This window comes from Mauremys mutica, chromosome 6 (assembly GCF_020497125.1).
Source record: "Mauremys mutica isolate MM-2020 ecotype Southern chromosome 6, ASM2049712v1, whole genome shotgun sequence".
Taxonomy (NCBI): Eukaryota; Metazoa; Chordata; order Testudines; family Geoemydidae; genus Mauremys; species Mauremys mutica.
Genome location: NC_059077.1, coordinates 34,541,281 through 34,613,369, shown reverse-complemented (window position 1 = coordinate 34,613,369; position 72,089 = coordinate 34,541,281). Strand labels below are relative to the sequence as shown.

Sequence of the window (72,089 nt, the reverse complement as noted above, 5' to 3'; positions counted from 1 at the left end):
ACTCACTTGTGTGTCCCGTGAACAAGTCAAGTCACTTAACTATTCTGTGCCTCAATTTTCCATCTGTAAAAATGAAGATAATACTTACCCATCTTCCAAAGACACTTTGACATCTATATATCAAAAGTGATAAGCAGTACTAACATTTATTATTTGCAGCCCAAGCATTTCAGCATCATTCAGATAAACAAGAAGCAGAAAATGGAACTGCTTAGAAACTGACTGTAGACTAAAGCAAACATGACTAGTCTACATACATTACTTTTGGTGCTTCATTTAGATTGTCAAATAAACAGCATAAGTAGGGGAGGAGGAAGGTTTGAAGGTAGCAGTTCAGAAATGTGAATTGCGGGTGTTAGATCCAATGAGAGTAGACATTATCAGAACTGAAGGAAGATAAGAGGAAGTCCATAAGATCATGAGACATTTGTCAAGAAATATTAGTGTATTATTCTTGACATTTATTTCTTATTGAAGGTCTTCATCAATAACACAAGTAACAAAATCTGGGTCAGATTAACCTGATACAGGAGAATCTCTGGATTGTTGGCCAGCTAAAATATCAACTAACCCATGTGACAGTGTGCTGGGCAAAGGGTTGCTGATTCAGCCCTCTGTCACACCAGCTCCCATTTAGGGGAACAAATCAGAGCTGGCTGGAGATAATATGGCCCTAACTGGGGAAACAGAAACAGCTGCCACCTAATTAGCCTGGGGCTGTATAAAAGCTTCAGGGGAAGGATACCAAGCGGAGAAGCAGAATGAAAGGGAAAAGATAGGGAGTGGAAGCAGGGAGGTAGCTCTTCCCTCTCTCCTGCAGATGGTGAAGCGCCAACTGTACATGGTGAAACAGTGGTGGGAAAAAGCCTATGAATAAGCTGTACTAGTGGTTACTAACCCGAGGGTCTCAGAGTGACTTTGTGGATTGAGCAGAGGCAGGAGTCAAGGGAGCCCTACCATGCTCTGCTACACCCCACAACCAGGCATAGAAGTGTTTCTGAGCAAACATGGGTCAGAGTGGGCATGACTAGTGCACGCTCCAATTACTGGCTAGCAACACAGTCCCTAGGAGACTATTCTAGCTATCATAATTTACAGCCACTTTCCTCACCTACTATGCAGGACCTGTGCTGAGAGCATAGTTCAGACAGATCCAGTTATCTAGTCCTCTGTATTTTTTTTTAAATGTGAATTTTGACCTGAGACTGTACCTTTAAGTTAAATGTCAAACTGAAGTCTGCCAATATGAAAGATTCAATACATGTCTGTAAAGAAAAGATGAATGGAAATGGAATCAGTGGCTCCACGATGTTCCATACCACTAATGTTCACCATAGTGCATTTTACATCAATAGTGTAGATAGTTTGGAAACCCTTCTGAGGTTCTCAACACTAATCTCACACTGGGTTCCATGGAACATGAGGCGTCTCAACACTTTGCAGGATCGGGTCCTTTATTAATTAATTTAAATCTTTGCCATGTTTAATATAATTACCGTAACATTTTGATTACCTAGTTATAATTCCAATAATCTAGAGTCCCTATAGAGATCTTCATTCATAAAGATGGCCCGTCTGTCACCAACCTCAGTGTACCCAGGTATCTATGCTTATAACAATCTGACAGAGTGTAACAGTATTCCTGAGGCATCGGCTCTAGAAGGTCGTCCGGATGCTGGAATGTCGTTGCCAGTTCTAGAGCACCAGAAGTCATGGAATTAGGCAAAAACAACAGGCTTGCCCAACCTTTGATAGCAATGAGCATAAAAAGCAAACCGCTGGGCCCACACCTATGTGGTGTGCTTGAAAATCTGGCTAGCTCATGAAGGATTATGGCCTGTACAGTATACTCTCTGCTGGTTTTTCTAAGCCATTCTAAAGGGATGGAGTTTTATATATATTTGAAATGGTGTAAACCCACTTCTGTGTACTGGGGCCTGAGAACATCATTACCTGTGTTTTATGTGCAGGGTGCTTAAACATTCTTTGCAGGTCACCTCTCCCACCAAAACAAAAGCGGTTTCATTGGGCTTTTTGCCAAACTGCTTGAGTGGGTAGGACTTCCTGTCCTAGTGTGTGAACTGCTGGCAGTGTGTGCAGCTCTTGGGCCAAGATGAAGGGTTTTGATTTTCTACTGTAAACATCCCTTTTCCTATTATTATCATTGACTGTATCACTGAGTGCAATCTCAGCTGCAGATTTCAAAATAACTCAAAGAAAACGTTTGGACAACTAAAGCTCATTTCCATTAACGCACAAGAAAACGTATGTGGAAGCCACATTAAGGGTGCAGCTTAAACTGACCAAAGCAAAGAAACAGCCTGCTATTCACCTTAACCCAGGGGTTCTCAAACTGGGGGTCCAGACCCCTCAGCGGGTCGCAAGGCTATTACATAGGGGGTCCCAAGCTGTCAACCTCCACTCCAAACCCCACTTTGCCTCCAGCATTTATAGTGGTGTTAAATATAAAAAAGTGTTTTTAATTTATAAGGGGGGGGTCACACTCAGAGACTTGCTATGTGAAAGGGGTCACCAGTAAAAAAAAGTTTGAGAGCCATTGCTTAACCCATGTTGTATAGCACATTTGTTATGTAAGTCCCACACAGTTCTGGAACTTCTGGGACTCCCAGGCACAACGGTATGAATCAAGGATGAAGAGACAGGTTGAATTCTGAAGGTTCCTGCATTTACCTGCTTCTGCTACAAGAGATTTGTGCCTGTGCCAATTTCCTTTATCTAGCTTTCATAGGTGTTTGCTTTTTTGTTATATTGTAAGCCTTTATCTAAGCACACAGCCACGCACTCTTCGTAAACACGTTATAATTTGGAGGTGAATCCAGCAACATTTTAGCACTCCTGGGAAGAACTGAGAGTACAAGCTAGAGCAGTGGTTCCCAAACTTTAACAACCTGTGAACCCCTTTCACTAAAATGTCAAGTCTCGCGAACCCCCTCATAAAATGAATATTTCCAGGGATTTTCTCCTTTACCTGAGTATAAATTATAAAAGCAGTGATCTTGGAAATATAAAATTTGTTTTTATGATGCACTATTTATTACACACTATTTATTATTAATTATTATTTATCATTACAATATTTGTATTACATTATGAAAACAGCAACACTCTTCCAAGATCTCACTTTCGTAGCTTGCATCACTTTGAATAAGTCTGTTATAAGACAAGGCTCCTATGTTTCATCAAGGAGTATCAGATGTGAAACAGCATGAAGGTATTTAAGAAGCCAACTCAAAGAGTTCCTCCTACACAAGCATTCAGGTCTTGAGCAGTCCAGGCAAACAACGCATGTTACAACAAAGTTTAAACTTGTTCTTCGTAATAATTTTTAAAACAATACTAGCTGCCTATTTAATTTTAAAAACAGCAAAAAATATCCACCTCCCTTTCCATTTCTTATGAGTCTTGAAGTTTAAATCTCCTCAGTGTGATAGATATGCTTGCTTTGATCTGCTTAGTTCTTGGAAGTCCAGGGGCTCTGGGCTGCTGGCCCCGTGCTGCCCAGGGTCCCTAGGGACAGCTCTGTCCACCATTAGGGATTTTTCCCCCCCAAGAACCTCCTGTAACATTTCACGAACCCCCAGGGGTTCACGAACCCCTGTTTAGGAACCACTGAGCTAGAGCCATCCCTACTACAAGCAAGTTTTCTGCAAAACTTCCTACACAATACTACCAGTGCATCTCAATCAGGGCCGGCTCCAGACACCAGCAGAGGAAGCATGTGCCTGGGGCGGCATATGCTAAGGGGCGGCATTCCGTCCATTCTTGGGGCGGCAGAGTCCGGACTTTTTTGTTTGTTTGTTTGCTTGCTTGTTTGTTTTTGCTGCAGCAGTCTGGGTTTGTTTTGTTTTTGGGTTTTTTTTTGTCTTGGGGTGGCAAAAATGGTAGAGCTGGTCCTGATCTCAATCCTGTCTTGGCATAACTCCTATTTTAGTACTATAGGTATCTGCTTTACCAAAAAAAAAGACTACTTTGATTCATGTTTTTTAGTGTGTGTATCTCCTGTGGATTCAGATTAAGGCCACTGAATTAATTCCACTTGCAATTTAAATTAACCCACATGGCTACTAATTTTCTTTGTGATTATTTGGCTGATATCTAAATCCTGTAATGGTTTAATGGATCCCGAGGCAATAAAATTGTGTACAGGATGCTGTGAAAAACCCTACTGTAATCTCCTACTAGCATCTCCTGACAGTATTTAGACTCTTTGCTTAGACCCATGAACAAAGGTTCTTGTTAGTGCCAAGTATGGTAGTAGTGGATCCAACAGGAACACTGAAAAAGTCTGAGACCGCCAACTTATTTCATATACCTCAGGCAACCAAACAGCTGTTAGATAGGAATGACTTTCCAGTACTTCTGACCTGGGCCAGATTTAACCAGTGATCCTCAGGTGAATGTTCCCACATACCATTGCTAATCCCCTGAACACTCAATATCCCTCAGATATAACAGACAGTTTAGAAGCCAAGAGTCTGACTTCACTTTTGGCCAAAAGATAATGAAATATTTGAGCTGAAACCAAATAAAGCCAGATTTTTAAGAAGTCTTGAGGAACTACAATTCCAGGTGCTCAGCCCCTCTGAAAATCAGGCCCATCATATTTTGTAATTTCATGGAACAGTGACACATTATTTTCTGCTCATTTCTTTTTTACCCAGCTCTGATGATAGCACAGCTGACTAGAGGATGCAGACTCTGCCCAGATGTTTTGAGGGATCAGAGATCCTTCATATGGCCACAAAGATGTTCTTCAAAATCTGTTTATGCTATATGACATAAATCCTTACCATAATTTGCTGAGAAGGCTCCTGTGGGGCTCTTACAATTCAGTGGAAGTTGGGGGTTCTCAGCATCTCAGATGAGTGCTTGTAGTATCAAGCCCTAAATGAGTAAATTGACCCCACAAAAATTTTGAATGGGGTTCAGAAGAGAGAGGCAGCTGTCTACATACTATATTGGAAATACTGTACATCTTTAAAGACAATGAAATAAGTCACCTACCATTGTTATCTTCTTTGAATTTCCCTGTGCATCCTGTATTTTCTATGGCCTAATCTTGCAAACACTTATGCACATGCTTAATTTTACACATGGATCAGTCCCATTCTGCTCAATGGAACAGCATCCATACATAAAGGTAAGCAGATACATAAGTGTGTGCAGGATCAGGGCATATGTCTCTTTTATATCATATGCAGCATTGTCATAGCCATGTTGGTCCCAGGATATTAGAGAGACAAAGTGGGGGAGGTAATATCTTTTTTTGGACCAACTTCTGTTGGTGAGTGAGACAAGTTTCTGAGTTTACATCGAGCTCTCGTCCATCTCGTCTCCCTCTCTCTCTCTTTTTTTAATAGCATAAGCATTTGGGGTCAGGGACTGTCTTTATCGTTATGCCTTGTTCAGCATTGAACATACAGCTGACACTGAATAAATAACGAAGGGATTGTAATAAAAAAATGCATATCCTTTTTATCTGCACTAATGCTGAACATTAAAGAGGTGACACTTCCTGTAGTATAGATATGAAACTGTACCAATGCTCTTTTTCAAGATAAATATTAGCTATTGTCAGTTGAATTTATAGCTTCCAGAAATATATTGAAGCTGTTTTGTTTATGCTTTCTTGATTTAACTATGAAATTTTATACTGACAAACAACTAGTTTTATACCGGTAGGAATATATATAAATAATGGTTTCACTTCCTGCACCTTTTAAATAAGGAACAACTGCAACTTCAAGAATACAGTTGTGAGAATGAAACTACATGAGCATGATAGTCCCCTCTGACCTTAAAGTCTATGAACTGCCACAGCAATAACATATTGCTAACTTTAGAAGACTTATGCTGTATTTCAGGTTACTATGCAGCCAATTGGCTTTTATATAAAACTATAGTAAGGATTGTTAAAGGTAACTGATGCTGTGTCTCAATACTGCATTGTAGATTTTAAAGGCAATACTAATGGATAATGAATTGTTGAGAATGGCTTGAATATCATTTCAATCCTAGAAAATGCTGCTGTTGATGATGTATCAGATGAGCTTCACACCAGAAAAAAATATTTGAAGTTATCAAAATGTTTGGCATATGTACTTATGCTTAGGAAATGATTAACTTGCAGAAGATGGAAAAGAATCTCCTACTACAGAGTGATAACTATTGCAATTAGTAGCTGTCCTGTCTTTGGAATTGTAATAAGTAGTGTTTTAGCTTTTTGGCTACACTACAGTTCAAGAAGTCAAATTTGCAATACAGAAATTGCATTTTAATTTCTCCCAGTTTATTAAAAGTAAACAAGGTTGGATCACATAATATTTTTTATTATGCCTCTTAAATAAAACATGGCTGCACACACAAACTTTGACCTATTCAGTAAGGGAAGCCGTCTTTCAAGTTCTCCACGTGCATGTTATAAATACTCTAGACATACAGTATTTTATATCACTCCTGCCATCTGTGCGCCATCGCTTCAAGGCATAAAAATTCCTTCCTCCAAAGTTTCTCACAACACACCTGCTTGATAAGCCTCAATTTGTTTGAGAAAAATGTTCACAGAATCATTTTCCTTTGACTTTTAACTCCACCTTTCCCCTGGGGCCATTGACAAAGTCATATCCTCTTTAGCTGCTAGAGTAACGCCCTGTAATCATAACTACAAAGCAACTAGTTATGTGATCTGGTGGAGGACTCTAGTTATGTGATCTGGTGGAGGACTCTAGTGGAAAACAAGCAGAAACACAAGTTCATCTCTGATCCACAAAAGATAAGGTCTTTTTGAGAGAGAGAAAGCAAACCCTCCCACCCCAAATCCAGTGAACGAGGACAGAACAGAAGTATTTTGTTCAACAATTCACTCTGTAAGTAAACCCGTGTTGAAGACCTTTCTTCCTGGGCAAAGTCATACAATGCAAGCCCTATCCAGGGTGTGGCTGGGAAGAAATATCCATTGTTGTTTTACTTTTAGCTGTTAGTGTTCAAAGAAAGATTTCTTCAAAACAAAGCCGAAGCTTATTCAAAGATGAACAGAGGGATAACTTGTGATATGCAGCCTTAAGTTGCAACACACTCTATCCTGTAGTTATCTTGCTTGATGTAAAAAAGCCTTTCTATCCGGAAATTATAAGTTACATTATTCACATGAAAAATATGCCAAGAAGAACAAGTGGCATAAATCTGTAAATTGCCACAATCTTTTCAACTCCAATAATTTTCTTAATGGGAAATTGTGAAGAAGCAGCCCAATGGCAAGAATCATTTTCTGCATGCACCAGGTATAGATATTCATAGATAATTGCTAATAGTCCCAATTCTGTTGCTACCCTGCATGCTGAATTGCAGAATACAGGCTGCAAGATGAAGTATATTTAGTGATGTTTTCACTGGTGGGCAACTTAGAACATGAGCCCAGTCCTTAACTTCCATCTACCTGTTTATAGTCTGGGACACAGATCCTGGATTAGGTTAACATAGGGTGACCAGACGTCCCGATTTTATCGGGACTGTCCCGATATTTGCTTGTTTGTCCCGTGTCCCGACCAATGTTAGGTTGGGACACTGGACAAACAAGCAAAGGCTCCGGAGCCTGGAAGGGCTCGCGCCCTTCCCCGCCCCGACTCTGCCTCCTCCTTCCCCAATTGGCTCCCTCCCCAAATCCCCGCCCCCATCGGCTCCCTCCCCAAATCCCCGCCTCTTGCCAAGCATGCCATGCCCAGGAGACGCAGGGGAACGTGGGGCCGGGGTGAGTGTGAGTCCGGCCTGGCCCCGAGCAGGCAGGACTCGGGTGCGGTGCCTGGATGGAGATTAGGGGGTGGCCTGCGGGGCCAGTTGGTGGCTGTTCTCCCCACTTGGGCAGCGGGACACGGGGCAACCGCTGCTGCAGCTCCCACTGCCGCGGGGGGAGGAAGCGGCCAAGCACGTGGCGCCCGGGCCTGAACCCGGGCCTGCTGCGGGGACCCAGCAGCGCGCACACTGCGCCCCGCCACTGGCCAGTCGCGTCTGGGCTGGCTGCCCAGCTGGTGCAATCCCGTGGCGGAGGCATCGGCAGCCCAGCCCCGTTCATTCCCCTGTGCGACCCAAGCAGGATGGGGGGGCTGGGGCCTGCTGCCCCCACTCCAGGGCCGCCCATGGGATTGCACCAGCTGGGCAGCCAGCCCAGACGCGACTGGCCAGGGGCTGGGCGCGCAGTGTGTGCGCGCTGGGTCCCCGCAGCAGGCCCGGGGTCGGGGGGTTCATGGGCACCAGAGCCGCAGCCGCCAAGTTTGGCCAGCGGCCGCTTCCTACCCCCCGCGGATGTGGGAGCTGCAGCAGCGGCTGCTCTCAAGTCCCGCTGCCCAGGTGGGGAGAACAGCCGCCGCCGCCTGGCCCCGCAGGCCACTCCCTACTCTCCCTACAGGTACCGCGCCCGAGTCCTGCCTGCTCGGGGCCAGGCCGGACTCACACTCACCCCGGCCCTGAGCTCCCCTGAGTCTCCCGGGCTTCCCTCCAGCGCTTGCGGAGGGAGAAGGAATCGGGGGTGGGGAATTTTTTTTTTTTTGCTCTGCCACCATTTTTTCCCCCATTGCCCCCCCCCCGCGTCCCGATATTTGACCTGGGTGATCTGGTCACCCTAGGTTAACAGCCTGCTGCCTGGAACGGCCAAAGTGGCTGCCACAATGCAGAAATTTAGCTTAGTCCAATCTTCACAGTGTGACTGCAGGGCAGCGATTCAGATGTTCAAACACATGGTGGAGGAGTGCACAATCAGAAGACTGGAGGGTGGACTGTAACGCTTTGCTACCCTCAGTGATATAGCAGAAAGATGGTTGACAAACTAGATATCAACTTGTGACGCACATGACAGAAGAGGGAGACTGATAAACAAGGAATATTAAATAACTTCCATTTTCTGAGAGCAGAACAATTTGCAATCCCATATTTTACCTCAGAAGTCCACTTCAAAAGAGAAACATTTATTAAAAATTCCTCCAGAGCCTTGACAAGCCTCAGAAATTCTGAACTGATAGAGGAATGCTGTAGGCTTTGCATATCCTATATGCAGAGGCAAGGCAACATTTTATCTGCCCTCGCATCATGCCCCTGCATGCTCTTGCTCAGGAAAAGAAAAAAAACCTATTATGGAAATGAAATCAGTCCTCTGTTATAGGACGTAGCCTTAAGTGTGATTTCTCACTTTGATTATGAATAAACAAAGGTAAATGTGTTATTTACTCACCACCATTTGACAGTATGCTGTTCTGATAACTATCACATTATTTAACAATATCAAAAGGGAAAGGAATATCACAGCACAATTACCAAATACATGGCTTGAGTCAACAGTGGAGCTACTTTCTTCTGTCAAAAAGGAGATCTGGTTGGGGACTTGCCATTAGCATCCTGTGAGTGGGAATCTATGTACTGAGAAAAAGGGTTAATTACTATCCTCAGATTTAAAAAGTTATTCAGATGGAATTTAGGTCATAAATAACTATCAATTGCTTAAAAAACAAAATACAAACCCTCAAAAAAACCACCTCTAAAAGAAATGTTTGCTCTCTCAAAAAACAAACAAAAGAAAATCAAAGTGAACATTACACTTTACAAAAAACAACAACAAAACAGAAACAAAAAAAAACCCCAACAACATTAGAACGCATAGCAGTGCACATTTAAGGTAACCTAACAGCCTTAACTCTGCCCTGTGCTTTTGCTGACCTTCCATTTCACCTACTCATATGCAGGATGCAACATTTTGTTAGAAGACTACTGTTGAAAAGAAGTTTTGGTAAGGACTTTCAGAAGTTCACAACCTGCAGCTTGGGATATTTTCAGTCCATTAAATCCACTTAATTTTTCCATAGTTACCCTGAGGAATTAAGGAACTTGGAAGTACTTGCCTTTATTTTTATACATTCATGTTAATTATATATGTGAGATTACCCCACTGCCCTGTGCCATGTCAATTACCTGATGTTTGGTCCAGGCCTTCTGAGGCCCATAGTACCAGTGTGCTAAATCTCAGACTGTGAAGACACTTCTATATATTCTACTGAACGTGTCTGACAAACAAGCAATAGGCAGATTCAGGTGCACTGTGTAGTATCTCCAAAACAAAGTGAGGAGCAACTCTTGTTACACCTTTAAGAAAGATGTCCTGTATGCTTCCCCAAGGGCTGCTTTGCTCATGCACCAGGGTAGGGGAGGGAGCATGTCCTGTCCCTCAATCCACTTAAACACACCCATCGAAAGTGACTTGCTCTGCTAGTAAAAACAACTAGCCCCTTGTGCTCCCAAGTGCCAAAATTAAATCTGCATTTTGGACAATGGAGCTCCCTATACCCTCTTCCCTTATAGTGCACACATGCAGAGATGAATATAGTTAAGCCGTAAGTAACTCCAGAGCATGTTTAAGCAATATCCTATTTCCTGTATCTTTTGTCTGATGAAACCAAAACTTCGATCTTATATTTCACATATAGGTCATGTAAAGTGGTTAGTCGCTACTGCAGAAAAGACAGGCAGAGCAATGGAAACTGATTTGGAACTCTTTGTGAAATGTTAGATGGATGGTCACAGGTATTATTTAGGTGGCTTAAAGAAACTGCATCAGAAACCTTAAATAGAAAAAGAGTGAGCCTTGTTTGTTTGAGCTCCCTAGAAAAATGTCAGTGACCTGAGCACTAGAGCTATGCCAGTGTACACCAGCTGATAGGGTGACCAGATGTCCCAATTTTATAGGGACAGTCCTGATTTTGGAGTCTTTTTCTTATATAGGCTCCTATTACCCCACCCCCGTCCCTATTTTTCACATTTGCTGTCTGGTCACCCTACCAGCAGAATGTCTGTTCCTATGCAGATTTCAGTGGAGCTATGCTGATTTACACCCACTGAGGATGGGGCCCCAGGAGTTTGGAAACAACAAAGGAATGTGTTTTGCAGTTTATGTTGCAACTCTGAGCTTCTACAGAAAAGGGAGTGAGAAATATCTGCTAGTAATAATTGTCCTAAAGGTAAATGCACCCGATATTAACACCGTGTGAACTAATCAGAATTGTATTCAGTAGATCTTAAAAATTGGCCAACTGAATAGTTCCTTCTTGTAATCTGAGGTAATATGATGCTCTATTGAAACAGAGAAATGAATGGGCATGCACAGAATAAAAAGAGCAAAACATCAGACATGTATTTTACCACCGCTGTGGGTGAAAGAGGTACAGGGCAAAGAAAGAGATTAAGGGAGATCCTAATGCTTGCTCATCCTGTGTCCTGCAGAGAAACCAAGTTTCAGCCCAGATTCAAATGGGGTGTGATTGGCTGCAACTCTACTGAAGTCAAATGACTGATGCCAGCTTCAGTGGGTGCTAAAATTTCCTGCTGCTATTCAGGCATCAGACTAGATGATAATGGTCCCTTCTGATCTTAAAAATGTATGAACTGTATATGCATGTGTGTGTGTGTGTGAGTGTGTGTGTAATCTAAAGAGCCTGGGAATGAAAGGCCCTATAGAAATAACTCATAGTGAAGAGAACTTTGGTGAAAAGCCTTAATTTTTTCAAGGGCTGAGGGATTAAAATCCATGTGTCATTTGCAACCTGGTATCTTTTTTCTACCCAGAGACTCCAGCTTCCTCTCATAGGTAGTTCAGCTCATCTATCACTGAAAGGAAAAAAATACTTCATCTGTACCAAGTATCTACATTTTTTAACTAGAGAACACTCGTTTTGTACACATGTGCTTTCGCCAAATTCCCAAGAAGCTATAAAATTGTGCTGTCACCATCATTTGGAAACTCAAGACAAAAACTTCAATGAGAACTTGTCAAGACATCTTCTGAGGTTTTATTAGAGAAGCCTTCAGGGTGAAAAAAATGGGGAAGGACCTTTGTACAAGACTCTCATATATGCAAGTAGGTTTAACAAGAGAAGGGAAGGTTCATGAAAAGGTCTCAATTAATTTGTATTCATATTTAAGCCATAACCAAATACAGATCAAAATCTGCAACATCATTTCACTAACAGACCAGAGCTGCGCTGCAGGGGGCCAGGATTTAATTCAGTCAACAGTAAGCACTACGGAACACGTTATTCCAATGAATATTGCTGGAAATCGGGACAGAACCAATGTTTTGACATGGTCCAAACATGACAAACTCCAGTTATAATATACCTTCATCTCAAAAAGGGAAATGTGGACCTAAATATCAAAAAGTCTTCCTGAAAATGAGAGCTTGTAAACTAGAATGGTCCCCCTCCTCCGCACAAGGAAAGCTGTAGAAATGCCATCCCTTGAATTTTTAAATACACTGGACAAAGCATTAGCCAGTACACTGTAGGAAGCAGTCCACCACTGGATGGAGTGGATGACATCATAATTTTGGTCTTTTCCTTCTCTCATTTTTATTGGGCTATGACAGCGTGTATTAATGAAGAATCAGCATTAATATTTCCCATAGTCAGAATTGTAACATTAAGAATTTGATAGGGAAAGCAACATCCATCCAAATGAAACTATATCCATTGTTACCTTCAAACCACATAGATACCTTCAAACCACATTTCATTTATTGAACTTCAACCTGCACTTTTTCTTTTTCTTCATTTTATCCATACACCAATACTTTTATGCACATCTTAACTAGATCAAATTGTTCTAAAGAAAAATGCGAGAAATACCCAAACTGGGTATTTGATAAATTCACAGATTCCAAGGTCAGAAGGGACTCTTGTAATCATCTAGACTGACCTCCTATATATAACACAAGCCATAGAACTTCCCCAAAATAATTTCTAGAGCCTTTTAGAAAAAACATGCAATCTTGATTTTAAAATTGCCAAAGATGGAAAATCCACCAAGAACCTTGGTAAATTGTTCCAATGGTTAATTGCCCATACTGTTAAAAATTTAACCACATTTCCAGTCTAAATTTGACTAGTTTCAACTTCACTGAAGCTACTGGAGCATGTTATACCTTTCTTTGCAAGACTGAAGAGCCTATTATCAAACATTTGCTCCCCATGTAGACACTTTCAGACTGCAATCAAGTCACCTCTAAACCTACTCTTTGTTAAACTAAATAGCTTGAACTCCTTGAACCTATCATTATAAGGCATGTTTTCCAATCCTTTAATCATTCTCATAGCTTCTCTCCAAACCCTCTCCAATTTATCAACATCCTTCTTGAACTGTGGGCACCAGAACTGGACTGTATATCCAGCAGTAATCACAACAATGCCAAAGACAGGGATAAAATAAACTCTGTACACCTACTCAAGATAGCCCTGTTTATACCTCTATGGATCACATTAGCAATTTTGGCCACAGCATCATTGGGCGCTCATGTTCAGATGATTATCCACCAACATTTGCATATCTTTTTCAGAGTCATTGCTTCCCAAGATAGGGTCCCCCATTCTGTACTTATGCTCTATGCTCTTTGTTCCTAGACATATACGTTTACATTTAGCCATACTGTTTGCTTGCACTGAATTTACCAAGTGATCCACATGTATCAGCGTCCTGTCTTCCTCATTATTTACCATTCCCCCAATTTTGTGTCATCTGCAAACTTTATCAATGATAATTTTATTTTTTCTTCCAGATGATTGATAAAAATATGAAACAGCATAGAGCCAACAACCAATCCCCATAGGACCCCACTGGAAACCATTCAATAATAATTCTGCATTTACAATTACATTTGAGACCTATGAGTTAGCCAGCTAGTAGTCCATTTACTCTATTGCTGTCACTGATAATTGTGTGCACATATCCAAGGACAGAATTTGACCTTGCGTACCTACAAAATGGTAGTAGCCTGCAACTTAACTCTAATCTCTTTAAGATGAAATTCCTCTTACATTTCCTTATTAATGCTAGTCAGAAATATAGCCATTCAATCATCACACTTTAGAATGCCAGTGTGTTTTGTTTTAAATAATGTATGGAGGAAACTGCATGAACTGTGTGTATGTTTTCAATGGCACATAAAAACTAATCTCATGCTCATCTTTGTATAAATCTACATTGCTTCATTATGTATGTTCAATAGGCTGACTCATGTAATTCCATTCTGGGAAAATTGAAAACCACTCTATATGATGAGCAAAATCCATAGGCTCCATTATTTATGATAATAAAATGCTATTTATTCTATTCATTATGTAGATTTGCTTTAATACTACTCTAGGGAAATTATCAGACATATTTTCAGAGATGTAAAATTAAGTTTTGGGGTGGCTTCCTAGAAACCTTGTGAGAGACTGAGGTCTTGTGAAAGAGAGAAGGAAATCCAGCAGTAATCCTCTTCTCCCCCGTGTCTGGGAGGGCTGGGATGGGCAGTCACTCCTTCTCATTTCTCCAGGGAAAAAGGAGGAACTGGCTGGGTAACACCTCCTTAACATTCTTATGCCGTAAAACACTGACTCAATGGCACTTTGTCCAAGGGTTCCCTCTCCTGTGGTGAGCCACTGACTGAATGTCTGAGATGCTCACCTCCAGCAGTAAGGGAGCACTTCTATCTAGCGCTAGTTGGGAATTTTCTGATTGATAAAGTGTTTAATGAGAAAATGCTGATTCACTGAAACCAAAGTTTTTGTGGGAAATGGTTGGTTTTGACATATCTCCAAATTAAAACGAAAAGCTATGCAATTGTCACAATGTCTCACTTCAACAAATCTGATATAAAGTTCTCTTTTTGGTTCAAAATTACTTTTCCAAATTGTAGATACCTTATACTAAAAAAAGTTAAATTTAAAAAGGCCGAAATCAACTGACCTGAATTGTGTGTGTGGCGCTTTTTTTCCTCATGAAAATTCAAGATGGACTTTTCATTGCAGTTCAGGATAGGAAATTTTTTTGAAATATCAAAATCTCATCGGATGGGAAAATGTTTCTACTTCTGAGAGCCAAGTTCATATATGCATGAGCAAATCTGTGCTCATGTAAACAAGTCCCTTGCTTCAGTGTTTGGGTTGAAAACACCCAAGGGAATGTTATAATTTGTTTAAATGCTTCCTTTTTGGGGGGGAGGGGGATGAAATATTAGTTTTCTCAAAATTAAAAATTCCAAAAAATGTGTCAATTGATTAATATTTCCATGGAAAAAAGATTTTGAAACAAAACTCATTTTGGAAAACTTAGAATTTTGAATGTTATGGGTTTTCTCATTTTATACTATCTTCACAATATTTCATGATGTAGTAATAGTGGTGCATAATGGGGTACTTCTGATATAGTATAGCTTATTTTGATTTTTTTTTTCAAATAATTAAGGACAGCTGCTTTTTAGTACTGATTGAAACATCTGAATTAGCACTACCTTTAATTTTAAAAATAGAATATTTCAACTACGTCACTAAAAATATAAAAATAAAATTAGAAGTGAAACTTCAAAATTCAAAAGCACATGTTTAAAAAAAATCAAAATATCATGGAAATTCTAGTTGGCAGGAAAATTGTTTTTTATTCAAATCAGAAGGAAAACAAATTCAAAAATGCCAATTTCCCACAATCTGGGAATTCTGATTTTTATATTATTTAACCTACAAACTGTCTTTACTGAAATGAAGAAAAAAAATCTTTGAAATATAGCTATTAATTTCAGCCTTGTGAACAGGCAGAGTCCCCATCTCATTGGACTCAACACACACACACACGCACGCCAAGTGAACCCCTTTCTGGGGTTTATTTCATTCTGAATTTAAAGAATAGTCAAACCAATTATAGTCTGAGCTCCTTCCAGAGCCGGCAGTTTTGAGGAGTCTCCCCTGCCTGACCTCTTGTCTCACTCCCTGCTCCTTTTCTCCAGAGAGGGACATGGCAATCCTTTCATATTATGGACTGCAGCTAATATGACTGGCCTGGTCTGGTGTCTAACATGAATCAGCAGAACAGTCTCTCCTCTGCCAATTTGCTTTATAACTACCTTCTATATTTTTAGAAATCCATAGGAATGAGCCACTCCAACACAATTAATGGAGGCCGTGTAGCTAAAACCTTGCAACTCTAAAAATGTAGGGCTAGGTGTTGAGTTTTCCCTCCCAGGTTTGAGCAACTCATTGTGTGAGATCAGTTAGCTGTTCCCAACTGTGAAAGTTACAGTAAGCAGGCACTTATACTAGTCTCATCATGCTGGTTCACCAACATTTTTCAGCCGGGTAAATGAGTATGTGAACTATGGAAGTGCACCACCTGAAAATAGGTGTAATTTGCATTTTTGACAAGCTCTTGCTGTTGCATGATTTCAGCAGTGTTCCTGACAGTTACGCTATGTGCTACCACAGTGTGCCAAAGTGATGAAATGCTGGCTCCTAGACAATAGGTGAAGCAGCATACACCCAGTATTGGCTGTGCATAAGGGGACTCTCCCAGCTTATAAAGGGCTTGGCACTGACAAAGAACCAGCAAAAACTAAAGTAACAAAGGGCATAGACTTCATCCTATCATGTCTATAGCAAATATGAATAGTGGTAGAGGGTCTGTTTGCATTGTCCAGGGCCAGGATTTTGTACAGCCACATAGGGCTCAAAGTTTGTGTCATCAGCTCCGTGCATCATTCTCTAAAGAACTGGTGGCATCACTGGGGTGTCAGGCATGATATTGGGGAGAAATAAACATTTGTGTTGTGGAAATAGTGGTTCCTGTTGGTCCTGGGTGGAAGATGGTCTTCTGAAGGGAGCCTTGCTGAAGGACTAGTGTTGTTCTTTGTCAAACATGTCTAACATTGAGTGGTGTGTTGGTAGGCTGGCATTTAGGAGGGGAAATTGTGTTTTCTGAAGACTGGAGGAAAGACTTGGATATTTTCCCTTGCATTTTATCCTCTCAAATCCAGGGTCCTAACAAGGTGGGGACCTTGCCCCTTCTGCAGAAAGATCCCCATAACTATTGGAACTCAAGGGATCCACTAAAGGCGCAAGACCCAGTGTGCCTCCACACTTGGTAGGGGTCCTCTGTAGCCATAATTCCTTGGCAGCGCGGCTCCAATGAATGCACTGCCAGGATGAATGCCCCCTAGAATCCCTCTTCAGATAACCTTTTTTCAATATGAAGGCATCCGCATTCAAAAATGAATGCCAAGGACAACTGCAGTGAGTATGACTGACTTTAATGCTAGAAAAAGGCTGCCCTCTCAAAAGTCAAACACAATAGAATTCCATTGGGTTGATCCCAATTATTCACACTTTATTCTAAGAGGTAGGGAGAGCAGCCCTCAAAGAGTTAGCGTCATTGTTTTCTCACACTACTTATACAATTGCTATGATGAACCGGGGGAGAAGACACTAAAGGAAGAAAAAATCCAAAGCATAAGCACAATAATTAGGGCTCAATTCTACCCTCACTTACACCCCCACTGCACCTTTGATTTCAATGGGGCTTCGTGAATAGTTCCTGAGGGCAGAATGTGACCCTTAGCACATATAGAACACTTTACACCTTCAAACTGTGCAAACATTGACTCTCTAGCCAATTTCACACCACACTATAGAAGTGAGATAGTGACTTTGTACCAGAGCTGTGGGCATCTCTCTTTTACTGCTGGAAGTATATACCTAAGGGAATGAAATAACACTTTTTAGTTTCAAAAACATTGTGTTCCATTTGTTGCAAGGATTCTTAGAGTCACAATAAGATGGGATGAAAGTCTATTTTAAAAATCATGTTTCTATCAAGTCCAGTGCTTACTTTGTGCCAGGGCTGAGCCCCGGCACCTCTAGGCTTGGCAGTTCGTAGCTCTGGTACCTCTGGGCTTGCCGTGTCTGTTATGAAAGTGAAAACATTGCTTGAGCCCCTTTTGCTACAACTGTTCCAGTACTTGTTTCTCAATGAATAATTCAGCCTCAGACATCTCTTCCTGTCCAACCTGACTTAGCTCAGTGGTTTGAGCATTGGCCTGCTAAACCCAGGATTGTGAGTTCAATCTTTGAGGGGGCCACTTAGGGATCTAGGGCAAAATCAGTACTTGGTCCTGCTAGTGAAGGCAGGGGGCTGGACTCGATGACCTTTCAAGGTCCCTTCCAGTTCTAGGAGATAGGATATCTCCATCTGGCTGCCATTATTTTCCTTCAGTGGATTGCCTCTACATAACATCACCTCTACATCCACTCAGCTCCCAAACACAATTTTCCACATGTACACACACTCCTCATCTAAAGCAAGAGGACATTATTTCCATTCTTGAGAAAATACACCCTGTTTAGCACATCATTGATATCGCCTCTCCCTCTCACCCATGTCTTTGTGTGAGGAAGAGGGAGGGGACTAAGTTCTCTAGAATTGCCTTCTGTTTTTATTCCTCAACTCAAAGGCCTTCCAGCCTAGAAAGTTTATTTGAGATGAAGGCAAAGCAAACTCTCTTCTCTGAGGGTACAGATTTGCCGAATGGTATACAGTACCTAAGCTACAGTGGTAGTACACTTGGGAACAATCTTCTGCAGTTTGAATTATTTTCCAAGTCATTCTTTCAGTAAATAAGAATCACAAAAATTCCCTAATCTGCCCCTTGGCAAACAGTGAGTGAAACAAATGTTTACATTTAAAGAGGACTGTTGCCCTATAAATTGCAAGCATTTGGCCACAGCTCCTCTTGGGCCTCCAGTAGATATTAGTAACCCAAATCTTTTAATAAAAGAAAAAGTTTATTAAAATTATTGAACATTAGCCCAAGGCCACCAAGAACAAGAAACAAATGCTGCCTTGCATGGCAATAGTTCATAAAAATGTGTACACTTTACACCATTCAGTTTCCAAAGTTGAAAGTTTTCTCTCTACCATGCTTATCACACTGTGTTCATCAATGAATATAACTGGGAACCATTAGTTAAGCAGTCTCTCTGAGTGCTGTACTGCCCACTGATCTGAAAACAGGACAGGTTTTTGAATACTCACTCTGCTAGCGCTTCATGCAATATTGAAGCACTAGCATTTCCCAAAGCCCCTTCCAAATGAGGTAGGACCTTGTGAACTGATGGTTCAATGCAAATGGCTAAAGGACACGTTAGCGATAAGACTCAAATGTAGACATGGATGTAAAAGTTTCCCCATACACCTCTGCAAAATGCTTTTATGCTACAGAGAGCTCTTCTTCGGGTGTATGTAGCTTGAAAGCTTGCCTTTCACCCACAGACAGGGTGAAAGCTTGCTTTTCACCAACAGACAGGGTGAAAGCTTGTCTTTCACCAACAGACAGGGTGAAAGTAGGTTGGTATGGCATACAGGTAAAAAGCCGATATCAGCCCGTACGCAGCCAATGTTAAAGCGCTGCCGCGGCAAAGGACCCTCCCTATGTCGCTGCCCCTTTTACTCCCCCCCATTGGCCACCCTGCGAGTAGGGACACACACCGCCACCATCAGGATGGCCAACGAGGGGCAACAAAAGGGGCAGCTGCCCCAGGGTCAGAGATTTAAAAGGGCCTGGGGCTCCTGGCCACCGCTACTGCAGCAGCGACCAGAGCCCTGGGCCCTTTTAAATCCCCGCCAGAGCCCTGGGAAGCACGGGCGAAGCAGCGCAGATGGGCTGGCTGGGGGAGGCTGATCCCTAGCCCTGCCCCTTCTGCCCGAGGCCCCGCCCCTTCCAGGGGCCCAGAGCCAGGCCCTTGTCCTAGTAAGAGTTTAATATTACTTTCACCTCTGCCAACAGATGTTGTCTAAATAAATAAAAGGATATTACCAAGATCCTGGGACCAACATGGTCATCACTGAAATATTGGGGGTTGCTGTCAGTAAAGATTTAAAATTGGTTACCAGAAATAAAGCTGACAAGGACCGTTTTGCAGATGGAAGGAAGTCTTATGTAGAATGTTCCACTATGGGAAAGCTTATGGATTCTAGGAACTGTAGACTTCTGAAGCGCTAGCTGTTGCACTTTTAAGCATTTAAAACAAAACAAAACAAAACAAAACAAACCTTCTCCCTCAGAAGCCCTTCAGACTCACTCGTTTGTGAAATATAAAGCATGCCAGGCAGTTTGTTTCCCAGGGGCTAACGCACTCCCTCGGTGTATGAAGGCCAGAGGGTGCTATACCTCAAATAACTTCTGTTTCACGAGGAGTAGTGCTGTGTGAATCAGAGATTTTAGTTTGCTGGCAAATCCAAATTAAAAAAAAAAACACAGGTCAAACTGCAAACCAATCTCTTCAAAATCTGGGGGGAATTGAAAAATTCATTTTAGGTCAAATTCAACATTTTGTTCTAACAAAAGAAATGTTTCATTTTTATTTTGACCATCTTATAATGTGGGGTTTAAAAAAACCCTCAAATTGAAACCATTTTGAGCTAAAAAAAATCAAAACCTTCAAAATACCTAACTTCAATTTCCTCGGTTTGAGGGGGTGGGGCAGTTTTTTTGACTGAAATAATGCAGCAAAACTGACACAAATCCCAATATGTCTGTCATTTTTTGGTGGGGGAGGGTTGAAGAAAGTTTCAGTGAAAAAGTTTCTCTCAGCTGTACTTAGGAATGCATTCACTACACAGAGCTGTGCTACCTCAAAAGGCTTATCTGCTGTTTAAAATATGGATTTGGGGGAGAGGTGGGGAATGTAATGAAACACATATAATCTTTGTATTACTCTGACTATATTTTTTTAGCTGTAAAAACAGCTGAGAGGAGCGGTCCTTCTTTAAAAGAAAGACAGACAGACAGACAGAAAGAAAAGAGCAAGATCATTTGCTTCACTCTTTGCCATTTTATTCTCTCCCTCACCAAGATTTTTACCTCTGCAAAATGTATTCTTGAGTTTTATTTACATCTCCCTTATCTCACCTGCAGAGTTCACAGTGCTTGAACTCAAGAGCAAGTGACTATGAATTTAATAAAATTCATGTGTCTTAAATGTGAGGGTGCACATCCTTCTTCCCTAGGTAAGAGGGAGGAGAGGCTTTTCATGGACACTTGGGCATTAACCTGTGGTCTGGGTATCAGCACATTCACTGCACCTGTGGAGACCAGTTAGTCTTTTTTGAGGTCCCCTAAGAGTAAGGCTGGAAGAAAGTGGGCAAGAACTCCCTGTGATTTCATTCCTGGATGAGGCTGCCAAAGGAAGCTATTTAGGAGCCAATGCTCTGCTGTAGTAGGTTTGTTCTAACTCTGTATTCAGTAACAGAAGTGCTAACCCAACTACCTTGTATGAATGAAGTCCCCTAGTCTTCAACCAGCTCTCTTCTCTTTGTTTTTTTTTTGTTGTTTTTTTGGGGGCGGAGGGGAGAGCTTTGGAAAGGCTCCTGGTACTATGAAGGGTGTGGTGGTATATGTAGGAGACAGGGCTTCAAAGTAGGAGTTTATTATTGTGCCAAAAAATTAGGCTAGCTGGGATTGCTGTTTCAGATATTCTAGTATAGGTCTACTTGCATGATGGATTGCTGACCAGCACAGACCAAGAGGTAGTCAGTGCATTGGGATATTGCCATGGAAATGTTGATATCAGGCAAAAGGGCTGTTGAATATTTGCTGCTTGCTGCATTTGTTTCCAAGAATAAAACTCTTGTTTGTTAATCCTACTGCTGAGACTCAGGCATTGTGCTTTGCAGCCCCCTTACAATATGAAAAAGCTAATTCAAGGTGGTAACTTTTTATAGACCAGAAATTCCATTTAGAAGTGAACTGGCCTTCATTTGAAAAGCAGCTTTTTCTTGCCTGAATATTAATCTGTGATTACTGCAGGGCTGTGCTGTTCATATATTCTGATTAGAAAAACATGACTCAGGACTATTAAAATATCCAGTTTTGTGGATATATTCTTATATCCTAACAAAGGGATTCATCTACATAAATGTCATTGATGTATTGCAGAACTATTAACTGTAGTCCGTAACCTATCATTTAAATCAGCTGCTGTATCAGATGACTGGAGGATAGCTAATATGAGGCCAATTTTTTAAAAGGGCTCCAGAGGTGATCCCAGCAATTATAGGCCAGTAAGCCTGACTTCAGTATTGGGCAAACTGGTTGAAACTATAATAAAGAACAATATTGTCAGACATATAGATGAACATAATTTGTTGAGGAAGAGTCAACATGTTTTTAGTAAAGGGAAATCATACCTCACCAATCTACTAAAATTCTTTGAGGGGGGTCAACAAGCATGTGGACCAAGATGATCCAGTGGATATAGTGTACTTAGATTTTCAGAAAGCCTTTCACAAGGTCCCTAACCAAAGGCTCTTACACAAAGTATGCTGCCACGGGATAAGAGGGAAGGTGCTGGCATGGATTGGTAAATGGTTAAAAGATAGGAAATAAAGGGCAGGAATAAATAGTTGGTTTTCAGAATGGAAAGAGGTAAATAGTTGTGTCTCCCAGGGATCTGTTCTGGGACCAGTCCTATTCAACATATTCATAAATGATCTGAAAAAAGGGGTAAACAGTGAGGTGGCAAAATTTGCAGATGATACAAAATTACAAAAGATAGTTAAGACCCAGGCAAACTGCAAAGAGCTACAAAAGGATCTCTCAAAACTGGGTGACTGGGCAACAAAATGGCAGATGAAATTTAATGTTGATAAATGCAAAGTAATGCACATTGGAAAACATAATCCTAACTATACATATAAAATGATGGGGTCTAAATTAGCCGTTACCACTCAAGAAAGAGTCATTGGAGTCATTGTGAATAGTTCTCTGAAAACATCCACTCAATGTGCAGTGGCAGCCAAAAAAGCAAACAGAATGCTGGGAATAATTAAGAAAGGGATAGATAATAGGACAGAAAATGTCATGTTGCCTCTATATAAATCCATGGTACACCCACATCTTGAATACTGTGTGCAGATATGGTCGCCCCATTTAAAAAAAAAAGATATATTGGAATTGGAAAAGGTTCAGAAAAGGGCAACAAAAATGATAAGGGGTATGGAACAGCTTCCATATGAGGAGAGAGTAGATAAGGAAGTGTTAATAAGTAAGTGTTGTTTACTACTTCTCATAACACAAGAACTAGGGGTCACTAAATGAAATTAATAGGCAGCAGGTTTAAAACAAACAAAAGGAAGTATTTCTTCATACAACACAGTCAACCTGTGGAACTACTTGCCAGAAGATGTTGTGAAGGCCAAGACCATAACAGGGTTCAAAAAAGAACTAGATAAATTCATGGAGGATAGGTCCATCAATGGCTACTAGCCAGGATGGGCAGGAATGGTGTCCCTAGCCTGTGTTTACCAGAAGCTGGAAATGAGCAACAGGGGATGGATCACTTGATGATTACCTGTTCTGTTTATTCCCTCTGGGGCACCTAGCACTGGCCACAGTCAGGAGACAGGGTACTGGGCTTGATGGACGTTTAGTCTGACCCAGTATGGCCATTCTTATGTTCTTAAATCATGCACAAATGTTTTTATTTGAACCATGAAAGTGAATTTCTTACTGTGAATATAAGTTTCTTAAAAATTCCATAACAATATTTTCAATGTCTGGAGCTCCTAAAGGAATTGGGCCTTCCCAAGGAGCAAGGCCTCCTGGAGCTGCCACTGTCCACGTCTGTACAGTAAAAGCCCTGCTAAGACCTAAGTGGTTTGTTGTTTGTGCACAATTTTATTACTTCATCTGTTTTCAGGCAGACCAATTATTAAGGCCAATATGAAGTAGATATGGAAGTAACAAGAGAAATTCATGTTAAGCTTTAGGAGATGAAAAATACACCTGAGAATCCAAGAGAAATGCTAGGGGAGATAGAAACTGGTGAACATAGCCAAAGACTTTTTGAGGAAGATAAAAAAAGGCTGGAGAGGCAGAGATAAGCACTATTAAGATGAATAGGAGTAACCAAAAGACAATGCCATGCGTTTGAAACAGGCAATGGAAGCCAACACAGATGCCAGGCACAATGAGCCTTCAGGAGATGATTAACAGATCAAGGTTGTTGAAAGCTGTGCTTTAGATGACATGAACATCCAGTTCCCTTGAAAGGTTAGCAGACTTTTCTCGTGGCATACCAAGTGTAAGCCTCCTTACTGAGGATCTTCATAGGGGAAAAACTGAAGTCTACTGTGACATTCTGTACCTTGGGGGAAACACCCTGCATCCGCATGTTCATCCTTATGATTGTGTAGTATCCAATGCAAAGTTTGTCATGTTGGGTGTCTTCGGAAGGCTCATGATGCACTGAACATTGTCGTTATAGTAATGTTATGTTATAGGTTCTAATTTCATGTATATAGTTATGAGGCTGAAAATGTGTCCTCGTGGCTTAAAACCAGCCCAGGCAAAACTCTCCAGAAACAGAGGTGCAGTTCACACCTCATCAGGGTATGTATGGGGCAAACCCAGCCAAGCCTCACATGAATAAAGGACACTGGCCTACGCAGCAACAAAGGATCTGGTGGACTTTCAAGTGAGTAACCCCCCTTCCCTTGGTCAATCAGGGACTACAATGAGGTAACGCTCACCTGACCCCGAAGGGGCCGGGCAAAGCCAAGAGGGAAGAAAGAACATGATAAAAGGGAGAGACGTTTGCCATGCTCTTCCTCTCTCTTCCACCTCCATCTACAGACATCACCACCAAGCGACGGAAGTGTGGATTGAAAGGGAGAGCCTGGCTGAAGGGCAACCAGCCAGCCTGTGGTGAGAAGCATCTAAGTTTGTAAGGGCACTGAAAGTGTTAAGATCAACTTAGAATGCGTTTTGCTTTTATTTCATTTGACCAAATCTGACCTTTTGTGCTTTGACTTATAATCACTTAAAATCTATCTTTTGTAGCTAATACGTTTGTTTATTCCACCTGAAGCAATGCATTTGGTTTGAAGTGTGTCAGAGACTCCCCTTGAGATAACAAGCCTGGTGCATATCAATTTCTTTGTTAAATTGACGAACTCATATAAGCATGCAGCGTCCAGCAGGCATAACTGGACACTGCAAGACGGAGGTTCCTAGGGTTGTGTCTGTGACTGGAGATATTGGCTAGTGTCATTCAGTTGCACAATCCAAGCAGCTTACATGCCAGAGGCTGTGCATGAACAGCCTAGGAGTAAGGGTTCTCACAGTAGACCAGGGTAAGGCTGGCTCCCAGAATCGAGGATTGGAGTGACCTAGCAGATCACCAGCCCAGATAACACCAGGGGAACGTCACATCTACTAAGCTCTGTTTTCATAGGGTATGGGGGGGGGGGGGAGAATAAAGGCAACTAACGAGATCCTGGAAAGAGCATGTTATTTATTATTTGATAATGGCTCCCAGTGATTGGTACTGTATGAAACAGTACCTGCACTGCCTGCACCAAGATAATTAGGTTGTAAATTGACAAAACAACTCAGATAGTCATTTTTAAAGCACAACTTTCTATTTCCAGTGCAATTCCTGGGAATTATGCTAAGGATGTGCAAATCCAAAGGACTAAATTCAGCCCTGCTCATGCAGATAGGCACAAGCTGGCCTGGTGCCTCCTTCTAGGGGGTTTACCCAAGGGAATCTCTGCTTGACTCCTTCAGAGGCACTGTCTAGCCCTGCTAGCAGAGGCTGCCCAGGGGATATATTGAATCAATGTATTCCCTAGTAATGACCATTCCATGGACGGTTTTAGAGCTGTGATGGCCAGCTGTGGGCACTGGTGGATGTGAGTTTGCAGGCACCTTTTGCCACCAGAACGTTCTTCTCTCAATGTACTTCTGCTGCCCAGGGTGCTCCACCAGGGTCTATCCAAGTTTCTCACAGTGCAGACTCTGGGCCTGATTCCCCATGGCCCTGTACCTTGTGAAGTGAGCTACACCAATGCAAAGAGTGTAAAATGCTACCAAATCAGAATGGGAGCATTTTCAACCAACTTTGCACTGCTGTAAATGATTATACAAGATGCAGTGGACAGGGGGGAAAAAAATCAGATTTATCCAGGGAAACTGGTCCATTATTCATGATTCTATATTTAGCTGCAAAGTTTGGCTAACCCCAGCTGAACATGACCTGATGTCGACTTCAAGTGTCATGTCATGAAGCTGGCCCACTAGACCCCATGATCTGGAAATGAATTGCAGGTAACTGGAAACTACAAACCGTGAGTGTGATGTTTTCTGTCTCTTCGTATTTGACAGGTACCTGTAGGTGCATAGATGCTTGTGGCTTCCTCATGGGGGAATTCCTGTACTGCCACTCATGAAGCCCATCACCAAGTGAGTATCTTGGGCATGGCATCAAGATGTAGAGACATAAACTTCACAATGTTTGAATCTGTGATGCTTGGCTTCAGTTGGACAAATGCAAATAGGGCTAGTTTGTGAGAGTCTATATTCCTCTTTCCCCTTCCCTGCTCCCCCAAAAATATCCAGCCTTCATTTATACCAGAAGATGCTGAAAAGTTATCAAAGAAAGCATTAGCATCTGTTCCATATCATTACCTTCTTCCACATGCATTTGAATTTAGAATCGCTGTTAATTTTGTTGTGGTAATGTAGCCTCATAAAGAGAGGGAGAAGAGTCGCTTTGGCTATCTTTGTAGCAGTATTTTTTTTCCTCTTATCTATGTAGCTGTATGGCTTTTTCCTACTTTGGCACAGGGACTATCATTTTGATTTGTGTCTATAAAACGCTTAGCACAATGGGGTCCTGGGCCATGACTAGGGCTCCTAGTTGATACAAAAATACTACTACTACTGCTGCTGCTGTGGTCTCTTTGGCACTACTTGCCATTTTCTATAGCTGTTCACTCACGGTAACAGAATTAGGGTTACTTCATTAATTTACATATTAAGCAGAAATGTGAGTAATTTCATAGCCTTGTATTTTGTGTAGATTTATGTACAAACTGGATATTAGCATCAGCTAATCAGTCAGTTCCTTTGAGCACATGGAGAGCTGAAGTAATTAAAAATATGAATTTCTAGCATTCTGATTAAGATGGAAAATATTTGCTCAGAAACCCTTATGACTTGCTGGAATGATGATCACATTAGGTAAAAATGAATCATAGAGCTGGTGTACTGACAGAGTAAAACCTCTTTGATTGTTTTTCCCACCATAATGAGAACTACATTTTAAAGGTACTGTACTTAAATATATTTATCTGCACACCAAAGTCTACCTACTCAGGCTATGAACTTCAAGCTCCTTTTGCGGTGGTAAAACCCAATAAAACATAAGGAATAAAGTAGCTGCTCCATCAAGGATAAGTTAAAGTTGAATCAGATATGCTAAGCATGTTAACCACACCACACATCAAAGCAGTAAAGATTAAATATTATAAGTCATCTCCTTCCCACTGATTCAGCAAGCAAATTATCACACAATATTTCAATGCACCAGTACTGGGCCGTGAGCTAAAAACGTCCAGAAGCAAAGCATCTTAATCCTAATTATTGCTGCCTTTGCTACCTCAGAGCATGTCCCAAATATCCATATGTCCTAAATGGAGATTAAATGACATTAAAATGGGTCACTCGAAACAATGTAATCACTTTAATATTGCTGAATGAATCCAGTTTTTATTTCCTCTTGACATAAAAGGACATTTTCAATATATTTTTCATCTTTATTTAAAATTTGTTACCAATTTTTCTTTCAACATTCATGCACAACATACCAGTATTACTGTGCAATAGCATGGGAATGAAAGCATTTTTTTTTAAAAGAACAATTTAAGCATTTGGAAGAGTCTCTAGGGTGTATTGAAATTGAATTTAGTGTAATTAATACAGATTTTTCTGCAGTCCTAGATGTGTATTTCAGAAAACAAGTGACCATGAAATTTAACATTGTCATAATGTACATGTGCAAGGGGGCAGTTTTAAGGTTATATGCTCAACCTTAATTTTTGCATTAGCTACCTTTGGAAGATTAATTCTGCAATTGTAACATGGCATTTTTGCATAAATATAATTATCTTATAATTTAGAACAATTAGTCTAATTTAGGAAGGGCTGCACTTGTCCCCAAGAGGGAGCTAATAAAGACAAAACCACCTTATGATTCCTCCATGCCCGATTCCCCCTCACCTCCATGCCCGATTCACAAATACGCAAGAGGCACCACAGCAATACACTCCACTACTCCTGACACAATTATCTGACTTAACCACCTAAATGTAAAATTATAATTGTTGCTCTAGATCTACATCAGCCATACAAAGATGACAACTTCCGTGCATTCATGTAACTATTGTTGACTAGATGTAAACTGTAAACTGAAGTTCCTGGGGACAAGAACTGCCTTATGTGTTTGTACAGCACCTAACACAGTGGGTGGGGCCTTGATCTATGACTGGGCCCTCTAGGCACTCTTGCAGTACAAATCACCACCACCACATCCAGCAAGGGCTGGCTGCACTAGACAGTTGCCTTCACCTCTCCATGCGCCTAGGGACAACACTTCCATTTGAGGCTAGCTTGTCCAGCAATGCAGCCAGGTCCTCACTTCCACATTTCTCAGTTCCGCACACTATGCAAAGGCACCAATAAGCATGTGCATAAGTCCATTCCTATTTAGCAATGTAGTTGAGACCTAAGCACACGCTTAAGTGCATTGCTGAATCAGAGGTTAAAACAAGAATCCCACTCAGGGCTAGCATTACCTGACAGACATCCACAACTCCATTCATAAATATGCACTAGGACAAACACCCCATTCAGGGCTGGCTGCATCAAAGTAAGAATGAGCAGTCATTGCCATGCCCATCACCTTCATGTGTAAGCACAAACACCTGGCTCAGGATTAGGCCTACAGTACCTGACAACTGAAACTGGTAACTGCCTCCCCTTCTCCATCTCCACTCGGGGACTAACAGCTCCACCAGATAGACCATAAAGAGGTGTGATAGAGCAGCTGGATGTTTTGTGTGTTGGTTGGAAGCAGCTGAAATTTCCCGTTTTGCTGAGGGTTGCAAAAAAAAAAAAAACAACCCACAAGTTGGCACTGAAATCCAATGTGTACAAGCAAACTCAGTTTGAATGAGTTGAAATGACACTTCCCACTTATGGCTGCCATGCAAAAGCTGTACACCTCCTTTCAGCATGATATATTAGTGAACCTTCATGCAAGAGAACCACACATGCTAACGAAATGCACAGGGACTCTGATATTCTGAAACATAAGATCATGAGAGTCTGTTTATTCTATATTTGTTTAAAAAAAGACTTTCTGGCTTCAAGGATGGTACCTCTGCTATCTAATGTACTCAAGGTATGTCCACATACTACTCAGAGTCGCTCCCGACCTGTCCCTGAACAGCAGCAATGTGTTAGATACAACAGCACTAGATGGTTCCCAGAAAAAAAAAATTAGCGCTTGCAAACTGCTTCGAACGTGGAAATCACACCGCCATCCAGTTGGGCCAAGTGTTCAGCTAAGGCTGCGCTGCCCCACAGTGCTGATTCAAAGCAGCTGAAAAGCCTGTGGAGCCAGTCTTCTGAGGATTACTATTGTGTAAGGTGACTCTCTGGATGGCAAAGAGCTAACAGTCAGTACAGCTACAGAGTGAGTCCCAACAGTATTCGGCTTATATAGTTCTTGAGCTAATAAGAGTGCAGTTAAAATTTTATCCAAAAGACCTATCAATCATTTGAATCTAGTATTAAGGTTTATTGCCTGTAATGTATTTTACAGTGTTTCCTGAACATGAATACCTAGTGAACATATAGGCTCAAGATTGTTATATATTTATTGAATCCATTTTTTTAAAATGCATGAAAAATAGAATGGGAGTGTTTAGTTGATTAAAACAAAGCATTATCTAAATAGCTAATGATTTCACCAGGAAGCCTGGGAGTTCAAAAAGGAGAGGTTTAATGTAAATGAATTAACCAAGGAGGGTATATTTATTCATATATTAGTGGACAGCATATGTATAATGACAGTGTGTCCAGACGTTAGTGTCCAATCCTGCAAGGTACCAACAGCTTCAATGAGGTGTTGAGCACCCTTTAAGTCAATGGGCGGTGAGTATCACCCGGAATTGGGGCCTTACTTATACAGGGCCTGATTCTGCTACACTTGCCCATGCTGAGTAGTCTCTTACTTCATGAGTAATCACTAGAGAACCATTGATTTCAAAGAATACCGAAGTGCAGGACTATGGGTATGGCTACACTTACGGTTTGCAGCGCTGGTAGTTTGCAGTGCTGGTCATCCAGCTGTGCAGGGCCAGCGCTGGTGTGTGGCCACACTCACAGCTACCAGGGCTGGTGTGTGGCCACATTTGCAGTATTTGCAGCGCTGTTGGGAGTGATGCATTATGGGCAGCTATCCCAGCGTTCAAGTGGCCACAACGTGCTTTTCAAAAGAGGGGGGTGGAGTGGGGTCTAGTGTGACAGGGAGCGGGGGGAAAGAGAGAGGGGATTTTTGGAGCCAACACTGTGTGTTTAGCTTCCTGCATTGAAAAATCAGAACATGTTTCTGACCCCTTAGTCTTAACTCTTAATTGCAAACAGCCTGCCTCCAACACGGACTCCCCGCGGTGTACTGTGACAGGGAGCGGGGAAGAGAGAGATTGGAAAAATCACAAAATGTTTGCGAACCCTGCATCCAACGCTGTTTCCCCTGCCTCTCATTTGATCGTTCACAGCCAGGTACAGATAGCTCCTGTTTGCTGTGATCAGTGTTTGTTTTTTTAGATAAGCAGTTCAACGGAACTCCTCCGTTCTGTTTCATTCACTCTCTCTGCCTGCCTCTCATTTGATTGTTTACAGCCAGGTACAGATGATCACAGCAAACAGGAGCTCTGTTTGTTCGGAGCTCCGATCGGAGCTCGTTCACAACAAAACAAAGAGAGGCTGCATAACAAAACAAAGAGGGTAATTTATACCTTATACCCTGGAGGCCAATCACAGCGCTGGTGTGTGGCCACACTTGATGACCAGCGCTGCAGCACCAGCGCTGGAATCCTTATTCCCCATGCCGAGTGAGGTGTACGGCCAGCGCTGCAGCCAGGGAGTTGCAGCGCTGGAAGTGCCCTGCAGGTGTGGCCACTTACTAATTGCAGCGCTGGTGGAGGCTTTCCAGCGCTGCAAATCGCCAGTGTAGCCATACCCTATGTGTGATTATGCATTTCTCTATCACAATGCTCTCGCAAGTCAAAGGGCAAAGCAGTGAGAGCAGACAGATATTTGCTCCTGATGTTCTACTCTGGAAGATGCCATCTAAATGGATTAGACTAGAAGCTGGTTGCCCATCTGAAAACACCAAAGGTAAGTGAGCCGACTTATTACTGCATAGCTAGGACATCTACACACAGATTGTTGGGCCTCCTCACAATGGCCTTGATTTAGGATAGCATCTCTATTCAGCAAAACACTTAAGCACATGCTTAATCCTATTGAATGATTTCAATGGAATTAAACACATACTTAAAGTTAAGCAAGTAAATAAGTGCTTAGCTAAATAGGTATGGATTTCACCACTTAGATGTTTTCCTGAATCAAGGCCCAAGAGATCTATCACCAGAAATAACAATTGTGAATGGGGGATTGGATAGTGTTGGGTTGATACTAGACCTTCAGTATCTCCCTCAAGGACAGGGCTGGAGAAGGGGACCATTAATCAAGTGTTCTTTAACCTCAGACTATAGCTTGGTTTGAGCATGAATGGGCAATGGGTCAGGCATTCTTACTTGTTCTGAACTGGTCTGCTGTCAGCACTTCATAATATATTCATGGCACAAAATGCTCCTGACCTTTTGAACTTTCAGACTGCTGAGCTGAACACAACACATCTCTCTGGAAAACAGAACACACAGTGTATCAATAAATCCCGTTATCAATTAGCCTTCCTCCAATCTGACTCTAATACGGACAGTTCCTGTATGGAGTTTATGATTATTATTAACAACTCAGCCTTTAGAAATATTGCTGAGTGGTGACCCACAGGGTGGAGGTTGTTATTAGATTCATCAGCATTTATGCCATCATCTGTTTGGTATGTTACTTCCTTTCACTCTAATGTTTGGGAAGATCACACCCATCCCTCACATTCCTTCTGAACAAGTTGTGTCGAAGAAAGGGGCGAAAGGAAGCTGTCCCACAAATTGCTGGCTATCAGAAAGGAAGGTCTTAATTAAGTTTGTGGGATGGTAATTTCTGCAGAAAACACCCCGTTCTTTTCTCTGTTCAAGTCCAACTGTTACAGCCATTTTACTAGCATGCTCTTAAGTGAGGACTCATAGATAATAACTTATTCTCTGGGGTTATTTAATGCTTTTAGGCTTACACTGAAAAGGGACACTGGATTTCTTATCCACAGCAGCCATAATAAATCCCTTAGAAAGAAAGGATATTAGTCTACTGGAAGCAAACTACCGGTAATAGTGTCTATTCTGGCTGACATTTCAGGCTGAGGTGACCTGATTAGGGCAGATATATCAGATTATGCTAGGTAACATGTTTGGAGACAAACAACAGCAACTGGTTCTATACAAGTAAAAACTCAACTTTCCCTGGGTTTCTCTTCAGCAGATCGATTACTCTGAGAAGTATGGATTATAAGCCTTTAGCTATGTGTATTCTCTAGTTTTCAGCAATAGCAAGAGCTATAAATCACCATAAGCCCAGGAAATTTAAGGCACTCACATGACAAATGTGGTAGTGTGCTTGCAATATTTCTGTCTATAATATTTTAAGACATTGAAAATATTGTTACCGAATTTTTAAGAAACTTATATTCACAGTAAGAAATTCATTTTCATGGTTCAAATAAAAACATTTATGCATGATTTAAGAACATAAGAATAGCCATACTGGGTCAGACCAAAGTTCCATCTAGCCCAGTATCCTGTCTTCCAACAGTGGCTAATGACAGGTGCTTCAGAGGGAATGAACAGAACAGGTAATCATCAAGTGATCCATCCCCTGTCACCCATTCCCAGCCACCAAGGGGACAGATCTCCTCGCGAAGCCCCTGCTACACAATCCCCAGCTCCGTGTGCAGGTGGTGGAGTCCCCATCGGTACGCCGGAGGTTGGTCCTGGCAGAAGTCACCAGAATCGGAGACCTCCTGGACTACGACCAGGGAGACGCTCACTCAGCGCACAGGGAGCGTACTCCCCGGCGCGTACTTCAGGAGGTGAGGGCAGCTTTATCGCCCATTTCTCGGGTTTACCTCGAGCGGGTCCTGTGAGAGCATGCTCCCCACCCACCCCACATCTTGGGCCCTCTGGACCTTTTAATCGGGCCCGTGCCCCATGAGACCCCTCGGCTGCCCCACCCACACACCCCGAGCCGGCTGCATGACCTGCAGCCGGTTCACTTTCAAACTGTGCCAAGGGCACATCTGTACATGCTTGTGCTCCACAGTCTCCATTTCCTCACCCTCATGTCCTGCCTCAATGCTAAGTGGCAGGACCTATTGCCACCTATTGAGGGTGAAGAACCCTGGTGGGCCAGCCTGTATTCCATCTTAGTTCCATGGCCTGCTGGGGATATTGGTTCGTGCCTCCTTCATGGAGCTGCGAGCACATGCGTGTACTTGGCATGGGTCACCCCCATTCCCAATGCCTTTCCCTTTTGTGGCATGAGGGAGACCCTGACACACGTCTACCTTGAGTGCACCGGGTTACAGCCCCTATTCTGGCTCCTCCTGGATCTTTTTTTACCTTTTGGGCTGCACTTCTCCCCTCACCTTCTTATATATGCACTCCCCATCCATGGCCCCACAAAGTTGCTGGACCTCCTCGTCAACTTCCTCCTAGCAATGGCCAAAATGGCCATCTACAACATCAGGGAGAGGATGTTGGCTGAGGGGATTCTCTGCGAGTGAGGGGCCTATTTCCGATCCTCCCTCTGTTCATGCATCCAGGCAGAGTTCCTCTGGGCGGAGTCCACTAGCTCCCTTGACACCTTTGAGGAGCAGTAGGCACTCTCAGGGGTTCTCTGCTCGGTGTCCCTTCAGGTATTTTTTTTTTATTTTTTTTTTTTACTCTGACCTTCACACCTCTCCTTGTTATATTTTCCCTTGTCCCCTGTAATTATTTGCATTCCCGGGCATGCATCTGATGAAGTGGGTATTCACCCACGAAAGCTTATGCTCCAATATGTCTATTAGGTGCCACAAGACTCTTTGTCGCTGTTTACAGATCCAGACTAACACGGCTACCCCTCTGATACTTGACACCATGCAAGGCACTGCATTTAGCCGTATGGAGTGGAAATCTAATTTAAGTCACTCAGGGGTGTGAAAAAGACACCCCCCCGAGTGTTGTCAGATGCTACCCGTGTGGTGCTCTGCTCTGTTCAATGTTGATATCAATCAGCTGCATGGGTGTGTTCCCTCTGTGTGCTGTCCCAGCTCTGCGCAGATAGCTGACACAGCAGACCCCGAGAGAACCCCCAATGACCACAGATTCTAGTAAGGTACGAAGGCACATGGGCCAGGTTTATTGTCAAACGAAGCACAATGATAGTTCCCTCTAGATTTTACTCTACAGGACATACTACAAGTATGTACCCCCTGGCAATGGACTCAGCTCAGTCAGTGGCAGGACTTTCCACTGCCCCCTCGGCTGGACAAAGACACTGCCCCAGGGATGCATTCTTATACACAGGTACAAACAAGTTACACATCACTCCTGACGTATTGAGGTGCAACCCTTCTACGTAGCAAGTTACAACCTCTCTACATAGTAAGGTGCCACCTCTCACCTTGTACATGTTGGTTTGAACAAAACACTCTATCCATCATATTACCCTTTTGGCCCTGTCATTGGGATGGGTCGGCCTGTTCCTTGTTATCTGCATGGAGTGTACAAGTATGCGAATGTTCTGATATCTGGTGTTCAGTACCTTTTAGGTATGTCTCTTTTTTTGCAGCATCAGCCCTTTCCTTGCCAGCTTCTGTGAGAAGGGCCTGCCTCTGGCTCACAGCTTAACTTTGCTTTATGTTAGCAAAGTCTTGACCATTACTTTAGTTCAGGTCTTAGGCCTCATACCAGGCCTCCGATACCAAGGTTTATATCTCAGGGCCTCCTCTTACTACTAATGCAAGTTACATCAATGTAAGTGCTTTCCACACCAACACTGTGTCAGCAGAACACACTCTCCTACTGACATAGCTTCCATATCTCGTGGAGATGGAGTAATTAGGAGAGCGCTCTCCCGTTGGCCTGTCAGCATAGAGCATCTTCACCAGACGCACTACAGCAGCACAGTTGTAAATAAATAATTAAATATGCGTCTAGTTTAGACCTGCCATGTGATATTACATTTTAAGTGCCAGTCACCAATAATAGAATGGTGCCAGTTAGTTTGGTAAATTCCAGTTCTCATAAAGCTATACAAGTAATCAGACAAATAAGCGTGAAGAGTCTGTTAATTGAGGGATATACCCATGTCATAGACCTTCTGTCACTCTTTCACGTGAAGAATATTTTATAAAGCACTCAGACATTTCTTGCCTCAGACAGAATACAGGATACCTTACTTTCTCACTTCCCTTCAGACTCATGTGCAACTGGTTCCTAAACACACCACCAGCATTGACTGTTTGTTTTGATATGGTTTAGTACAAAAGACCTAATTCTTATTTAGAGTTAAAATCAGTTTAAGGCCTCTTACATGACTAGAACCTGACGCGTATGTAAATAATATACTCCCCCTTTAAGGACCCTATTTTACTGCCAGAGTGGTGTAAAGTGGCCTTACTGTACATGAGACTCAGGCACTAAGGGTATGTCTACACTACAAGAGTAGTTCGATTTAACTTAGGTCGAATTTGTGGATTCGACCTGATGAATTCGAATTTGTGTATCCACACTAAGGACACTAATTCGACTTTGTGAGTCCACAGTAACGGGGCAAGCATCGACATTGGAAGCGGTGCATTCTGGGCAGCTATCCCACAATTCCCGCAGTCCCCGCTTCCCATTGGAATGCTGGGTAGAGCCCCCAATGCCTTCTGGGGGAAAAATGTGTCGAGGGTGGTTTTGGGTAACTGTCATCATTCAACCGTCACTCCCGCCCTCTCTCCTTGAAAGCGCCTGCGGGAACTCTGTTCGCACACTTTTCTGGTCAGTGACAGCGCGGACGCCACAGCACTGCGAGCATGGAGCCCGCTGCGATCATCGCTGCACTTATGGCCGTTGTCAACTCCTCGCACCTTATCGAACACCTCTTCCAAAGTCAGCTGCTGAGAAATCGGGCGAGGAGGCTCCGGCAGCGCGGTGAGGACGTGAAGTGTGAGAGTGGCACAGACCTCTCACAAAGCACGGTACGCCGCGCCGTGGAGATCATGGTGGCAATGGGTCACGTTCATGCTATGGGACGGCGATTCTGGGCCCAGGAAACAAGCACGGACTGGTGGGACCGCATAGTGCTGCAGGTCTGGGATGAATCACAGTGGCTGCGAAACTTCAGGATGCGTAAGGGCACTTTCCTTGAACTGTGTGACTTGCTGGCCCCTGCCCTGAAGCGCCAGGACACCCGTATGCGAGCAGCCCTGAGTGTGCAGAAGCGAGTGGCCATAGCCCTCTGGAAACTTGCAACGCCAGACAGCTACCGGTCAGTAGCGAACCACTTTGGCGTGGGCAAATCTACCGTGGGGGTTGCTGTGATGCAAGTAGCCCACGCAATCGTTGAGCTACTGCTCTCAAAGGTAGTGACCCTGGGAAACGTCCAGGTCATCATAGATGGCTTCGCCGCGATGGGATTCCCAAACTGCGGTGGGACTATAGATGGCACTCACATCCCTATCCTGGGACCGGCCCACCAGGCCACCCAGTATATTAACCGAAAGGGCTACTTTTCAATGGTGCTGCAAGCACTGGTGGACCATAGGGGACGTTTTACCAACATCTACGTCGGGTGGCCGGGCAAGGTTCATGACGCGCGTGTGTTCAGGAACTCTGGTCTGTTTAGATGCCTGCAGGAAGGTAGTTTCTTCCCGGACCACAAAGTAAGTGTTGGGGATGTGGAGATGCCTATAGTGATCCTTGGGGACCCAGCCTACCTGCTAATGCCCTGGCTCATGAAGCCCTATACAGGCATCCTGGACAGTGACAAGGAGCTCTTTAACTACCGGCTGAGCAAGTGCAGAATGGTGGTGGAGTGTGCTTTCGGACGTCTCAAGGGGAGATGGAGGAGCTTACTGACTCGCTCGGATCTCAGCGAAACCAATATCCCCATTGTTATTGCAGCTTGCTGTGTGCTCCACAATCTCTGTGAGAGCAAGGGGGAGACCTTTATGGCGGGATGGGAGGTTGAGGCAAATCGCCTGGCTGCTGATTACGCTCAGCCAGACACCCATGCGATTAGAAGAGCCCAGCGGGAAGCGCTGTGCATCCGGGAGGCTTTGAAAGCTAGGTTCCTCAGAGAGCAGGGTAACCTATGACTGTCCAGTCTCTTTACAGAGAAGCTGAACCTGCCCCTGTTTCAGTTACTATTGACTTTTTTCAGCGGTTACATACCCCGTTCACCAGGTTTCCCCCCTTCCAACAGACGTTTAAAAATAAAGTTATTGGAACATTTTTAATTAACAAAGTTTTCTTTACTAACGAATTCTCGTTCAAGGGTTCCAACAGGGACGCAGACTGTGGTGGGTACGGTGTGCAGTGATGTACAGACCGCTTCTACACTCGAGGACTGACAGGCTCCTGCTCCTACAGCGGTCTCTGGGGGGAGGACGGTTACCGGAGGGTGTGCAGGAAGGGGTGGGTTTGCAGGAAGGGGTGAGGGGTGTGTGGGAAGAGTGAGTAGGTGTGGGGGGATGATGGCTCTGGCTGGGGCTCAGGGCATCGGAGAGGTTCATGGCTAGGGTGGAAGGGCATGGTAAGGGCAGCCTGCCTTGCCATTTGTGGATGCCAGGCGCTCGGACCCTGGGGCAACATACACCTCCCAGACTGACCTGGGGCAGCAGACACCTCGCAGAGTGACCTGGGTGCCTAGTGACTGCACTCTGTGTGTGACCTGCTGTTGATCCTGCCCCCATGTCTGTACCCTGTTAATGGTGGCTGTCCTATGCAATTAACAAACCCCTCCCCCCCCCCTTCACACAAAGTCTTCTGCAAAGAAAAATGACGGAAACAGTAATGAACAGCAAACTATTTTTAATACTCAACTACACAGTTGGGGGATTAAATTGGGATTTGGGATCGGGTGAGCCAGGAAGGCAAGCAATTCTCATACTTTAGGGAATGAGAGCTGTTTGGTACATGAGCGCTCTGCTGGGGTGGAGTGACAGTTTTCACGGCCCCTAGCGCCCCTCCTTCTTGTGATTTTGGGTGAGGGGGGGACAGGTCTTTGTGGCGGGGGAGGGCGGTTGCAGATACAGTTCAGGGGGGCTCTCTGCTCCTGCCTGCGGTCCTGCAGAACATCCACAAGGCGCCGGAGCGTGTCCGTTTGCTCCCTCATTAGTCCAAGCAGCGTTTGAGTCGCCTGCTGGTCTTCCTGCCGCCACCTGTCCTCCCGTTCGCTGTGTGAGCGCTGCTGCTGAGAGAGGGTCTCCCTCCACTGGCTCTGCTGGGCCGCCTCGGCTCTGGAGCAGGCCATCAGTTCAGCGAACATCTCGTCCCGAGTCTTTTTCTTTCGCCGCCTAATCTGCGCCAGCCTCTGTGAGGGGGATGCCGGGGCAGTTCGGGAAAGAGCCGCAGCTGTGTGATGGGAAAAAGGAAGTGATTTCCTTCCAAAGATACATGTTTGCGAACACTGAACACAGTCTACTCAGTTTCTGTGAACAAGACCATACAGGGCACCTAATCTCATGTGCTCTCAGGACAAGTTCGAATTTTCGGCATTCGCTTTCATTGCCTGGGGTCTTGCACTGGAGATCGGACAAGCGGGGCAGGACAGCAGAATCCGTGTAGCAGCCAGGCCTGGTAAGCCGTAAACTTTAGGCTGCTTAACAGTTAATGGATAGCAGTGCCCTCCTGTGCAGGCAATCTGGAAAGCATAAAGTCTGACCCTGTTCCAGCCCCTCGCGGCTGTCCCCGTGAAAGATCCCTGTATGCTTTTCCTCTGCAGCCTACAATACGTGGCTGTTAAACGATGGTCATTGTTATGCAAAGGAAAAGTCAAGCATTCACAATAGTAACATTAAAGTAATTCCCCTAATTAGATGCAGCAGTCGCCGAGCGAGATCACCCTGAGGCGGGTCTCCAGGAGAAACAGAGAGTGCATGCTGCGTGAATCCCTGCACAGACCAGGGCCCTATGCTGCCATGCTGGTCGAGGCGATGCTCCCATTATACCTCCTGATGGCCTGGCGCGGAAGAGTGTGCTTCCACGGAGCACCCAACAAGGCACCTCTCCCCAGGAACCTCCTGCGGAGGCTTTTCGAGTACCTCTCAGAGAGCTTCGTTGAACTGTCCCAAGAGGATTTTTGTTCGATCCCTATATGCATTGACCTTCTTTTTATATAGTTTTTATTCCTGTTTTGTTAAGAAATAAATGTTTACATGTTTATAGCACTTACCGACTGATCCTTCCCCTGATTCGGAGTCCGGGTTAACGGCCGGGGAGGGTTGGTAGGGGATCTCTGTGAGGGTGATGAAGAGATCCTGGCTGTCGGGGAAAGCGGTATTGTAACCGCTGTCGCATGCCTCGTCCTCCACAAACCCTTCCTCATCTTCCCCATCGGCGAACATCGCCGAGAAACTGCCTCTCGACACTATCCCATCCTCAGAGTCCACGGTCACTGGTGGGGCAGTGGTGGCAGACCCACCGAGAATGGCATGCAGTGCCTCGTAGAAGCGGCATGTCTGGGGCTAGGCTCCGGAGCGTCCGTTTGCCGCTTTGATTTTTTGGTAGCCTTGTCTCAGGTCCTTGATTTTCACACGGCACTGCGTTGCATCCCGGCTGTATCCTCTGAGTGCCATGGCTTTGGAGACCTTCTCGTAGGTCTTTGCGTTCTGTTTTTTGGAGCGCAGCTCCGAAAGCACAGACTCATCGCCCCACACAGCGATCAGATCCAAGACTTCCCGGTCAGTCCATGCTGGGGCCCTCTTTCTACTCTGAGATTGCATGGACTCCTCTGCTGGAGAGCTCTGCATCGCTGCCAGTGCTGCTGAGCTCGCCACGACGTCCACACAGGAAATGAGATTCAAACTGGCCAGACAGGAAAAGGAATTCAAATTTTCCCGGTGCTTTTCCTGTATGGCTGATCAGAACATCTGAGCTCGGACTGCTATCCAGAGCGTCAACAGAGTGGTGCAGTGTGGGATAGCTCCCGGAGCTAGTAAGTTCGATTTGCATCCACACCTAGCCTAATTCGACATAGCCATGTCGAATTTAGCGCTACTCCCCTCGTCGGGGTGGAGTACCGAATTCGAACTAAAGAGCCCTCTAGGTCGAATTAAATGGCTTCCTGGTGTGGACGGGTGCACGGTTAATTCGAATTAACGCTGCTAAATTCGAATTAAAGTCCTAGTGTGGACCAGGCCTAAGAGTACAGCACAGCGGCAGTGTGAAATCTGGGCCTCATTGTGAAATCAATGGCAAAACTCCCTTTGATTTATATAGGGACAAGATTTCACCCAGCATGGTTACCAACTCACTGACACCTCAGCAAGTTATTCAACCTGCCTATTCAACCATCTCCCTTTGGATGCTTTGTACTATAATTGCAAGCATTATTCACAGTTTGTATCTCTTTATTCATTTTTTGAGTCAAGCTAGGCAATAAATAAGTTTCAGAATGAGAAATGTACTTCTGACATTTTGGCCATGTGGATTTTCAGATACCTTGTGCTATATACCCCATTCAGAGAAAGATGAGTATCACTCAGAGAAAATCTTGATAATTAGCTCTAGTCTCTCAGGCTTTGATTCAGTACGTAGCAAGTATATTAAGCAATCTGTAAACAGGGTGGAGAGAAGAACAGAAAGGATGCTTGCTTTTTGTGAGAGAAATGATACCTGGCACACTAATTAATCACTGCAAATGCATTAATATTATGTAAGTTATTGTACATCTCTCTAGGTTGCCAACTAAACTAATATGTATAGGATTATTTTCTTCTTTAAATACTAGAATTATGATATAAAGGTTGCTAAAAGGCAAACACAGTTGACATGCACTAACACACTTTCACAGCTGTGACTCGTGTGACTGAAGCATGTGCACACATACATTTTTGCATCTGTAGACTGAATTTGCAAAACATGGCTTTTAAATATAGTCTAGGCAGAATTACATACCTCATTTAGTAGTTTATTGATCACAAACCAAAGTGAGTTAATTCCTAATCTGTGCATAGTTATGGGTAAGGCTAAGATTTAGTCACGGGTATTTTTAGTAAAAGTCATGGACAGGTCACAGACATTAAACAAAAAGTCACGGCCCCTGACCTGTCCATGACTTTTACTATAAATACCCCTGACTAAATCTTACCTGCCCCTAGGGTGCAACTGCTCGGGGGGGGGGAGGGGCCAGGGCACTGCTGCTCCAGCGGTGGGGGCTGACTGCCTCCAGCCACCCCTAGGGCCACTGCTCAGGGATCTCCCCAGTGGCTGGCCAGTGCAGCTGGCCAGTGTGGCTGGCCACAGGACCACCCCAATGACTGGCCCCAGCCAGCTGCTCAGGTGGCCCTGGGGTCAACTGCACTGGCCACTGTAGCTCAATCTCCTTGACAGACTTGCAGCCTTAGTTATGGGCCACGACAAACTTCAGTAGGTTCATTTCAGATAAATATAGAGATATTTGAAGGCTGATCTGAACTCTATGACCTCTTTATTCACAAATTCATTATTTTCCCTCCCTTCTTCCTAGCCCAGCTGGTCTGATCCAAAACCCAGACTCTGAATGCAGGCTGTGGATTTGAATTAACATCTCAAAACTCTAACAGGCAGACTTAGAAAGTCAGACATCTAAAACTTAGAAAAGTTTCAGGTTCTGCCATATTTCAGACTCCAGTACAGGAATGATGCATTAAGATTTCATGGTAGTGGGTGCAATATAAGATTCTAAATAGAGTGGAGTAAGTCCTCAGCATTGTGGTTTTTATTTAGGTCCATAGTGAGCTACTGCCAGAACCTCTCCCTGATTTCCCAACAGGTTCCCCCCTCCCTACATACAAAAAACACAATTGTACAAGTCTGGTTCTGATACTCAGTCTGCTGAACTCTGTCTAGCTGCTATAATCACAAGACAATAGCAAGCCTAAATACAACTTTCAGCCCAGCTGAGATCCTATTCACTTCATCACAGGTAGCAGGCCCACTTAGAGCCAGAATTTTTTCCCCTAACCTACAGAGAAAGATTTGGGATCAAGATCTGAGCTAAGAATCAACCTGGTCATCACTTCTGGACCACCCATCACTAATCACAAAATCACTGCACAACTTAAAAAAAAATCAGCTTGATTTGCATCCTTTATGCAAGACAGGATGGGGCTGTCAAACAAAATACCATTTAAATCAATGACAATTATATTTTCTCTTAAAGGCCGTCTTCATTGCAAGAGAATGGTTTTTTCCCCTCTGAGATTGCTAACTTGATGTAAAATTCTTTGGAGACAAGCCACTAATTTTTACCTCAGAGTAGCTAGTCAATGTAAACCCCAGATATGGGGAGGAAATAGTAAATACTACCCCTGCCTTGTCTCCAGTAGGATTTTACATCAGGATAGCTATCTCAGTGCAAAAACATAGTCAAAAGTTTAGCCACTCTGCAGCTGCACTTTCCTGATTTTGTGTAACCGGATATCCGCCCTATCAGTAGCAAAGAAGAACAATGGGTTGGAATAGATTCAGGATGTGGTGGGTATCCCCTTCCTGCAAAGTGGAACTGTGCAAACCGCTTTGCTGACAGTCAGGAGAACACAGAAAGAAAGTTAAAAGCTAAGCTAGAGAGCAGGTTGTACAAACCAAGATAGAGAAAACTGATCAGACACTCTGTAGTCTGGACTGTAACCCTACCAGCCAACTGAAATGAGGGGCAGCACAGTTCTTCCCCAGGAGTAGGACATGAACTAGACTGTGACTCTGAGTCTGTCTTATGCTCCCATCTCACTCCATAGGGAAAATAAGATTCTCCAGGCTTTCTGCTAGTGTGGCTTATTTCCTGCAATGTGCTGGCTCCAGCTGGTGTGTTGGGGATTCCTGACCCCTGCCTGCCTATCTGCAATGGAGGGGGGGAGGAACTTGGTGGTAGCTGTTCTTCCCCCCACCCCCATGCTCCAGCAAAGATGATAACCCAAGTAATGGAGTAGGAGGAAGCCACTGGAATCTTCTCAGTCTTTACACCCCTGCACAGGTATGAAAGATGGCTCATGACTGAGCCCTTTTGTCCCCGATCCTGCAAGTTGCTTGACTTGGCTCCCACTGAGATGCAGTGCAGGAAGTGCTCAGCAGCTCATAGAAGGCAGATGGTGAGAGCCCTCGCTAGTTGCATAGCAACTGCAGTCTTACCATAGCGGAGAAAGTCAAACAAGTCTCACTATAGATTGAGAAGGGGAAGGTAAAGGTTGTTCAGCCAGTCAACTCAGGACTGAATGGGGAAATGACACACACTAGATTTCATTGTGGGAACCCATAAAGGAAAGAACTTGCGGGGAGGTGATAGGAAAGCTCCAGAGAACCTAAAGAGGCAGCATTACCAATAAGCGAAATTTAGAAGCCTCATGTATATTAAAGGGCTCAAGTTCTGTGAAATCTGATTTTAGTTATAATCTTCCAGGTCTGCTTATTAACCCAGTGTGAGCTGTATTCATTGGCCAAGCATTTAACCATTACAGATATTTTTCTTATGGGGATATTGCAATTCTGCGCAAGAAGATTAATTACTTCCTATAAAGTGCTCATCCTCTCAACAGTGCACTGCTTCTATTCTAACTCGTATATATGCCTGAAAGTAAAAGCAGGAAGCACTGCCTGGAATGGCATCACAATGCAGGAAGTTGGTTGTTACTCTTAGCCTAAAGGAAGAATAGGACTGGCCATGATATCTGGAGTGAAGGGCTCAAGCTCTAGTCTCCCATAAAAATACATCATTCAACAACATGAAGAGATAGGACAGGCTCCCACGGTTCCTTAGAAAGGGACCCACACTTCTGAAACACGGAAGAGAAAGGATGGAAAAGTGGCTGCATAACAACCCACCACAATTTGACAGTGTTACAGTGGAGATCAGTGAGAGTCAAAAATAACTGCTACCTGCAAGAACTGCTGTCACCTGAGAATCTCAAATCAGGAGATAAGACTGATCAGGTCAGGCTAGTCTGAGCCCACTGATTTTCTATGCCTAACAGGTCTTATGTTCTTAAGAACTTCATGAGTCCAAGAGGGACCTGACACCCAAGAGATGTTCCTGGCAATGAATGGCAAAGAGAGGAGCAAAAAGGAGAAAGGTCCCCAACATCAGTGGAAAAGTCAGAAGTGGTGAGAAATAGAACAGACTTTGCACAGTCCTCCCTTATCCAGAGCCCTGTGAGAGACCCAAAAACAGAGTTTCTGCATGATTTGAGAGGCATGGCTGGTAAGACAAACAGCTACTCCACATGTCATTCTTCCCTCCAAGCCTAGTGGAAACACTGCTGGAAAAGCTAGCTGTATGGTCAGAGCAATATTAGCTTCCCCTGGCACCTACCTTCTACCCTGCATGGGAAGAGCATGGGCACAGCAGCGTGAAAACCAGTGGGGAGTATGAACCCAGAAACAGTGCAGCATGGTGCTCTCCTAGTGGATGATCCCTACATTTGGAATCTATCTGTACATACTTTAAAAAACCCGGGTTTAGTTACGAGGGGCTAAGTTTCATAGGGGAGGGGGACATTGAAGGGAAGAGGGTAAGGGGAACATGGCAAGGAAGAGGAGGGTAACAGGCAAGTGTCCTGTGAAGCTGAGGTGAAGAGGTTGAGGGAGAGAGAGGGTTGAGCCAATTAGCACAGGAGTAGAGAAAGTCCAGTCACAACAGAAGAAAGTTCTTTGAATGTCCAAAGGCTCCTGCTTTGGCTATTTCTGCTACTACCAGCTGGAGTCTCAGACTGGTTCTTCTCTGCAGTTTTTTTTCCTCCAAGGCCACATGGCTGTGGGGAGGGGAGGCACCAGCTGGGTCCTAGTTTCCATTGTGTGGGTCTCCCTTGCATAGTTCTGGGGCTGGGAGGGTGGCCCCATTTTACTCCTCCAGTGCAGCACAGCAGTTCCTGCTTCAGCTGCTTCTGCAGATTCTCCTACCTGTTGGAATAATAGTAATTCTGAAAGCTTCACTTTTCAGGATTTTTTAGTCCTTTTTCCCCTCCCAGGGGCTTTCCTCATGGAGGGGATGAAATGACCCTAAATTATTACAGATTCTTGCCCGACTGAAGTCTATGTAAGAAAGGTTTAGCGCTATAAGTGGGATTCAATTTACTTTAGAGCTCATATGGCTAGGAGGAAACAACAATGATTCTATAACGTTGCATAGCGTTAAGACCAAGGAGTAGATTGATCTTCCTCACCCAGCCTCTTCTCCCCCCCCCCTTAGGAAAGGCAATGAGACAACCTACTTCTATGTACAAATTTAGAGCTTTGAACATAGATAGGTATTACTAGCAAAACAATATAGCTCAAGGAAGCTGAAACCAAGTTCTCAGTTACATGGCATCTCTGCTGCTCAGTCTGTCACAATCAGAAAAGGAAAACACCTTCCTAGTTATCTAATCCATCTCTCTGCTAAATGCACATTCAGCTATGTTTGAGATCACAGCTTCTTACATTTGGAACACTTAATTTTAAATTACTCCCTCCCCACCAATGACCAATGTCATCCTTGTTCTGTATTGACCATGTTGTAGGGCAGCTATTATGGAGCCTGAGGAGGTTACCTGCTGAGCCACTAACTTTAAGGCCCTTTGTGGAAGGCTGACATGAAACGCATGAAAACCTTAACTCACTTATCTTACTATGAAGTGACTCTTTTTATGATTCCTCATCATAGGCTTCCTAGTTTGTAAGGCCAGAAGAGACCATTACACCTGACCTTCTGCATAACATGGGCTGAAGAATTTCATCATCTCCCTATGAACATTCTTATGCCCACTAACTTGTAGCTGATAAGAGCACATCTTTTAGGCTTTAAGGTGCCTACTCTATTGCAGAGCGTTCTTAAGTGCTAGACAAATAAACTTAACAGGCCACTGAAGAAGTTTTTACTTCCACTTTATGCCAGCAGTAAGTGGAGACCTGTGTGTTTTATTTGTTAAAACTGTGTCTAAAATGGCTTCAACTTTCTAAATGATTCCCCATCCCCTCTCATGTAAAACCTTTTTTATAAAAGCATTTCTTCTCATTTGTCTTTTTTTCCCCCTACCATCTGCACACAGGGAAGAAGTCTCTGGGAGTATTTAACTGAGGTGCTACCCTGTGTATCATACAAAGCGTGACAATGCTATTTATAAAGCAGTTTCAAAGGCAGCTCCCTCCTCCCCAAAAAAACATACACTTGATTCATTGAGAGGGTCAGTCATGTAACTTTTTCTTTAACCCACAGCTCTGTGGTTTAAACCATCACTTATTTATAGCACAGGCTTTAAAGGGAGGCATTTGCTGCATGAAAGGGTTAGTTTTTCACATGCAGAAAAAAAAAAAGCGTCTTCAAGATTTTTTTCCCAAATAAGGTCAACTGGGAAACAACAACATTTCTGCAAGAGAACAATGAGTAAATCAAACCTGAAGGGATGAGTTGGACAGAAGGAGGTGGTGGAAGATTTGAACCCTGGGGTTTAGCCCACAAATTTGAAAGTCAAAATGGCCAGTGTATAATGGGAACTAAGAACAGCAAGTATTAGCTCCTTGGGCATGTTCTCTCTCTTTTCGTGCCACTGTTATGGGAATTCCTGTGTGCACCTGAACAGAGGATTTAGATTCCCTGGGACATGCCACAATTCAGACTTCATCTCAGTGCTTTACCTACTGTACACAGAATAATGCACTGCTAGGAACAGAATTTTAGGTTAGTTTTTTCCCCTAATATCTTTCTACTTATAAGGGTAGTTAAGGTCAGGAATAGGCTTCCAAGGCAGGCTGTGAAATCCTCATCACTAGAGGTTTTTATGAAAGACTGGACAAGCACCTCTCAGGATGGTCTAAATATACTGGGTCCTATCTCAGGGCAGGGGGCTGGACTTGATGACCTCTCAAGGACTCTTCCAGCCCCACATTTCTATGACTCAGTGTTAACCATTGCGCAAGTCAATCAAAGCACAACAAAGAACATGCCGAAAATACAGAACACATCGTAAGTGTGAGAACAATGTAGATGAAATAAAGAAGGCTGATAGATAATCAAATGAGCAGTGTTGCCAGAAGAACAATTCTTTCCAGAAATGCAATGCAATCCACAGGCAAACACCACTTTGCTCCTTACAGATTCCCAAGGAATCTTAAATGTGAATAAAGAAGAAAACTTTAAGAAAGACTAATCAAATTGAAAGAACTCGTGGAATTTAACAACCTTCCAGGCAGCAGATCCCCAATAAATCATAAAATAAAGACTATTGATCAAAGCCAGCCAGCCCATCCCTCAAATAGGACATTTACCAGACAGCTACCAACATCTCAGTATAACAGCACACACACAAAATAAACTTCAGACATACCCCAAAACCATAGCTATGGAAATTACATCCATCTCAGGATCGGTAATCCTTTCAGCCATTCACTTGGGGTTTGTAGACCTTGAAACTCAGTCAGAGCCAGAAAAGTGGAATAAATGAAAGAGGACCCTGCTCTCTCTATGGAAGTGGTCCTTCTCTGCCCAGAAGAAACATTTGTAAAAGGACAGCACCCAGCTGTGATGGAAGTTTAGCCCCTCCCGAGCAGTAACCCCTCACTCAGGGTTCAGAGCACCAGTTCACTACGGTGAGACAAGGAAAGCTATTTTTCGAGTTGTGTAATATTTGAAAAGAGATAAACATTGTTGCTTAGTCAATTAGGGCCCCCCTTATTGTGAAGGTGTGTGTCACACTGCTTTACTCTGCCTAAGTTCCCGCTCGCGGATGCCTCAGTTTCTCCTTTGGACTCCTCAATAACTCAAAAGCTTTCATACCTCTAACAGCCCTCCCTAGAAGTCTGGTTTATTAACAGAGTTCAAAAGTAAAAAAGAACTGTGGCTTAATCTTTAGCCAACTTGTTCCCTATTCCCCAGGCTTGCTGGTGGCACTGGCTCTGCACTGTCCAGGCCTTATCCGTGGGAGCTAAGAAGGGTCTATATGTAGTGCTGCTCACACCACCCTTGTGCTCCTTATCAAGCAGTATATTTCCTACCTGATGTCTCCTTTCTTTCTCTTGAAAAGACCTAAGGCCTCCTCTCCCCTTCCCTTCACAGCTTCTCTTATCTACCCCCAAAGGCCTGAGTTAGAAATGTGACCCACCTGTCATGTGATATTACTCATTTTCTCCATATGGAGAGGCAAGTTGATGTGCTATAGGTGGGGCTGGAGCAGTCTTCCTCCAAAGGGGTCAGCCTCCCTGCCAGAGGGTGCTGGTTCCATAGGATGAAGAGAGACAGACAGCTGCCATCAAGGAAGAGCTCTCTATAAAATCTGACTCGATAAACAAACACACTTGATTTTTTTTTTAAATTCTCTCTTCCTTTCTTGTCCCATGCGGTAACAAATTAATTGAACTCAGGACTATAAATGGGCCCAAGTCACAATATGTTGACCCAGAACTGAAGCCAAAGTCAAACTGCCTCAAAGCCCAGGGCTAGAGTTCTACATTTGGAGGTTTGACGTTTTAGGGATGGATGGCCCAATCTGTTCTGGGACAAAATTGGAAGTAGTATAGTCAGGGAGAGGAAATCTTGGCAAAGATCTCATGAGGATCCCTTTTGGCAGCTGGGATTCCATTAGCAGGTAGAAAGTCTTCAGGACTGGCCCCCAAATCCCCAGGCACTTCCTGAGATCCATACAGGACCCAAGGTTATCAATGGGCGGTTGTGGCCATTTGCATGGAAGCCCTGTGTCTGCACAGCACCTCTGACACCCCAGCCCCATGGCAGCACTGAAACCATAGGACCAGGGGCTCACCTCAGTCACAGCTACCCAACAGACCACCCTTAGGCATCAACACCACGGAAGCCTCTCCATGGAAAAGATAACGTATCCTTTGCCTTGTGCACTCTTGCAGCTCTCAAATCCTTTTGGTGCTGGCTTGTGAAATTGCCTTGCAAAATGTTATCTTGAACATAGATCAGACTGCAGGTTTGCCTCAGACACTACTGAACATATTTTGTTTTCTGCGTGTGTGTTGTGCTTTCATTGGAGAGAGGGGGGGAAAACAAAATAAGAAATATAAACCCGGCTGTGGGAATGAGATAATAAAAATGACACCTTATCAGAGTGGGGCAGCGGGGGAGACAGCCTGATCGACTCCAGCCCCTGGTTTTTCCAATAACTGCCTTATGTCTGCTTATCCTGTGATCCCTGCTTTCCTAATACTCTGTTCTGAGGAAACATGTAATACTGACAATGGGTTTTTTCTCCTTATAACAAACCTCCATTATGTATTTATGTCGTGCCTTTCATGCCTGGATACAAATGCCACCCTCTTGCCATCCTCTGACTTTCCTAGGACACTTACTTCATTCCCAGACAGATGTGGAGGAAAGAAAATTTGATCCACACAAGACAAGAACAACACACTCAGTGTTGATATAATTAGAATGACCCTGCAGGCGGGTCTAGCGAGGACAATGACTGGACTTTCAGTTACAGTCAAAGTAACTCAGAACAAGTCCAAATAGTTGTCTGTGATTGGAGTACCTCTGGCAAAGATCCTGTAACCTGGCAAAGTCAACCAAGAGAATCTAGCAAGAGTTTGTCTAAGTGTTTATTGCTGGGAGTTTAAATTCTAAAGGTTTTAAACAATGTTTAAAAACAAAGCATAAAGAAAGACCCTTTCAGGAGGGCATTAGCAACAACAAAGCATTGTATAACCTGGCGTGGCAGCCAGCCTCCAAGGCCCTTTGGTTATCCTGCTAACATCAGTTTCCCCCTCCTTCCCCTCTGCCGAAGAATGAGCCATAGTGTCCATAGCTCCCAACTGGCCTCAATACTTGTGCTTTCCTTTGCTGGTGTGCATTATGGTACAGTCTTAATGTACATGATGACATACTATTTTTCCACAGGTTCCCAGCCTTCTTCAGTGCACAGGATGGAGACCCAAGGGACCAGAATTAAGGCTGCATGGACAACTGTAAACCTGGTATTCCCTAACTTCCGAATGTTTGTCTTTGCAACCTAAATAATGCTCTGTTAATGTCACTCTTGTATGCTATAAATTATGTAAAACCTTGTGTTTCAGGGTCTGAGCCAATCTCTGACTGTTGGGGATTTGAATGAGACCTTCAGGGGCAGGAGGGCTAATTACACCACATCTGCCCACTGCAGGGTTTCTTGCATCTTCCTCTGAAGCCTCTAGCACTGGCCCCAGTTAGAGGTAAGATAGTGGACTGGATGGTCCACAGGAATTGGGTCAGGCCTACGTGCTTAATTTGGCAAGGTTGCTGTTCATAAGAATATTCCTGTGGCGTCTGACTATGCGTTAATGTGCTACCGCATTGCTATATTCACAGAGGCCAAGAGGAAAGATAATGCCATAGTTGTTAGCAGAGTACCAGAGATCTAGGGGAAGCTATACAGGCACAGAAAATACCTGCTGCATAATGCAAAGTCAAGTGAGGTATAGTAGAGCAGTTGCTTTATCTCCCCATTGTAGTATTCTGACATAGACTCATTAACGTCTAGTTAATGAAGTGAGCAAGACTCCTGGATTCAGGGCAATGCCACTCCAATGTAGCTTCAAAACAGTCTCCCTCCTTCCACCTTTTCCTTCCTTCTCCCACCATTTCCTTCATGGCGTTCACAGCCACTGATGAAAAAACATCTTTGGGGATGGACTCAGTACTTTCAGGGGATAGCAACATCAGTGGACTGGGGAGGCGTGGGTGGGTACACAATGATTCTTCCAACATCTCGGTTTCTATTTATGAGATTTGTTTCCCAAATGACAACTGAGCTGCAAAAACAATTTTAAAAAACTGTGTGTATTGCATTATACAATAAACATGATGCTAGAGAGAGCAGATGAAAGACATTTCAACATTCTGCTACCCACACTAAGACCACAGAGGGATTTGAGCAAAGATAAAACATTCACATTTTGAAAACAGCAAGGAGGGGTTAAAGATTCAGATGATTCATATTTCTATGAATTTATCAGAAGGCTCCAAACTAACAGCAGATCCTAAGGAAACCAGCACCAGGAGCATCACAGCTAAGCAGAGTTTTAAGGAGGGATTTGAAGGAGGAGAAAGATGTAGCTTTGTGAATGTTTACAAGGAGCTCCTCCTGGGGTGAAGGCAGCATGGAAGACAGTGTGAAGGTGCTTGTTTGAAAATTTAACAAGTAGGTGATGGAGGCTGGCATTGTGGGCCGATCAGAGGCGGGAGTTGACATTTTGATAGTGAAAGAGTGGATAGGTAGAGTGAGGATACGCCATGAGTGGCTTCAAAATGGAAGACAAGTAGCTTTTGTTTTATGTGATCCTCCTGGGGGAATTCTGCACCACTGCGCACTGCAGAATTTTGCAGAAATTAATGTTGTGGGTGCAGAATTTCCTTTCCCCCCTCAGAAATGGGCTGCAGTGCTGCCAGCTGCCACTAGAGGCTGCTGGACCTGGCAGAGCCCAGCCTGTACGGTAACTCCTTACTTAAAGTCGTCCTGGTTAACATTGTTTCGTTGTTATGTTGCTGATCAATTAGGGAACATACTCATTTAAAGTTGCACAATGCTCCCTTATAACATGGTTTGGCAGCCGCCTGCTTTGTCCACTGGTTGCAGGAAGAGCAGCCCGTTGTAGCTAGCTGGTGGGGGCTTGGAACCAGGGTGAACCGGCAGCCCCCCTACCAGCTCCCCACTCCCCTACGTTCCCTGTGCGGCAGCTGTCCAGCAGGCTATCAGTTGCCAGCAGTTCAGCTGTCCCTACCCCCACTGCCATGTGCTGCTCCTGCCCTCTGCCTTGGAGCTGCTCCTGGGAGCCTCCTGCTTACGGGGCGGGGGGAGGAGAAGAAGGAGGCTAATGTCAGGGTGTCCCTCTCCCCCCTGCTCTTGCCTCTCGCTTACCCCATTTCCATAGACCGGGGGGAACGGGGGACACGACAGGGCTCAGGGTGGAGGGAGCTTGCTGGAAGCAGGGGCTGTCTCATCTTGCTGATCTCCTTAAAAAGGCAGTGTACTTAGAGTGGGGTCAGCGTACTTAAAGGGGCAAAACAGTCTCTTCACACACACGGGGTGTGTGTGTGTGTGTCTGTCTGTCTGTCTGCCATGCTGTCTCCCCTTTTAAGCCTGGTCTACACTAGGCGTTTAAACCGGTTTTAGGAGCGTAAAACCGATTTAACGCCACAACCGTCCACACTAGGAGGCACCTTATATCGATTTTAATGGCTCTTTAAACCGGTTTCTGTACTCCTCCCTAATGAGAGGAGTAACGCTAGTATCGGTATTAACATATCGGATTAGGGTTAGTGTGGACGCTGATCGACGGTATTGGCCTCCGGGCGGTATCCCACAGTGCACCAGTGACCGCTCTGGACCGCAATCTGAACTCGGATGCAGTGGTCAGGTAGACAGGAAAAGCCCCGCGAACTTTTGAATATTTCCTGTTTGCCCAGCGTGGAGCTCTGATCAGCACGGGTGGCGATGCAGTCCGAAATCAAAATAAAAAAAGAGCTCCAGCACGGACCATGCGGATGTGATCGCTGTAAGGGCAGGCAAATCTGTTCTATCAGCGCTCCGTTACAGAAGATGAAATTCAGAATCCTTTTTTAAAAATCTCCAGACAGACGCCATAGCAGGGACTCAGCGCACTGCAGCGTGACAAGTGTAACGGAAAGCCAAAGAATCAAATGGACGCTCATGGACTGGAGGACTGAAGCTATCCCACAGTTCCTGCAGCCTCCGAAAAGTATTTGCATTCTTGGCTGAGCTCCAAATGCTTCTAGGGTCAAACACAGTGTCCGTGGTGGGTCAGGGCATAGCTTGGCAATCTACTCACCCCCCCCACCCACCCCCAGAAGCGAAAGGGAAAACAATCCTCTGACTCTTTTACATGTCACCCTATCTTTACTGAATGCTGCAGATAGACACGATGCTGCAGCCGTCAACACCAACATCCTCACTCCCCCCCTGCCATGGGTGGCTGATGGTACAAAAGGACTGGTAACCGTCCTCGTCATCAGCCTATTGGCACATGGGGCAGTAACCATGCTGACTAGCATCCGTCAGGTCGATCAAGGGCGCCTGGCCCTAATTTTTTCTGGTGGATGTTGCAATATGGCTGGTAACCATCGTCATCATAGCAACAGGGGGCTGAGCTCCATCAGCCCCCACCCTTCATGTGTAAAGAAAAGATTCAGTTGCCCCTGGACTAGCAGAGGGATGCTGGGCTTCTCTCCTCCACACTGCTTAATGTCCTGTCTGGACTATCATAGCAGCTGGAGGCTGCCTTCCACTCATTTCTCACTAACAAGTCACCATGTCTTATTCCTGCATTCTTTATTACTTCATCACACAAGTGGGGGGACAATGCTACGGTAGCCCAGAAAGGCTGGGGGAAGAACAGAATCAACAGGTGGGGTTGTTACAGGAGCGCCCCCTGTGAATAGCATACAGATCATAATTTCTGCAGGATCTGACACAGAGCAGCTGTTCTCTCTGGTTCTATGATACAGTGGTTATCTAGTACACTTGCCTATATTCTAGGCAGGACTGATTCTATTTTTAGATACCAAAAAGGAGGGATTGACTCAGGGAGTCATTCCCAATTTTGGCTTTTGCGCCTCTGGCTAAGAGCAGCCAGGGGCACTTATGACAGCAGCAGATGGTACAAAAGGACTGGTAGCCATGATCATCTTAGTTCCAATTTATGGAACGGTTGGATGGTGCAATATGGCTAGTAACCATCTCTGCTGTCATGCAAAAGCAAAAGCATGCTTCTGTGTAGTGCTGCTGAATCGCCTCTGTGAGCGGCATCTAGTACACATACGGTGAGAGTCACAAAAGGCAAAACAAGCTCCATGATTGCCATGCTATGGCATCTGCCAGGGCAATCCAGGGGAAAAAGGCGCGAAATGCTTGTCTGCCGTTGCTTTCCCAGAGGAAGGAGTGACTAACGACATTTACCCAGAACCACCTGCGACAATGATTTTTGCCCATCAGGCACTGGGATCTCAACCCGGAAGTTCCAAGGGGCGGGGGAGGCTGCGGGAACTATGGGATAGCTAGGGAATAGCTACCCACAGTGCAACGCTCCAGAAGCTGACGCTAGCCTCGGACCGTGGACGCACACCACCGAATTAATGTGCTTAGTGTGGCCGCGCGCAATCGATTTTATAAAATCTGTTTTACAAAACCGGTTTATGCAAATTTGGAATAGTCCCGTAGTGTAGACGTACCCTTAAGAGAGTGAGGCTACATTAACAACATGTTAACCCTTGAGGGCTCAGCTGTTCTAGTTCATCAATTAGCAGTAAGGCATTCCCTGGGAAATATCCCACCCTCTGACTCCACCACCTCACCCAAGCTTCACAATCATCATTGCTGGGTACAGTATTAAATTGTTTGTTTAAAACTTACGTGTGTGTGTGTGTGTGTGTGTGTGTGTGTGTGTGTGTGTGTGTGTGTGTGAGAGAGAGAGAGAGAGAGTGTGAGAGTGTGTGTGTGTGAGAGAGAGAGAGAGAGAGTGTGAGAGTGTGTGTGTGTGAGAGAGAGAGAGAGAGAGAGAAAGAGAGTGTGTGTGTGTGAGAGAGAGAGAGAGAGTCTTTTGCCTGGTGAAAAAGAATTCTCTGGAACCTAATCCCCCCCATTTACATTAATTCTTATGGGGAAATTGGATTTGCTTAACACCGTTTCAGTTAAAGTAGCATTTTTCAGGAACATGACTAAAACATTAAGTGAGGAGTTATTGTATATAAAAGACACTGCCGGGGGGAGAGAGATGGAGCTAGAAGGTTCCCGGCAGCTGCAGTCCTCAGCATGCCCTGAGGGAAGGCGAGGGCGGTGCACAGGAAACTCTGTGTAAGCCTGGGACTGAGCATCAGGCTGTTTCTCACCCTGGATCCCTGGGCTCTGGGAGAAGGGGAGGGCATATGGGTATCTGAGAAAGGGCAGGGGCCCTGCAGCTGGGCTCTGGATGGGTATCTGGGCCAGGGGGACCTCACGGGTGGGCTCTGGGAGTTCAGGTGTATTGGCGGGGGTGCGGCTGGGCTCAGGGTGGCAGGAAGAGGGCAGGGAAACAGGAACAGGGTAGCCATAGGATTTCTTTAAAACTCTACTCTGGGGGGGGGGATTTTTGTGTGTGTCTCTATTGTTATAGACATACTTGCTGACATGTGTTTTGAATTAAATTACCCAAAATAATTGAAACTGGTGTGATTATGTAGTGTTATTTTGACAAAATAAAATGTGCAGAATTTTGCAGAATTTTTAATGTTTTGGGCAGAATGTCCCCAGGAGTAATGTGATAGAGAAGGGGAAACCAATGGATGGATTCAAAGAGAGGGATGACGTGGGAAAAGTGATGGGCTGGGAGAATGATCTTTGCAACAGCATTCTGAACTGATGCAAGCAGGGCAACATGGCATTTTTCAAGGCTGCACAAAAGGATGTTGCAGTAATTGAGCTCTGAGATGAGAACTCTCACACCCTCATTAAATAATAACTACAACTCTATGCTCTAAAACAAAGCTATCCTTTGATTAATCTTGTGCATTGTGTCTGATGTTGTTTTCTGTTTCATACAGCACTGAATACACTGTTAGTGCTTAAACAGTGCAGTGTGATGATTCCCCAATACATATAAACTCACCTTGTGTTATACAAACAGGGATTTTTTTTAATTTGAAAGCAAAATATATAACAGAATGGTTAATTTGGGGAGGGGAGTGACTTCAATACAATTCACTTAAATAAAATATAACTAGGAAAGGAAATAAAAATATACAGCAGAGAGAAAAAAATCTTGGAATACTTATCAGATTGCCACCTTTTCCTAGACCACCTTTACTAAAATATAGTAACTTCTAAAAGTACAAGATACAGTGCATGCCAGAATCTGATAGCTACTTTGGTTCCACTACTACAATATCTTTATAAGGCTGACATGTACTAAGTCAGAGTTTCCGATGCATCTTTAAATCCAGTAATAGTATGTATCAGGCAAGCAGATCTCTTGTGAGGACATACAGCTCCATTAATAATGATGGAAGACTCACTCCTTCCCATTCTAGGCTAAGGTAATATTTCAGAAAGAAGGATGTGCCTGCCACACCCACATATTTAAGGGCACATAAATTAAAAAACATATTCCCAGAAGCCAACCACACACACAATAATGGCTTGTAAGAGATACCTATGAAAAACCTAATAAAGAGTGACCCTGACCAGTCATGCCACCTTGCAGTTCTTCCTCTGAGGCTAGCAGAGACACGCACAGCTAAGTGCAAATCCTCCAGATTCACAGTCTGATCAAGTTATAGAAAAGTAATTATCTTCCTTTGAAAAGTGGCTAAGAAAACAGGTGTAGACGTATTGGCCCTGTTCTTCTGGAAGCACTAAAAACACAGATTGCATGAGACAATTTCCTTAAGACACTATGGCCATGTTATCAGCAATGAGGCCATTTGCTTTTGTACCTTGGCACTGTGATACAGACTGATTACAGCACAGGGGGGAGAGTGGGCTGGAGGTGTTTTAGGGCCCAGGAGAGTATTCAGACCACATTTCCAGCTACAAACCAGCCACCTGTCATTTATTTCTGTCTGAAGTCCTCATGCAGTGGCACGCTGCAGTCTCACTCTTGGCTTGCTGATGTTCACTGCAATGAATGGGCTGGATGTGCTGCCTCCGGACAAGAAACTGATTCACTGTCATGGGAAGTCACAAGCCAACAAAAGCAGCGAGGAAGATGGACAGATCTAAGGTGGTGAGGGCTGTAACAAATATTATGTACAACGAACAAAAAGGGAAATAAGTAACGACTGACACAATCAGTTGCCTTGGTGGAAGGCAAGTGTGAAAATCCTCCTCTCTATTCCATGCGCAGACCACCTGCTTTAGAGAAACCCTCAAACTGCTTGGAATCTTAGGGGAATTCCCAAACAATTTCAGTCTCTAGGCAATACTGGTCTCACAACTATCTCCAGTTCTCACTTGCATTTGATCTGCTGGTTAGCTCCTCCAAGGAGCAGCCTGCAGAAGCAACAGAGCATTTGAGAGAGAAGCAGCAGAGTCTCTTAATGGGGCAGCTTGACAGAGAGCGACAAATCAAATGCAGTGATAACTGCTGAGTCATCATTCCAAATGTATAGCTGTTCTCTCCAGTGGTGGGAAATGCATGAGCTAAACCGAGACAGTGCCAGGGCAACCTGCTTCCCAACATGGCCTAAACTCTTACAACCAAATGCCTTCCACTATGCCAAATCTCTTCTCTCCATGGGGATAAGGAACATTCTTATGCAAATAACAGATCTATATGGGTAAGGGCTATAGTAAAAGGGAGCAGCATTAGCTGTTTAAGTAATCCACAAAAACATCTTATGCATTCATATGATGGCATATTGCCTGCTTCTCAAATCTTCCATGCACATCCTTCACCTCTCAGTGTGTCAGTGTTACCTAATGCTGTTGCTAAAACAGATTTTGTGTAGTAAATGAACTTTCTTCAACACTTATACAGTTGGCATTTTGCCAACTACTGTAAAAATAAATGTGCATCTTCTCCAAGAATGTTCTCTAGTAAAATGCTTTCCAAACAGATGCATGTTTATAGGGGTAACAGAGGCAGATACAGTAGAACCTCAGAGTTACGAACATCCAGGATTAAGAACTAACTGGTTAACCACACACCTCATTTGGAACCAGAAGTATGAAATCAGGCGGCAGCAGCAGCAGCAGACAAAAAAAGGCAAATGCAATACAGTGTTGTGTTAAATGTAAACTACTAAAAAAAATAAAGGGAAAGTTTAAAAAAAATATTTGACAAGATAAGGAAACTATTTCTGTGCTTGTTTCATTTAAATTAAGATGGTTAATAGTAGCATTTTTCTTCTGCATAGTAAAGTTTCAAAGCTGCATTAAGTCAACGTTCAGTTGTAAACTTTTGAAAGAACCACCATAATGTTTTGTTTGGAGTTACAAACAACCTCCATTCTTGGAGTGTTTGTAACCCTGAGGTTCTACTGTAGTTGCCCAGAGTCAAGTTGCAAGAAAGTTTTTTTGAGGCCAGTCAGAATCTCCACTCATATTGCTTGTGACATTTCAGATTTCTCATTCACATTAAGTCTGGTTTGTCTTTTCTCCTCAGGAGGAAAAGAGAGGCAAACTAAGGAACTAGAAATAGATTAAATTAAAACACACAAAAATGGCTTTTTCGGTGTAGCTTCCCTCCAAAATAACAGATAAAAAACAAGACTAGGAATAAAAAAGCAAGAGGAAGTTCATTTGCACTCTTGGTTGATTTGTCAATTACAAGATGCAATTGCTGGCACCATGACACATTTTGATGATCCTAATCAAGCTTTGAATGATTGCTTTATTAGAAAGTGCACACACTTATACCTTTCACCGCCCCAGGAATCTATGGTAAAAAAAAAGGCATATCCCTGTGTTTACAGTAAGGAGCCACCACAATTGCTACAGAGCAGTAAAGCACTCAGACATTATGGTGATGATAGGTCTAAGAACATAGATAGAAGAGATGTTGAGTTTCTGGTGGTGCCCACTATAGCCCCAATTCTGTAATGAGCTCCATTTGGGTGAAGTCTTATGCCTGTGTGGAACCACATTGACTTTACAGGATCAGTGTCTACAGTAGCACTGCTAGTTACCCACCAATGGTTCCAAGTCAGAGACACAAAGGTCACGACTACACTACAGAAGCAGCAAAGAATCCTGTGGCACCTTATATACTAACAGACGTTTTGCAGCATGAGCTTTCGTGGGTGAATACTGCAAAACGTCTGTTAGTCTATAAGGTGCCACAGGATTCTTTGCTGCTTCTACAGAACCAGACTAACACGGCTACCCCTCTGATACTTGACTACACTACACTACAAACATTGGTCAACACACGTTCAATAAGAAATGCTTAGTGACTCCTCAGCTTTGGATCACCTCAGCACAGGCCCATTCTCCAGCCCCAGCCATGGCGAGTACTGCCCACCAAGGGCAAGATGGGAAAAAGCTGTTCTGTTTTACAAAGCTATAAAACCTTTGTCTGTATTCCAAGGGTATGAGTATAGGGCAATGACACTTCATACTGGCATGGTTTTCCACAGGTGGTGGTGGTTTTAGCTGGTATCCAACTCCTGAGGGTAACAAAGGCACAGAACACAGCTGTTGCTGTCATCTCGAAGCTACCCAGGCCCCATGTTGCTAGCTTGTATATTGCAATGGTCCCAGCCGAACATGTCGTGGAGTGGTGTGGGAAAGTGTCCTTCCACAGAGGAAGAAATAAGGCAGCTATCCCTATAACCTTTCCGAGAGGATTGCAGAGTACCTCCATGGAAGGTTCATTGAGATCTCTCAGGCGGATAAAAAGGACATCGCAATGTACATAAATAAGGTGCTCCATGTGTCATCCCCTAACCCAACAGGGAAATGAAAAGCACATGCCAACTCTACATGGATGGCACATATAAGAGGTTTGGAGAGGCTAAGCCTCCCCAAAGAAGGCTGGCCATCCAGGGGACAAGAAATGCTGGATAAGGTGTGAGTCACCTACCTTTGAAGGTGCACTGGCCCGCTTTCTTCGGAGTACCACTGCTGGAAGCTCCCTAGAAGTTTGGGGGCGGGGCACCAGTGCCCGGATCGTGGCCCCACCTGCACTTGGCATCTTCCCGTTCCTGCTCGGCCTTTTCCCCCCAGACTCCCCTGCCCGCCACTTGCTCCTCTCCGCACCCCCCACCACCACCATCGCTCATCCTTAAGGCATGTAAAAAGTGGGAGGGCAAATCCCTTCCACTTTTAAAAGTGATGGGGCCATGCTCCCCACTTCTAGTGCCCCTTAGCTGAGTTGTTCTGGCATCAGCACGCACAGCCTCTCACGGGCTGGCCCAGCTGTGGGACTCCTCCTCCTACTGTGCGTGCTGATGCCGGAGCAACTCAGCTAAGGGCCACCAGAACAGGGGGAGCCAGGGGGCCATGGCCCCATCACTTTTACAAGTGGGAGGGCTATGACCTCCCATTTATTTCCTGCCTTAAAGCAAGCGGAGGAGGGGGCAGATAGGAGTGAGCTGTGGGCAGGGGGAGCCTCAGGAGAAAGAGGCAGGGCCACGGTCTGGGCGCCAGTGGCCCCCCCACACACACATTTCTAGGGAGCTTCCGGTGCTGGCATAAGCCTTCCCAAATGAGAGAGTTCCCAAAACTCCACCTATACAAGTATATCTCTACTATTTGTACCTCTACCTCTTCTTGCATGAGTAATACAATAAAAAGTCAATACCTTTGTCTTGTTAACTTGGGCTGGGCACTATCTTAAAATGTAAAGATTATATAGAAAAATGCAAGGGGACACTTACCTGAGTTCCCTTCCCCTTCATCAGGCTCATCTGCACTCATCTGACAGGACTGGCTAGACTAGAGTGGAGTCTAACAGGCTTGTTTTGTGGCCTGGCTGGAGTCCCCCACCGTGTCTCCTCCCACTCTTCCTCCTCACTGTTCACAGCAGAGTTTCAGGCTCCTTTGAGGCATCCATGGTGGTCTGTAGGGTGCTGGTGGGGTCTCCGCCAAGTATGTCATGCAGCTCATTGTAAAAATGGCAGGTCTGCAGGACACTACCAGATCTATCATTGGCCACCCTGGCTGGTGGTGTCCTTGATGAAGTTCCTTTGCTTTCATAGAACATTGCTTCTGATCCCTATACAATCTGTTCACAGATGTCCACATTTCTACAGCTGGTCCGTAGCCTTCCTGAACAACCTCTTCTCTCCACAGGCCCAAGACATCCAATACCTACTGTCTACTCCAGGCAGGAGTACCACTAGTGAGTGGAGCCAGCACAGTCAGTTGGGCAGTTCCACACAACAAGGGTGAGCTGCTAAGTGTACTCGCCCAGGTGGGCAATCAAGAAAAGGCAGTTCCAAAGCACACAGGGAGTAGGGGGCATCCAGCTTCTGTGACCCCTAAGCAGCGGAGTTTACAATTGTGACCAGAGCAGTCATCATCATAGGGAATGAGGCATTGTGGGAAAGCTGCTGGAGGACTGTTAGTGTTGAAACAGGTCACGTAGAGTCTATTCTTGTACTGTGTCAACCTCATTAGGTCAACCATGGCTCCACACTATTTATTGCATTGCTGCAACAGGGTGCTTACACTGGATGCAGACAAAGCTGAGTATATGCACATGCACAAATAGGTTGACACAAGGCGACTTATATTGACCTAACTTAGTAGTATAGGCCTGGCTTGTGGACTGATTTTAAGTTCACCTACACCAGTTTTACCCTAGTATAACTTTTTATTTACAATAGTAAGAGTCAGGCCTATAGACTTCATCAACAAACAGAAATGTTAATCCATATAGCTAATATGCCACAATAATTGCCAGCCAAATGAATTCAGACAGGTCCAGCATCTGATGGAGCAGAAATTGGCAAACACTGTAGGACCCACATGTTGTCTTGGACTGTCCAGAAACCCAAAGCTTTTGGTCACACATACAGCAAAGTTTACAGAAAACCTTTGACATACACTCAATTAAAAAAAAAAATCACAGCCTGTGTATGTCTGTTCCAGGAGATTTTCCACTGTCCCCACCCCCAACCCCAAGGATATTTATTCAGACTGTTAGCAGCAGCAGCAAGGAAATGCATTGTGACTCAAGAGAAAACCCTAGAATTTGCAATGCAGCTCAATAAAATATGAGACAGATTAAACAGACAACACCTTGCATCAAGCTGTCCCAACCTCAGAGTGAGGAGCACTGGAGTATAGTAAAAAAAAAAAAAAAAAAACTGCTTGTCACATGCAAATTATCAAAGACAAACAACTATAACAGCAAACTAATATTACCTCCAGCCATATCTACAAAGCTGTCCTCTTGTTATTTATTCAGGATGGGCCTGATGCTGCAAGGTGCTGAGTGCTTTCCGAGCAGTTTAAAAGCACCCTCAGTTCTCAACAGGAGATGCAAAATATCATGTAGGACTGCACCCTGTATAAGTAACTACATATTTCCCTGCATCAAATACTCAAGAACCTACTCGCACAATAAAACTCTGTACCAACCTCGGTGGACTTTCCCATGTACAACAGCACAGCAGCAAATACATATGTTTGTCACTGTATAGAGAATAATACCATAACCTAAAATCCAAATGCTCATCTATGCATTTTATGTGTATATTTACTTGTGCACTTACCTAGAAAGAATCCTACAAAACAAATTTTTAAAGAACACTCTCCACTTTTATTTTTAAACTATATAGACTTAAAGAACAGAGGCTTTCTATAGCATTTTAAATTAAATGTTTCTATATAAAAATTTCCATGGTGTCTGGCCATCACAAAATTAAGAACTCAGTATCACTACAGCCCATGTTGTTTAGTTAAATCAGTATTCTGAGTTCAGTGGCTACAATCATCTGCTCTTTGAGGATATACAGTGCACACTGAAATATAGTCAGCACTTGAAAACTGCATTTAAAAAAAATCAGCGCTAATTTTTCTATAGTGTTCTAATATTTAGCTAAGGGACATTTTAGAAAAGCCCAGCAGATTTGCTGATTGAAGGTAATCAACCCTGCGCTGGAGGAGCTCTCAGGAAGAAGCAAGGAAAAGGGGAGTTCCTGACAGGTCAGCTGTAAGTTAACATTTAAACACTGGGAAAGTTTCTGTGAAGGAATTCCTATCTGCTAAGCTCAAAGTGCATCAGGAACAATGCTGTGAAAGGCTGGCTGGCTACACCCAGGCCAATCATTCAGCACCAATGGTATCCCACAGCACATCCTGGATTTTCAACAACATTTATACATTTGTGGTTGAGCCATGGAGCTCTGTTTTATAGCAGAACTATAGGACTATAAAGGGGAAATTTATCATGGAGATGAAATTAGCTTAAAAGTTAAAATAATAAAGTAATGGTAAATGACAATGGAGCCATTCCTCACAAATTGCAATCTACACGGGACTTGTCTGAACCCTTTTAGCCATGTTAATTTTTTCCATTGAGTGTTCTGTGTATGCCAAAATCAGTATATTGAACTCAGTAGTTTTCCTCATCTCTCAGGAATTTTTTGCACAGCATTATAAGATGCAAGTGTGTTGTGAGCAGTTTAATAGGCCAGGATCCCAGCTTTCCAAGCCAGATAAGCCCTTGATGACTATGAATTCTGCCATCACAGTATGCTGACTTATTGAGGGGGACAAAAAGAAACCCTGAAAACCAACCCTGCACCCAAGTCAGCTAATGCTGCTGTGGAGAGTTGAAGAGATCATACAAATGAGTTTGCCTTTTCCCGTGCTGCAGTATTTCTGAGTGTAGGGATAGTCAAGCTGCCCATCCACAACACAGCAGCTCCAAGCATCATTGTGGGGAACATGAACAAAAGGGGAAAGGGATTTCAGACTTGCTCACTAGATCAAATCTGATTTTAAAATATAACAAAGTTGCAGGGGAAGTCCATAGGGCTAGGAGATCCTCCCCGGTTTTCATTGTTCTCTAAGGGTTAGTGGTACATTACTTCACCCTGATTCCTGGAGTGTTGGCGCTGGGAAATATCTCCTTGGATCAGTTGTGTGCAGAGAAGGACATTAACTTTTTGACTACATAGCACTAGTTTTGCTTGTGCTTTGACCAGTTAGCCTCTCAAACTATCAGCCAGAGAATAGCTCAATCTCTATGGCTTCTTTAAACATTTTCTCTGGCTAACTGCATGCAGAAAAAGTGAATTAACTCTGAATTTACTTATTTGTTCCTTGGTAGCAAAATTAATCCAAAATCTTATTCACTTGGCTAATATTTCCTTTCACTCACAACTTGTGAATGTATAATCCTTCCAAATCTTCTCTTACCTTTTCTGTCTCTCAAACCCTTATGCATCAGTGACCCCTAGAGGCTAGCATTTCATTGTATTTTATCCAAGCATGAAAAGAACAAAAGAGGTCATTATTGTAGTTCTTCCCATCCTTAAAGAGGACACGACCACCTTTTCAAAAAAAGAGTCAGCGGGTGTGTATGCAAAAATGGTGCACGCAAAAACTATATCTGCACATGCAAACAAGTAACATGCTACAGTCTGGATCAGGGGTGGGCAAACTACGGCCCACCAGCCATTTTAAGCTGACCCTCAAGCTCTCGCTGGGAAGTGGGGTCTGAGGCTTGCCCCGCTCTGGCATTCCAGCCAGGGAGCAGGGTCAGGGGCTGCTCCATGTGGTTCCCGGAAGCCGAGGCATGCCCCCCCCCCCGGCTCCTATGTGCTCCAATGGCCCCACTCCAATGGCCCCCTCCGGCGCTCCAATGGGAGCTGCAGGGGCAGTACCTGAGGATGGGATAGCGAGCAGAGCCACCTGGCCACGCCTCCACGCAGGAGCCGGAGTAGGGACATGCCGCTATTTCTGGGAGCCGCTTGAAGTAAGTGCTGCTTGGAGCCTGCACCCCTGAGCCTCTCCCCCACCCCAGACATCTGCCCCAGCCCTGATCCCCCTCCCCCACCCTCCAAACCCCTTAGTCCCAGCCCGGAGTCCCCTCCCGCACCCTGAACTCCTAATTTCTGGCCCTACCCCAGAGCCTGCACCCCCAACCAGAGCCCTCACCCCCTCCTGCATCCCAACCCCAATTTTGTGAGCATTCATGGCCCGCCATACAATTTCCAAAAAGTTTGCCAACCCCTGGTCTGGATACGTGATTTTTATGAGGCGGCAGTGACTGGTGAGTATGTTACTAGGCACAAGATGACCTTAAACATTAGGGGTGAGCACCTCATCCAATCTCTAGCCCTTTTACACCAGGTAAAGAGTAGTGGAGCTGCGTAAAAGAGCCCAAAGAGGTCCAGAGCCTCTCAAGAGAATTTACCCAATGCAGGAATTGGGGAAGACAGACATATGGCTGCCTTTTGAGAACCCCCCCCCACACACACACACAAACCCTGGCTTACCGGGGAGGGGATGGGAGCGACAGGGACAGGGCAGTGGTGCCCCACCAATGCAGAGATTCAAGACAGTGCGGCAGCCCAAATGCAGCTGGGGACAGGCTATTGTAATGTAGACAGGTCCCCAGCGATGTCTAAAAATACACTGTGGCCTCAGAAAGCCAAGGGCGCAAGGCTACCTTAGCCTCCTCCCACTGGCCTGAGCATTTTGTTCTGCTCCTCCTATAAATTTACTTGCAGAAACCAAATTATACAGCAAAGATGCCCCTAAGGTTAAGTCTACACAGAGAGCGGCCATGAGTCTCAGAGCCTGGCTCGACTGACTTGGGCTCATGCTACAGTGCAAAGAATGGCCATTGCAGTTCAGGCTGGAGCTCGGTGCTGAAGTCTAGGGAGAGGGTGTGCTTTGGAGCCTGAGCTCCAGCCCGAGCCGGATCGTCTACACAGCTATTTTTAGTGCTGTAGCTGAGCCTGTCAACCTGGGCTCTGAGACTTGCTGCTCGCCGCTTACACAGTTGGCAGGATCCTGAGAATTGCCCTTGTCTATTGCCACCTCGGGGGCCCTACGATTAGTTTTAAAGTGTGGCAAGTTCCGTGCAGGTTGGGGAAATTTTATTGCTAGCTGCAAAGAGGGTATGTCTGGGGATTGCCACAGAAATCCCCCAGTAATTCTTAAGAACCCACAAAACTGTTCAGCCCTGGCATAGCTCAGCACTACACATCTGGGAACTTTTTTCTGTCACTACTGTGTGACTCAAAGTAAAGCAGTAGTGGTGCCAAATAAGAGCACGAGGAACTAAGAGCACATGGGCCACAAGGTGACCCTATAGTTTTTTTTAAGATGATTATTATGGTTTGTTAAGGGCAAAGGAAAAAGGCCAGGAAGAAAGACACAGAGACAAAGAGGAAGGCCCTTACATGGGGCAAAGGAGTATTCCCTGAGCTCCACAATTGTTATGATGTCCCCAGCTGAGAGCAGGGCACTCAGTTACCATGAAAATGGGTGTGGTAATATACTATCTAGCTCTTCTATATTGCTTTGCACCCAAAGCAGTTAACCTAGGAATCGATAGACAGAGGTGGCACTACATAATACATGCACGAATGATGTTATTTGGATAAAGAATTGCTGTTATTACACCCATCTCCTGCAGCAGATTCAGCATTGATAGGGGACTTGTAAGAGAATCCCTTTCTCCTTCAAAATGCAATCATTAGCACTGCTGGCTATGCCATGGCTAGCCTGCCCCTTTGCCACTAAGCCTCTCACAATCATTTTCACCTACCCAGGAGCAGTGCACCTGTGGCTTGTAGGACAAATATGGAGGTACCTTGGCCTGTATTTCAGTCCCCACCCAGCTGTGGTACTTGATTACGTTGCTTTCCCTGGTTTTCAGTCCATTGAGGGAAAGAGCAAAGTCGAGCTTGTGGATGAATTCCCACATTGATCTTCACACTCATCGCTGAGATCCTGCTTTGTTCCTCTCTTGCTGACTCTGTTAGCATTTGAGCTACTGATAAACACTACTTTGGAAGCACATCCAAGAGCTTTGCTGTCTGGGCTTATGAATGTTACCCTAAAGCTTAGCAACAGGGGCAGGAGTCCAGGGTCTATTACTACAAACATTTCTCATGCCCACAGCTCTTCTGGATCAAACCATTAGCAGCTAACCTTAGTTTGGGAATCCTAAAAATATTGTTTATTGCCCACTTCCCTCTGAAAAATTGTGGCATCCACCTCGTCTGCTGTACACCATATAGTAAATCCCTTAATCATTCAAAATATTTTCACCTTGCACTTAACTGGACACTCAGTGATGCTTTGCAATTTTAAAAGGATGAAGTCAGACAGCAAAGGTATTTTATTACTAAACTCTCAAGCACAATACTATAGTACCTGTAGTCAATAAAACAATACACCAGGAAAATGTTATGTCAGGCTCTGTTGTTTAATAAGCAGGAGAACCCTACCTATAAAGGGTGGGTATACAAATTGATTTTTACCATTTCAAGAAGATGTGCAGTAACCATGGCACCCTCTATCACACAGTGTAATTACTGTACATGTAATATTCAGCATCCTAAATAAACATGCCTAAAAATCATCAGCCTTTAAGTTTATATTATGGTTTTATAGGAAAGTGCCTTACAGTAAGTGGCAGTATTTTCTCCACACTTTACAGCTCATTTTCTGTTTTTACACCCCTCCCGCCATACAAATCCTGAATCTTCTCTTTATCCACATAAATATGTAGTCTAGCTGTGTGTTCAGTTTGCAAAAGGTAGAGATTTTTAATATGTGAAATAACACAAGATTTTAATTATATTAGTAATTCCTTTAGGCCACCTGCCCCAGTCTAGTCAAATAATGGGAAAGCCATTAATTCATTAACTTGTTCAGGTATCCTCTCACCCCTAGAGTCACCCCTATTGGTCAGAATAGAAGCACACCAGTAGCACGGGAAGGGTCATGAAGGGTCATGAAGCCATATGTCTGTCTTCTACCATTGCACTTTTTGGCAAGACAACCTCATTCACTGAGGATGTCAAATTGACACTTTTCAGGGGTACCAAATACACACAACAAATGTAAAAAGACAAAGCATTGTTACAATAGGATATGCATCAATAAGTCTTGCTCTAGTACTTGCATGAGAGGTGCATGAGGAAATGATGTCATCTGCACATAGCTAATCGATCTCAAGGATTTGTAGCCAAAAGATTGGAAACTAACATTTTTTATTTTATTTTTTTCCTAAATGAGCCCTATTGCACACTTCCAGGAAATAGTTTAAGAAAAGCTGCTACTCAGCCCAGTTTCTTCTTTCACCATGAACTGAAGAAAACAGCAGGGCAGATGGAAGTTGTGACAATGTCCGTTGATTTTTAATCACTTACTTCCATCATTCACCTAGCCCTAGATCACATACAGTGAATTTTAGGCAGAATATGCCTCCAAGAATAGGAATAATAGTTGCTACTATATTTTCTCTACTCTTCAAGCAAATATACTCTAGGGCCCAAATCCCCAAAAGGTATTTAGGTGCTGAACTTCCACTGAGATCAAAGAGAGTTAGGGGCCTAGATACCTTTGAGGATCTGGCGAACATCAAATTAAAAGAACTTTAATTGTTACATTCAGGTTTTTATGGGAAGCCTTTTCCTCTATTTTCAGGACTAAGAAAAAATTCCCAAATTCTGTTGTTATACGAGAGGCTCAAAAAAGGACTGCCAGAATAGGCTCTGTGATCATCTGTTCCTTTGCTATGAGACAGGGATTGTTATTTGACTAAAGAGTGATTTTATGTGACTTTTTGCTTAGAGGTCTGTGCGCCAGAGTGAGGAGGGAGAAGATGTTGGAAATAGTTTTAGCCAAGAGACCTAGATTTATGGTTAAGATGCCTTGACTATGAACGAATACAAATCAAAAACCACAGAGAAGAAAGAAAGACTGAATACAAGGGGGGAGAAATCAAAGCCATGATAGAACAGGCTAATAGACAAAATATACATATATTTTTTCCTTTTAAAGGTCCTTCCACAAAACAGATTCAAACCTCTTTAGGGACTGACTAGCACAAGGGAGTCCTGGTCCGTGCCTGGGGCTTCTAGGTGCTACATTAATACAAATAATAAATGATAATTTATGTTTTCGTGATGCTATCATCTCATGCTCCTGAGTTGATATCACCATGCAGACTCATTTGTTTTGTAGAGGAAAAGGTGCACATGCACAACCTATATCAAAATGTTAAGATTTACGTTGCTGATAACAATACAGAAAGGAACATAATGGTACAGAATAGATGCCAAGAGGCTGCTATTCTGGCATGTCTATCTCACTAGTAAAATAAAACAAATGACAGTTGTGCATAAAATCAGCTCATTCAGGGCTAAAACCTGCAGTGCACTAGTACACAAGGAGACTGGGAGGGTCTATTGAGCTATTTCCTCCCCATGCAAGCAGCAGGGCAGGATTTGCATTCAATACTCATCAAAACATTAGGGCCTTTTATGATAGTGTATTCACTACCCTATAGTGCCCCCATCTGTCCAGGTGCGATACTGCAAGAGGTCCTCATCTCCAGCAGCTGCTGCAGGCCTGCTGCCTCTTGCAGGGTCTTCCATGGCTCAGCCCTCTTAGCCAAGTCACAGAAAATTCAGTCCCCTTTCACTAGGGTAACTAGAGGTCCAACTGAAAGTCCAAAGCTAAACAGCTAAATAATGCTTCTGCCCCCCTCGGGCTCCACTGAAGTGTTTTTACTGGCCCTTCCTTACAGGAACCTAACTTGCTCCTGCAGTTGGCCTTCCATGCCCCTTCCTCAGAGGCTGACAGGGGAGCTCAGGCCCACCCTCAACTCTGGGTTCTGGCCCATGGACCCAGTGTTAAACAGCTAGGTCTGCTTCTTCAGCCATGCTGCCCCTGGCTGTTCCCATCTCCGCTGGGCTAACAACTCTTCTGCCCCTCTCTGGCTCCACTGAAGAGCTTTCACTGACCCAGGGCCTTTCCTACATGAGCCTAACCTGCCACTGCAGAGTTCTTCCTCTGTTGCTTCTGGTCTTAGAAGGTTTTCCCTCACTGTGCCCCTTCCCCTGAGACTCTGGCAGCTTCTGCTAGGGCTCTCCCTGCTCCTTGTTGGCCCCATCTTTGGGCTTTTACCCACAGGAGCCTGACCCTGCTCCCTGTGGGATCTCAGACCTACAGGAAAGTCCTGCCTCTGCCAGGCCCCTCCCAGGAAACGGGAACTCTCCTCTCCCCTGGGGCGTCTCTGCAGTCTCTCCCTCCAGTCTGAATTCCCAGCTCTATATAGTAGCCCTTCCCGATTCCTTGCAGCTGGGGGCACTAATTGTCAGGCCCTAATTCACAAAAGCATTGAAGCACATGCTTAACTTTAAACACATGCTTAAGTCGCACTGAAGTCAATAGGAGTCAGACACCTCCTTAACTTTAAGCATGTGCTCGAATGCTTTGTTGATTAGAGGTGCAGTTCAGTTCACACTTAACATAAGGTACATGCTTAAGGGCTTTGCTGAACTGGGGCTGGAAGAAATGGCCAGCCAATGGACCGAACCACCCCGACATGCCCCAGGGGTTGTGTTAGAGAGAAATTGTCATGGGATATTTCCAACTCTCCCCTCCCCATGTACTGGGATGCAGAGACTGCACTGGGGGAGACCCTTTGCACACTTCCTCCCCACCACCACCACCCCCAAATCCTCGTCACAGGGAGCAGTTTTGATTTACAAGTTGCTGAAAGTCGATACAACTCTTCCAAAACAATGTGTACAATGTTAAGAGAAAGCTCTTGCTTAACATTCGATTCATTACCGACCCATTATATTTGCTTTCAGAAGCAGTAAAAGTTTTTGCTAAAAACATCTCATTTTCTTACTTGGTCATTTGGATTTTTTGTTGTTTTTTCCCCTCGCTCTGGATCTGGATAATACATAATTAAGAATAATTCTCACTACAGCTCTGCCTCTCCCTCTCTTCTGATTGGTTTGTATCCATGCATACTACTGCCTGCTCTTTGTGGCTGGGGCGTGACTAGGATATGCTTACTCACATTGAGCAGTACTTGACTCCAGCAATATCCCCATAGGCTTCACTCAGAGCTGGTTGAAAAGTGGGGATCGTTTCCCTGCTGAAAAATTAAACTTTTCATTGACAAGTTTAAATTTTCTGTGGAAAACACTTTCCATGAAACAATTTGTTTTGTCAAAACCACAATTTTCCATCAAAAAACAGTTTTGATAGAAAAATTCCAACCATTCCTTACCTAGGAAGGATCAGAGTCTAAAATAGGGAAAAGAACAAGTCAAAAATTACTTAGACAAGTTAGATGTCTTCAGATCACCAGGGCCTGATGAAATGCACCCTAGAATACTCAAGGAGCTGACTGAGTTGATATCTGAGCCATTAGCAATTATCTTTGAAAAGTCATGGAAGACAGGAGACATTCCAGAAGACTGGAAAAGGGCAAATATAGTGCCCATCTATAAAAAGGGAAATTACAGACCAGTCAGCTTAATTTCTGTACCCGGAAAGATAATGGAGCAAATAATTAAGCAAACACCCAGAAAATAATAAGGTGATAAATAACAGTCAGCATGGATTTGTAAAGAACAAATCATGTCAAACTAACTGGATAGCTTTCTTTGAAAGAGTAACAAGCCTTATGGATACTGGGGAAGTGGTAGATGTGGTATATCTTGACTTTAGTAAGGCTTTTGATACTGTCTTGCACGACCTTTTCATAAACAAACTAGGGAAATACAACCTAGATGGAGCTACTATAAGGTGGGAACATAACTGGTTGGAAAATCATTTCCCAGAGAGTAGTTATCAGTGGTTCAGAGTCATGCTGGAGGGGCATAACGAGTGGGGTCCCACAGGGATCGGTTCTGGGTCCGGTTCTGTTCAATATCTTTATCAATGATTTAGACAATGGCATAGAGAGTACACTTATAAAGTTTGTGGACGATACCAAGCTGGGAGGAGTTGCATGTGCTTTAGAGGATAGGACTAAAATTCAAAATGATTTGGACAAACTGGAGAAATGGTCTGAAGTAAATAGGATGAAATTAAATAAGGACAAACGCAAAGAATTCCACTTAGGAAGGAACAATCAGTTGCACACATACAAAATGGGAAATGACTGCCTAAGAAGGAGTACTGAGGAAAGGGATTTGGGGGTGATAGTGGATTACAAGCTAAATATAAGTCAACAGTGTAACGCTGTTGCAAAAAAAGCAAACATCATTCTGGGATATATTAGCAGGAGTATTGGAAGCAAGACACGAGAAGTAATTCTTCCGTTCTACTCCATGCTGATTAGGCCTCAACTGGAGTATTGTGTACAGTTCTGGGCGCCACATTTGAGGAAAGAAGTGGACAAATTGGACAAAGTCCAGAGAAGAGCAACAAAAATGATTAAAGGTCTAGAAAACATGACCTATGAGGGAAGATTGAAAAAAAATTGGGTTTGTTTAGTCTGGAGAAGAGAAGACTGAGAGGGGACATGATAATAGTTTTCAAGGACACAAAAGGCTGCTACAAGGAAGAGGGAGAAAAATTGTTCTTCTTAACCTCTGAGGATAGGACAAGAAGCAATGGGCTTAAATTGCA

At 44.0% G+C, this 72,089-nt stretch overlaps 1 long non-coding RNA gene across 1 annotated transcript; it reads left to right on the top strand.

Moving 5' to 3' along the window:
• Positions 1–24,511: 24,511 nt before the first annotated feature.
• LOC123373374 lies at positions 24,512–50,110 on the top strand. The gene is made up of 4 exons (XR_006580693.1): positions 24,512–24,562; positions 26,024–26,101; positions 30,992–31,105; positions 49,943–50,110. It is a non-coding gene; the product is annotated as an uncharacterized LOC123373374 (long non-coding RNA).
• Positions 50,111–72,089: the final 21,979 nt, after the last annotated feature.